This window comes from Leopardus geoffroyi, chromosome C1 (genome assembly GCF_018350155.1).
Source record: "Leopardus geoffroyi isolate Oge1 chromosome C1, O.geoffroyi_Oge1_pat1.0, whole genome shotgun sequence".
NCBI lineage: Eukaryota > Metazoa > Chordata > Mammalia > Carnivora > Felidae > Leopardus > Leopardus geoffroyi.
This window is the reverse complement of record NC_059328.1, coordinates 129298215-129370303: the sequence shown is the minus strand read 5'-3', so window position 1 is coordinate 129370303 and position 72089 is coordinate 129298215.

The window sequence follows — 72089 nt, the reverse complement described above, 5'->3', positions numbered from 1 at the left end:
ATTTGCAGTGCCTGAATAAATAGAGTAGTGGCCACCCAGCCAACTTCATGATTAGAAATAGCAACTTCATGACATATACAACACAGTAACAACAAGGGAAAAAGGTTTGGGTTGCACATTGTAACAGGTGTTCTTTTGCAGCTCAGCCCTTGTCTTCTGCTGATGTTGAGGCTAGGTGTAACAATTTGTAACTTCTCCTGCAAATCCCATATATTCATTTTAGGGAGATTTGCTGAATAATAAAGATGCCAGGAAGGATGTGTGCAGGGAAAGAGATAGATGATCACTTTGCATATAATGTAAGAAATGTCCCTGTATGCCACATCAAACCACTTGGTCTTCGTGGGTATTTTCCCTTTGGTGGGCAAATATCCACCGTTCTACCAACTCTTGATTCTGTAGAAGCTTCTCCTGCTTTCTGTTTGAGCCAAACACTCAGATTCGCAGAGCCTTATTATCTTATCCATGGCAACACCAACAACAAACCTAAAAGTCCCCTCTGATACCCTACCAATGAAGACCACATAATATTCCTTAACTAGTAATCACTACATATTGAGTAGTTATTAAATTTTTGCTATTTAGATATAATAACAGGATCTGGATTCTTAACAAAATACAAGTGTGTATAAATTGGTGTCTTGGGGCTTTAGGAGTTTGAGCTCCAGTGTAATGTAGAATGTAAATTCCATGAGGACTAAGGCTGTTCTGCTTGGCTACCAGTGAGTGCTATGAACATCAATGAAGAGAATCATGAGCAAGTGTTGACTTTATTTCTCACGGGGCCAAGCATACCTTCTCTGCAGCTATGTGTTCTCTCCTTGGTGGCTGCTTTCAACAAATGTTGTTCTGGAGTCTTTTCTTCCTATATTTTCCAGCTGGTTTTGCAATGAACATTAGAAAAAAAATTAATTTTTTTTCCAATAGTAGCAAAAAGTAGGTGTACCCCATAGGGCTGATAGAAAATAGATACCATTTATTATACTTTACTGTGTGCCAAGCTCAGTGCTCGGTGCCTTACAGATATTATTTCATCCTTTATACATAGCTTTAAGCTACTTACCTCTTTTTAATTTATTTTTTTAAGTTTAAGTATAGTTGATATACACTATTATTTCAGATGTACAACATAGTGATTTGACATTTACATGTTACAAAGTGATCAACATGAAAGGTCTAATCACCATCTGTCACTATACATAGTTATTCAATATTATTGACTACATTTTCTATGCTGTACTCAATATCCCTGTGACTTATTTTATAACTGAAAGTTTGTACCTCTTAATTCTTTTCACCATTTAGCCCATCCGCCCCCCCTTCTCTCTGGCAACCACCTGTTCTCTGTATTTATGAGTCTGTTTCACTTTTGTTTATTGGTTCATTTGTTTTGATTTTTAGATTCCACATGTAAATGAAATCATATGGCATTTGTCTTTTCTCAGCCTGACTTACTTAACCTAGCATAATACCCTCTAGGTCCATCCATTTTATAACAAATAAGATTTTATTCTTTTTTATGTCTAAGTAATAATCTGTTGTATAGCCTTTTATATGCATATACCATATCTTCTTTACCCATTCATCTACCAGGGGACACTTAGGTTGCTTCCATATCTTGGCTATTGTAAATAATACTACAATAGATGTCTTTTAGAATTAGGGTTTTCGTTTTCTTTAAGTAAATACCTAGAAGTGGAATCACTTCTGGATCATATGCTACCTTTTTAAAAAATGTTTTGAGGAACCTCCATACCATTTTCCATAGGGCTGCATTAGTTTACATTCCTATCAACAGCGCATGAGGGTTAGATTTTTCTACACATCCTTGCTAGCATTTATTATTTCTGGTCTTTTTGCTGCTAGCCATTCTGATAGAAATGAGGTGATACTTCATTGTGGTGTTGATTTGCATTTCCCTGATGATCAGTGATAGTGAACATCTTTTCATGTCTGTGACCATCTGTATGTCTTCTTTGGGGAAAAAAAAAAAGTATTTAGGTCCTGTGCCAAATTTTTAATTGGATTTTTTTTTTTTTTTAGTGTGGAGTTGTGTAAGTCCCTTGTGTATTGTTTTTATTAACCCTTTGGTATAAATCAGATATACCATTTGCAAATAGATTTTCCTAGTCAGTAGGTTGCCTTTTTCAATTTATTCATGGTTTCCTTTGCTGTGCAAAAGCTTTTGATTTATTTTATTTTTTTAAAGTTTATTTATTTTGAGAGAGCAGTGGAGGGGCGGGTGGACGGGAGGAGACAGAATCTCAAGCAGGCTCCATGCTGCAGTGCAGAGCCCGACACGTGGCTTGAACCCACAAACAGATCATAACCTAAGCTGAGATCAAGAGCCAGGTGCTTAACTGACTGAGCCACCCAGGCATCCATATTTCTCTTAATTTTTTAAATGTTTATTTATTTTTGAGAAACAGAGACAGAGAACAAGCAGGGGAAGGACAGAGAGAGAAGGAGACACAGAATCTGAAGCAGACTCCAGGCTCTAAGCTGTCAGCACAGAACCTGATGCGGGCTCCAACCCATGAACTGTGAGATCATGACCCGAGATGAAATCAGTTGCTTAACCGACTGAGCCGCCCAGGTGCCCCCTATATCTTTAATCCATCTTGATTTTATTTTGTATATGCAATATAAAAGTATTCCAGATTGATTCATTTGCATGCAGCTAAATTTAACAAAGAGACTGTTCTTTCCCTCTTTGTATTATTCTCGCCTCTTTTGCAGTATGTTAATTGACAATATAAGCATAAGTTTATTTCTGGGCTCTCTCTATTCTGTTCCATTGGTCTATGTTTTTGTGCCAGTACCACACTCTTTTGATTACTATAGATTTGTAGTATAGTTTGAAATCCGAGATTGTGATACTTGCAACTTTGTTCTTTTGTAAGATTGCTTTGGTTAGTTGGGGTCTTTTTCTGATTCCACACAAATTTTAGGATTCTTGATTCTAGTTCTGTGAAAAATGCCATTGATATTTTCATAGGAATTGCACGAAATCTGTAGATTACTTTGGGTACTATGGACAATTTAACAATATTCTTCCAATCCATGAGCATGGTATATCTTTCTGTTTACTTGTGTCATCTTCACTTTCTTTCATCACTGTTTTACACAATTCCATTCCATTCAGAATTCCAGTCTTTCACCTTGTTGGTTAAATTTATTACAAATATTTTATCCTTCTTGATGAAATCATATTATTTTCTAAGTTTCTATTTTTGATATTAGTGTGTAGAAATGCAACACATTTCTGTATATTTTGTATTCTGCAACTTTACTGAGTTTATTAGTCCAAGGAGGTTTTGGGTGGAGTCTTTCAGATTCTGTATTTATGGTATCCTGCCATCCATAAATAATGACACTTTTACTTCTTTCTTTCCAATTTTGATGCCTTTTATTTCATATTTGGATGTCTTTTATTTCTTGTCTGACAGCTGTAGCTAGGACTTCCAGTACTATGTTCAATAAAAGTGGTAAGAGTTGGGATTCTTGTCTCGTTTCTGATCTTAGAAAAACAACTTTCAGGGGTACCTGGGTATTTTAGTAGGTTAAGCATCTGACTCTTGATTTCAGCTCAGGTCATGATCTCATGTTCATGGGTTTGAGCCCCATGTCAGGCTCTGCACTGACACATGGAGCCAGCTTGGGATTACCCTCCTCTCTCTCTGCCCCAACCCCACTCGCATATGCATGCACACTCTCTCAAACTTAAGAAAAAACAGCTTGCAACTTTTCACCATTGAGTGTATTAGCAGTGGGATTGTTAAATATGGCTTATATTGAGGTATATTGCTTTTATACCCACTTCTTAAGAGATTTTATTGTAATGGATGTTGAATTTTGTCAAATCATGTTTCTGCATCTATTGAGATGATCTGATGATTTTTGTCTTTCATTTTGTTAAGGTGGTGTGTTACATTGATTAACTTGCAGATAAAAAACCATCCTTGTATCCCTGTAATAAATCCCACTTGATTGTGGTGTATTTCCTTTCAATGTATTATTGAATTTGGTTTGCTAATATTTTATTGAATATTTTTGCATTTATGTTTGTCAAGGATATAGACCTATAATTTTTTGGAGTGTCCTTGTCTGGTTTTCTATTATGTTAATGCTGTCCTGGTAGAATAAATTTAGAAGCATCCCTTCCTCTTCGTTTTTTGGAGTAGTTTGAGAGGATAAGTATTAAGTCTTCTTTAAATGTTTAGTAAATTCACCTGTGAAGCCATTTACTCCTGGGCTTTTGTTTCTTGGGACTTTTTGATTACTGACTTAATTTCATTTCTAGTAATAAATCTGTTCAGACTTTGTTTTTACTGATTTAGTCTTGAAAGATTGGATGTTTCCAGGAATTTATCCATTTCTTTTGGGTTTTCCAATTTGTTGGCATAGTTGTTTATAGAGGCCTTTTATAATCTTGTATTTTTATGGTGTCAGTTGTAACTTATGGTTTTTTTAATTTGAATTCTTTCTCTTTTTCCTGATGAGTCTGGTTAAAGTGTCATCAATTTTATTTATATTATCAAAGAACCAGCTCTTAATTTCATTGATCTATTCCATTTTTTTAGTCTATATATTCACTCTAATCTTTTAAGGATTTTTTTTTATGTTTATTTTTGAGAGTGAGTAAGTGGGAGAGGGGCAGAGAGAGAAGATGGAGAATCCCAAGCAGGCTGCATGCTGTCAGCACAGAGTCCAATGTAGGACTCAAACTCACAAGCCGTGAGATCATGACCTGAGCCAAGATCAAGAATTGGACACTCAACCAACTGAGCCATCCAGGAGCCCCTCATTCAATCTTTATTCTTTCCTACCTTCTGCTGACTTTGGGCTTTTAAAAAATTCTTCTTTTACCAGTTCCTTTAGGTGTAAAGTTAGATTTTTTTGAGATTTTCTAATTTCTAGATGTACACCTGCATTGCTATAAACTCTCTTAGAACTGTTTTTCCTGAATTTCACAGATTTGAGGATGTTATGTGTTTTGTTTTTGTTTTTGTTCTTCTATTTTTTTTTTCTTGTAATTGATTTCTTGTTTCATATCATTGTGGTTGGAAAAGATGCTTGATATGATTTAAATCTTAAGCTTATTGAGATTTGTTGTGGCCTAAGTTGTGATCTACTCTGGACAATGTTCTATATGCACTTGAAAATAATATGTATTCTGTTTTAGGTTGGAAATTTCTGTATATATTTGTTAAGTACAAATGGTTTAACATGTTATTCAAGGCCAATGTTTCCTTATTGATTTTCTGTATTATCTATCCATTGATGTAAGTGGGGTATTAAAGTCCCCAACTATTACCATGTTACTACCAATTTATCCCTTTTACTTCTGTTAATAATTCTTTCCTATATTTATATGCTTTCATGATGCATGATAATTGTTATATCCTCTTTAAAAATTTTTTTAACATTTATTTGTTTATGAGAGAGAGAGAGAGAGAGAGAGAGAACGAACAAGTGGGGGGAGGGGCAGAGAGAGAGGGAGACACAGAATCTAAAGCAGGCTCTAGGCTCTGAGCTGTCAGCACAGAGCCCAATGTGGAGTTCAAACTCAAAAACTGTGAGATAATGACCTGAGCTGAAGTCTGATGCCCAACCAACTTAACCACCCAGGTGCCCCTTTTAACAATTCTTAAATCAGGCTTAGTAATGAACTCCTTTGACTTTTGTTTTCCTGGGAAGCTGTGTCTCTTTCAAACCTGAATGATAACGTTGCTGGGTAGAGTATTCTTGGTTGTTGTTTTTTTCTTTTCAGCACTTTGATTATATCATGCCACTCCTTTCTGGCCTGCAAAGTTTCTGCTGAAAGATCAGCTCATAGCCTACCAGGGTGTCTCTTGTTTGTAACTATTGGCTTTTCTCTTGCTGCTTTTAAAATTCTTTATCTTTTATTTTTGCCATTTTAATTATAATTAATCTTGGTGTGGGCCGGCCTCCTCCTCCTTGTCTGGGGATTTTTGTGCCTCCTGGACCTGGATGTCTGTTTTCTTCCCCAAGTTAGGGACATTTTCAGCTATTATTTCTTCAAATATGTTTTCTTCCCCTTTCTCTACTCTTTCTGGGATCCCTATAATGTGAATATTTGTACACTCGATGTCCTAGAGGCCCATCAAACTATCCTAAATATATATATATATATATATATATATATATATATGTGTGTGTGTGTGTGTATATATGTATATATATAATTTGTATATATTATTTAGATTTATATATATTTGTATATATACAAATTTACATATTTATATATAATTGTATAATTTGTATATATACAAATATATATATATTTATATTTGTATATATATATTTATATATATTTATATATTTATATTTATATTTATTTAATTTATATTTATTTAATTTATATTTATTTAATTTATATTTATATTTATATTTATTCATATTTATATATATATATATATATATATATATATATATATATATATAAATCCATGCATCCAATTGGATGATTTCCACTACCTTGTCTTCCAAATTGTTGATCCATTCTTCTGCAACCTCCAGTATGCTGTTGATTTTCTCAAGTGTATTTTTGCCTTCAGTTATTGTATCCTTCATCTCTGATTGATTCTTTTTTATTATTTCCATCTCTTTTTTGAAGTTCTGTTTATTCTCCAAAGATTAGTGACTATATTACCATTTATTTGTCCTCTTTATCAGATAATTGGTTTATCTCCATTTCCTTTAATCCTTTTTCTGAGATTTTGTTTTATTTAATTTGGACCTTTCCTATTTTGCCTGGCTCTCTGTGTTTTTTCTATGTAGAAGGTACATCAGCTATGTTCCCTGATCTTAAAGGAATTGCCTTATGTGGAAAGTATCCTATGGGGCCTGAAAGTGCAATCCCTCATGATGACCAGAATCAGGTGCTTTAAGGGTATCCCCTCTGTTGGGTTGTATATTTTATCCTGTTGTGGGTAGTCAATACACCTGACTGCTGCAGATGTATTGGCTGGTGGGGCTGGCCCCCTACCCAACTGGTTGTGATTCCCAGCTGTGATTCCTACAGACTGCCCCACCACCACCACCACATACACCAGCTGCAGTTGCTGCAGGTGCACTGGTGGGCAGGGTTACCACCTGTCCCCGGTGGTCAGACTCTTTGGAGGAGCACCAGTCCCAGCTGATGCTACCTGCTGGGTGTGGTGGGGTGGGAGCCATTTGGGGGGTGGGCAGTAATGCCCAGTCTGCCTACTAGTGTGGCAGGCTGCTGGCCACTTTGGAGGGACACCTGGCATGGCAGTTGGATTGTGTGGGGGTGATTCTGATGAGGAACTCCATGTTGGATGAGCATTGCTAGCAAGGTGATAGAGAATATCAGAACTAGTACCACCAGTGTCAGGCCAGGTAGGCAGAAGGTGGGCAAGAAAGATAGCACTCACTAGTGCTTCTCTTCCCAGAGAAAGTTCCTACAGATCCCTGCTCCTCTTGTACACATGTTAAAGTTAGTCAATAAATCTTTTTTAGATATAGTTCAGGTGGTTATCTTTTTCTTTTTTTTAATGTTTTTAAATTAATTTTGGGAGAGAAAGAGAGAGGTGCAGAGAGAAGGAGACACAGAATCTGAAGCAGACTGCAGGCTCTGAGCTGTTAGCACAGAGCCCAATGCAGGTCTCAAACTGCTACCAGGCGCCCCAGTTCAGGTGCTTTTCAAACTGCTACCTCTGTGCTAGGTCTTGGAGTAAGTGAAGTTGCATGTGGGTCCTTTAAGAGCAGTCTCTATTTCCTATAGCCCTTTGGCTCTAGCAATATTAAACCCCATAGACATTCAAAACTTCTGCCATTAAGCCACTGATTATCAAAGCCAGACCTTATGGGGGCTCTTCTTCCCCAATATGGGGCTTGAACACCTTACTTCTTGGTGAGGACCTCTGTACTTCTGATGTCTCTCCCACTTGTGAGTCACCACACAAGCAGTGTGGGTCCCAACCAGACCATGTCTCTCACCCTCCTACCATCCTCAGTGTGGCTCTTTCTTTATATGTTTGTTGAAGAGCTGTTCTGCTAGTCTTTGGGTCAGTTCTCAGAGTTGCTCCAAACGTAATTGCAGACTTGGTATGTCCATAGAAGTTGAGCTCAGGATTCTCCTACTCCACCATCATGATCAGGTGAGTGTAGTATCTTAAGCAGATCATAACTAAAATGATTGAAAGAGGAATCTTGATTAAAATTTTATGTTTATGCTAATACAGAAAAAATAAAATCATCAGCTATGTTTCATTCTTTACATATTTTTTTCTCTACTTGTGACAATTTTATCAAAATTTTGATAGTTAAAACATTTCCTTCCTACCCAGTAATCCCTATCTTCCCTCTAGGAGCTTAAGAGCACAGTACTTGCCTCTCTTCTCTACAGGGTCCCTCTATACCTTATTTAAGATAATTAACATATCTGTGATTTATGGATGAAGAAGAAACTTAGAGACATTAAGTAACATCCCCAAGGCTATGTAACCAGTAGCAGGACAGGAATTTAAAGTAAGAATTATCGGGGCACCTGTGTGGTTCAGTTGGTTAAGCATTCAACTTTGGCTCAGGTCCTGAACTCCTGGTTTGTGGGTTTGAGCCCCACATCAGGCTCTGTGCTGACAGCTCAGAGCCTGGAGCCTGCTTTGGATTCTGAGTCTCCCTTTGTCTCTGCCCCTCTCCTGCTTGTGCTCTCTCTCTGTCTCTCAAAAATAAATATCAAAAACATTTTTTTTAATAAAGTAAGAATTATCAACCAAAAATTGTATTCTCCTAATCATTATTATATTTAGTCTTTTAGATTCTTAGTATTAGGGGGAGGCTCTCCATAAACAAAGAATAAAACCTTGAATGACCATATCATTCATTAAAAAGAGTATGCTGGTAAATGTTTAATGGCTGGCTATCCAAAAACCCCTATTTTTAGCATTTATTGATTTCTGTGATATAAATAGTCCCTCCATGGCTGATTTCAAGCAATTAATCCGACAGCACTGAAAGAGGAGTTGAGAAAAGATATGCACAAAAGGCTGTCATTATCCAGTGTGAGCCAACACATCAGTGACTCCATGAAAATTAGATAATTAATCTGTGAACTAAATAAGGCATATGTTGGATAGATTTAGACTTTTCAGCCAGGTCAATCAAAACTGAACCCTTGCCGTACTACTAAATAGCTAATAGATAATGTGTGCATGTGTGTGTGTGTGTGTGTGTGTGTGTGTGTGTGTGTGTGTGTATACACACATGTATATATACATATATGTATATGTATATACACATATATACATATATATACGTGTGTGTATACACACACACACACACACATTACCTATATTTTCTTTATTCATCTATCAGCAGACACCACTTAGGTTGTATCCATGTGTTTACTATCATAATGCTGCAATTAACGTGGTGGTACAGATTTCTTTCTGAGTTAGAGGTTTTATTTCCTTCCAACAATTATCCAGCAGTGGAATTGCTGGATCAAAGGGTAGTTCTATTTTTAATATTTTTGAGGAAACTCCATGCTGTTTTCCACAATGGCTTTACCACTTACCTTCCTACCAAAAGCACACAGAGGTTGCCCTTTCTCCACATCTTGTCCAACACTGGTTATTTCTTATCTTTTTTGATAATAGCCATTCTAACAAGTGTGAGGTCATATCTCATTGTGGCTTTGATTTGTATTTTCCTGATGATTAGTGATGATGAGCACTTTCTCATGTACCTGTTGACCATCTATCTGTAGGTCTTGTTTGGAAAAATGTCTATTCGATCCCCTACACATTTTTTTAACTTTTTTTTTGTAACGTTTATTTATTTTTGAGACAGAGAGAGACAGCATAAACGGGGAAGGGTCGGAGAGAGAAGGAGACACAGAATCTGAAACAGGCTCCAGACTCTGAGCTGTCAGCACAGAGCCCAATGCGGGGCTCAAACTCACGGACCGTGAGATCATGACCTGAGCCAAAGTTGGACACTCAACTGACTGAGTCACCCAGGTGCCCCTCCTGCACATTTTTTAATTGAATTGTTTTTGTTTTTGCTATTGGCATTGTATGAGTTTTTAAATATATCTTGGATATTAACCCCAAATCAGATCTATGATTTGCAAATATTTTCTCCCATGTAAGTTGCCTTTTCATTTTGTTGATGGTTTCCCTTGCTGTGCAGAGCCTATTTAGTTTGATGTAGTCCTACTTGCTCATTTTTGCTTTTGTTGCTTTTGATTTTGGTGTCCAATCCAAAAAAAATTACCACCAAGACCAGTATGAAGAAGCTTAGGTCCTCTGTTTTTTGTTTTTTTGTTTTTTGTTTTTTCTAGGAGTTTGATGGTTTCAGAGCTTGCATTCAAGTCTTTAATCTATTTTGAATTGATGTTTGCGTATTGTGTAACATACTGGCCTGGTTTCATTCTGATCTTTAAATATCTTCCTTTCAAACACCATAAAACTACTGCTGGATAGGCCAGGTCTGACAGATCTGCTACAAGTTTATAGCTTTTCAATTAGTGAATGAGGAGAGATTAGATAGCAGAAAAAGTAGATAGAGGAGCCTGAAAAAGAAGATACAGAGACAAAAATAATGAAGGGAGGGGCATTTGGGGCATTCTCCAGGAAGAGTAGGGAGTCTGCTACTAGTAGAGAGAAGTACTCTTGCAGTAGACAAGCTTGGATCAGTATCATCGGCATAAATTGATCATGGTTGAATTCCAATAAATATGATTTTTCTTCTGTAGAAAATGAATTTTTATCATAGAAAGTGATATAATTAATCTGGGAGTTGTAGATGAATTTGAGAATGGAAAAGTAGAACATGTGTTTTAAGAACCTCGTCCTTGGTGCCAAGCTGCCTGGATTTGCCTCTGGCTCACCACTTGATAATTCTGCTACTGTGAAGAAGACATTGTTTTTTTCTGGGTCTCAGGTTAATACAATTATTGTGAAGATTAAATGAGTTACTGATTATGAAATGTTTAGGTAGTACATAACACATAGGAAGCATTCAAAGCAATGTTAATTGTTATTATGAGTGTTCAGATAAGGGAAATGAGCAGCAGAAACTTTGATTAAGAAGTCACTATAAATGCAGGTGTAGGGGCGCCTGGGTGGCGCAGTCGGTTAAGCATCCGACTTCAGCCAGGTCACGATCTCGCGGTCCGTGAGTTCGAGCCCCGCGTCGGGCTCTGGGCTGATGGCTCAGAGCCTGGAGCCTGTTTCCGATTCTGTGTCTCCCTCTCTCTCTGCCCCTCCCCCGTTCATGCTCTGTCTCTCTCTGTCCCAAAAATAAATAAACGTTGAAAAAAAAAAAATTAAATGCAGGTGTAAATTGTTTAATGAATCAAAGGCATTTTATGGCTTTAAAAAGAAAGTGTAAAAGTAAAGACTGAGGTCTCTCTCTTTTTTTTTTTTTTTAACTTGACTAGTAAGAAAAAATGTCCTACACTGACACAAATAAGGAATTGTAGATGACGAATCCTGTGATCAGGGGAAGAGGAGTTCAACTTCACATGCGAGTAGAAATTGAGATAAAATATAAAAATGTGCTGTCAGCAGTTGAAGATATAGGACAAGAGGTAGATTGCAATTTAAATACGACACATTTACTGAACAGTGAATGATGTGCAGCATTTTATGTTCAGCACTTTAGAAAAACCAGATATGCAAAACAAAATCTATGCTGTTCATCAAACAATATGAAGTTTACTTAACACAGAAAATTAGATGAGGAGAATTAAGCAAGGATGATCATTCCACCAGGTAAGCACTAAAGAAATGATGGCAACAAATGCCCTGGGTGTTCACAGAAGAAAAAGATAATGTCAGAGATGGAGGAGCATAGGAAACTTGGGAAACGGTTTCCCACAGAACGTGCAATGATGTGGTACAGACTTGGAGGGGGGAAAAGTAAGCTTGAGAAGACACACACTGTGTAAGATAGAGGGCACATTGAGGGTCCGGGCTCAAGTTAGTTTGGCTGGAATGTGGAATTTCTTTGGGTGTGCATGTTGTTAAAGCAAGAAAAATGGTTAGGAACATACTACATAGGGTCCTAATGGCAGGGTGATGACTTTCTTTTAATGTATAAGGTGAAGAGTTGGCACTGAGCATTTTGGCAGTGCAGTAATACAAGGAATCTCTGCTTTTGAAAGATTGCTATAGTATTTTATATTGAGTACTGAGTATTTTATATACTCAAATAGGAATTAGTAAATGGAGAAGGCAGATAATTACATGAGGTACAATTTCCATGATTTAGCACAGACTGTGTGAAGGTGGTGAGCTTGAAGGAGAAGAGACGTGCATTTAAGGAAAGGAGCACAGTTGGGCAAAGCAGCTGGTACCCAGGAAAACATCTGCAACTGAGAAAAGAGACTGAGCTTTAAATTGAAAATTTAATAATCACCTAGAAATCACTACTGAAACCGGAAGATAAATGGGATTGTCAGGGGAGCAAATTCAGTGTTAACTGAATCCCTTGGGTGATGCCTACACAGAAAGAATGGGAGGAAGGAGAGAAAACTTAGTGAAAAGGGCAAACTAAAGTGTTCATTGATGTAAAGGAGGAGCTAAGATAGGTCAACATCATGAAAAACAAAGATTCAAGAGTGTTGGACAGCAGAGAACCAAAATCATTGAGGAGGAGTTCCTGGACCTCCTTCACTTTTTTCCTTCAAAGAAAAGGAGGTCTGTAGGGAAAGTGCCCTGAGCTCTGTCCAACAGTGGGGAAGACCCTTCACTGTAGAGGACAGAATAGGAACAGCCAGAAAGAATTGAGAAGTCCAAAATATTCCCAATTAAAACTAAAAATGCAATTGGGGTTTTTGGAAACGTATTTACATGATATATGCCTATATAAATTATTTGGATTTTAAAAGTTGTTCACTTTTAATGGAAATGTCTGGTTCTATGTAGACCTATCTTGATCATGTAACTCCATTACACTAAGGAACCATTCAGTAATTCAAGATTCATCAGCCTTGACTCTAATGACATTTTTCACTAGGTATTTTGTTGTTTAGGACTGCTCTTTGATTATAGGCTGTTGAGTAGTATCCGTAGCCTCTACCCACTAGATGCCAGTAGCATCCCTCAGCAGTTGAAAATTTCTTCAGTTACCAAATATCCTTTGAAGGGCAAAATTGCCCCCACGCCCTGCACTGGGAACCACTGCTATAGTTTAATAGTAGCCAGAGTAAGGGTTTTTGTTTTTGCTTTTGTTTTTCTTTCTTTTATAAGGGGAAATAAAGCATACCTAGGCAATGAGGCTCCTGGAGAATAAAATTTAAAGTTACAAGATTTGTGACATAAAGATGTCATATACATATACATAAACATATACATATATTGGCAGAAAGAAAAAGTTATGCTTTTAAGTATCTAACGAGTGGAAGAGGCTGAAGTTATAAAACCGCAAAATAAATTAACCATTATATCTAAGCAGATATGCCAAAGGGTAGTATTTCCATTTAGTGGCAAATACAATTAAGCAGACATTCAGTTTGAAGCAAATAAAATCCTCCATATATCTGCTGGCATCTTTACACTGATATAAATTGCAGTGAGAAGCAATTTGTATAAATCACTATTATTCCACAGAGAGATATATAGACCAAGCAAATCTAATGTGACGGATGTTATAAATGTCGTCATTATGGTTTTTCATTTCAATTCAAACAGTTCATAGACTTCCTTCACTGATTGTATTAAATAGGGGATTTGATCTTTTCTTGTCAAAAAAAGACAACAAACAGCCTTCTCACATAGTAAATTTGTTCACTCAAGTTGAACCTTTTTAACTTCCTGTAGATAAAATGGGCTCCATGCTATGGTATTCAAAACAAATACTTTGGATCAGAAATAGTCTAAGAATTTATCTGAAATCACAGATCAAGACAAAACAAGAAAAAAAATCCAGCCCATATGTAAGCAATTTTAGGTAAGTCTACGCAATATAATAATTTTATTTTTTTCATATCAATAAATATCAAAATGCACAATACAGAGCCTGATCAGTGGTTTATAAAGGTCTTAATTCCCATATGCAGACACTGTAAGAGCTGTCTTGTGGCTGAAGTTGGCAATTTCCTTTCATTCCCTCAGAACCAGTGGATGATATACAGACAGATGAATTCTGCTCTGCATGCATGTCTGTAAGGCTATTTCATGAGAAATATTATTTCCCCTTGAGATCGTTCCTAAAATAATAATATACTGCTATCTATTAGGGGTGAGTTGATTATGTAATCTTAATAGCAAAATGCAGACTTGATTTTAAGATCCTTCTCAGAATAATAAGTTTAATACTTATAATATTTATATACATAGCTCTGTATATAACATTTATGAATGTGACTTATTATATATATAATAGGTTTATTAGATGTTTTGGACTGAATTGTGTCCCCCTAAAAATTCATATGTTGAAGCCCTAACCGCCACTATGACTGTATTTGGAGATAGGGCCATAAGAAGATAATTAGGGTTAAATGAGGTCTTAAGATTGAGGCCCAATTCAGTATGACTGGTGTCCCTATAAGATGAAGAGACACCAGGGATGCATACGCTCAAACAAAAGTACATTTGAAAGCCAAGGTGAGGCCTCAGGGGAAACCTAATCTGCTGACCACTTAATCTTGAACTTCTATCCCCTAGAACTGTGAGAAAATTTGTTGCCTAAGCCACCCAGTTTGTGGTTGTGATCTTTTGTTATGGCAGCCCCAGCAGACAAATACACCAGAGAAGGTAATCTCTGCCTAAATTTCCCAAAGCCTGTATGCTCACTGCTACCACTTCTTAGACATAAAAAAACATGTAGAATTTTAAAGATTCTGCCTCTGCAAATATCCCCAAGTTCCTTAGAAATGCATGTGCTCCATGCAGAAATGAGAGTTGACTAAAACTTGTGGTCCTTTTTCAGTGGAATAGCAATGAATGTAAGCCTATTAAGACAGGATTCTAAGCCACTGGTTTTTAAGGTTAGGTGCCCAAGAAAGTTTGGGCTACTGTCAACTCAGGTATTGCCCCACAATGATGGTAGTAGCGAATCTGACACAGCTGCTATTGTCTTAAAGGACTAGCTTTGGAAATGCACTGCTACCATCATATTGTAGGTGCCATTTCTACAGAAAAGAATTGGACTGCTGCCACATTTGTGGCAGTTGCTGTGCACAGGTCTAAAAGCAGCAGGGGCAAAACACATGGCCACAGGGGGCTGATGATCTAGTGAGAGAAATAACAATTCAGTAAATTATCTTGTATTTAAATAAAAGAATTTTCATGTAACTGAAGTACTTAATGATGGAGGTTGGAGAAGGTTTCTCTGAAGAGGCAACTTTAAAGTTGAGGCCAGAATGATGATTAAGAGTCAACTGCTTGAACAGTTAACCAATGAATGGCATCAGTGAAGACCTGAGGAAGCACAGAGCTGGGGGAACCCCAGCGATAGAATGTTTGTAGGCTAGACCCCACTGTGCATGCACAAAAGGGCTGGACAGGCAGTGGGAGAAAAGGCTGGTGAGAATACAAGCTAGAGGAGGACAAGGGCAGATCCCGTGCAACATGATGCTTGCAAACCACTGTTTGTGTCTGGCAAAAAGTGAAATCTATGTTATGTTTTCAAGGTGATTAATTATGCTATGCCAACTAATTTTTTTAAGTTTCTTTTCAGAGAGAGAGGGAGAGTGCATGGAGAGTGTATTAGGGGCAGAGAGACAGAGAGAGAGAATGCCAAGCAGGCTTTGTGCTGTCAGCACAGAGCCTGATGCGGGGCTCGAACTCACAAACCGTGAGATCATGACCTGAGCCAAAATCAAGAGGTGGATGCTTAACCGACTGAGCCACCCAGAAACTCCAAAGCTAATCTTCCTGTGCCAAATAATTTGGAAACAAATTAACCTGAAGTGATGATTTAATGTGTATATTGGCGGTAATTGAACAATCAAAGGAGATTAATTCAATTGAGTACAGGGGAGTATTTCTTTGGAGCCTGGTACAGAGATTGCCTGTGTTTGATCTGTTGCTTGACATGTATGCCTGTGGAGGGCACTTAAGATATTTGAAATGCAGCTAGAGCATGCGTTCAAAATATGTAAAACTCATTGATTCCTGATAAGAATCTTCACTTATCCAGAAAATAATAGGTTGTTTCTTAGTTTGTTGTATTCCCGGAGGTCAGCTGCCTGAAGAATTACAGCTTCTGAGGCTAATTCTTTGCCAAACTAGAGTTGGCCAGAATATGGGAGTTGAGCCTAGTAAGACCAGAACACCACCTTCCTGCCATATTCTGTACCCCTACCAGGAAAGTGAAAGCGTGTGATTCTCTATGCTGTGTTAAACACCCTACTTAGTCTTGGATATAAGAACTAGATCTTCAGTGGCAGGTCAACAAAACTAGTGAGTATATTCTCAATTTATTTTGTTACTAGAGAAAGGTTCCTGATTAGAAATAATTTCCAAGTCAGGGTAGCTTTTGAAAGTCTTAAGCAGCTGGTGCCTCAGCCACAATCTATTATAACCCCGTCTAATAATTTCAGCAAATGAGTCTTATGTGCAAATGGCTCAACCATGCTTTTAGCCTATAATTTTTTTTTCAAGACACTTATTATACCCTATAGCTGTTAAAATTGTTAAAGCTACAAAAATAGTGATGCCTTTAAAAATGAAAACTAAGTAATTAGGGTTGGCCCTCCAAATACCCCCCAGGTGATCATGGAATTCATAAAGCAAAGATAATTGGTGAAATGAACCTTTAGGTCTTTATAGTTGTTGAGCTACTTGGTAGTCTCTACAGTAAAGATTTAAACATTACAGGTAAAAGAATTACTGGCTGGCCCAAACTATATCCTCGCATATTTCCAACTCAACCCTGTATTAAATATTAAACAAAAAAGTTTCTCCTGGGCTACATGGCACAACCCTCAGTAACTTCTATATAATCAATCCTCAGTAATAAGACATGTATTAGGGGCTGCCTGGGTATGATGAAGACGACAATGATAAACAAGAGAACCATTTTTCCTCCAAGGGGAATACCATTTAATGGAAGAGAAAGATGTCTTCATAAATATAATACCAACTATGAACTGACAGGTGCTAAATAAAAGTGAAGGATGAGAAGTGCCATCAGACCAAGGTTTGGTGCCAGATTATCATGAACTAAGAAAAATATAATGAGATTTTTCAAAAAAAATTAAATATAGTTGAAAGGACTCAATTTTAAGATAAAGGTTATTCCTGATTTTGAGTGGGGAGGATGAACATAATTATTTCATAAAAAAGATGTTATGGGTGGTAAGATGAAAAATCCAGTGACGAACCCAGAATGTCTTTAGTGGACAAGGACCTCTAAATATCTGAAATCCACTGCTTTGAGGGCCAAAGAGGAAGAATTCAGTGTCTATGTTTAAGTATGTCTTCATAAAGGAGATGGTTTTGAGGTAGCTCTGCCTTGAATGGACTACTCAACATTCTGATTTTGTTCTCTCCTACACACAATTAATAACTAAAATACTATTGATACAAAAATAGATATTAAACAGATCACCCGAGTCACCTTAACATTTAACTAGTACTAGAATATTCCCTACAATCAAGACATTCTACCCCTACATATTGTGAAATTCTTTTTTGTTGACAGAAACAGAAATCAAGAAAACATGTAAACACACTAAGTATAGGAGCCCCTGAGTGTCCCCTAGGACCCAAAGGTAGAAAACAAGTAGAGCTGGATCTCAACCAAAAAACAAACAAACAAAACTAGAAGATACAGCTGCACCATAGCTCCCAGTTTCACTTGTTTCAGTTCAAGTTACCAGTAGAGACTTACTTTCTCAGTGTTAATTCGACATTCCCAGGAGACACTTGCTTGACTCAGCATGAAACAGGTAATTCCCCTCTCCTATCACATTAATTCCACCTAGGATGAAGAAGGGGAAGTGGACACATGAGTTTGTATAAAATAATAGTCCTATGTCAGGTACTATTTTAAAAACAGTACTTGTATTACTGTTGTATTATTTAATTGTATTATAGATTTAGTATTGTATTTATTATTTAATCTACCCAGCAATTCAATGAGAAAATATTATAACTATTATCCTCAATTTGGAAATGAGGAAACTAAGGTTCAGTAAGGTTAAGATCCTTGCTCAAAGTCTTAAAACACTTAAGTGGAAGAACTTAAACCTAAACTCATGTAACTTGGCTTTGGGAACAAAACTTACGTCACATGACTCCTTGGATCTCACACCTGTGATCAGAGAGCAACTGCCTCAAAACAGGAGAGAACTCTGAGCTGAAGAAACTATAAAATAATTAGAATTACAATTAGAATAATTATAATCACTGAAAATGTAATCATCTAAATGTTAGGGACAGCTTCAGTTTTTCCAGACAACTATACATGAAAACTATAAATGAGTTTTTTAAATGTGCAATTAGAGTATAAATTCAGATAGAGCATATTCTCAAACTTCCTCTTATTTTGATAAAGTTATACAAATATGTTCTTGACAGAAAAAGAAACAGTATCAAAATAGGGGTAACATAAATTTCATGCTGAATTCTTACACCTTGAAACTTAACAAAATTAAAATAACAATTTACAGAGATTTTAGTATCCACATTTTAATAAATACTGCTATCTGGGACACTGGAATATACCTTGGCAATATGCTTTCATATACAAGTTAGAAATTCTAAATTATCTGAAATACCAAAAGACAATTAGTACTGAGTTATCTTTGCAATGAAAGATAACATCCAAGATGAGCTAGGAAAATACAAAAGTACTTTAAAAATATAAATTGGTGAAGCACCTGGGTGGCTCAGTCAATCATCCAACTCTTGATTTCGGCTCAGGTCATGATCTTACAGTTTGTGGGATTGAGCCCCACACTGTCAGTGCAGAGACTGCTTGGGGTAGATAGGTAGATAAGTAGGGAGGGAGGTATTGGGATAGGTAGGTATTGGTAAGCTATCCCAATCTAGGAAAATGTGACAAAGTTGAATTTTCTATGAAGAAACTGATGTACCTAAATGTCTTAAGTAAATATCCAAAGAAAAGTGATCACTAAAAGGGGAAGGAGACCATTTTCCTTTATGTAAATATAATACAGATTTAAAAGTATATTGAGTATATATAAAATCATATCAAACAGCATTTTTTTATTGTAAAATATTTTCCCAAAAAAAGGAATAAGAAAATATTAAGGAAGATAAAATTAAAAAAAAGTAAAATCTTAGATCTATATATTAGCTATTAAAGTAAGATTATATTGAGTATTTCAGATCAAATGTAGCTGAACTAAAAATACATTTCCATTGAAATTAGATACATGTTTCAGTTGCAAAAATTAAACTATGTCCATCATGAAAATCTTTTTATGTTTATTATTTTTGAGAGAGGGAGAGAGAAAGAGTGTATGTGTGCGAGCAGGGGAGGGATAGAGAGAGAGATGCAGAATCCAAAGAAGTCTCCAGGCTCTGGGCTGTCAGCACAGAGCCAGATACAAGGCTCAATCAAACTCACAAACCACGAGATCATGACCTGAGCTGGAGTAGGACACTTAAAAGACTGAGCTACCCAGGCACCCCGAAAATAATCTTCTCATAAACTCATTAAGACTTAGGTAAACTAAAGTAGAATAAAAAGTGCAATTATTTTAGTCAATCTAAAGTAAACCTGTGGAGGTTTTCAACCCTGTCCAAGTTGGAAATAGGAGAAAAATATCCCCAGCGGTAGGTTCCCCTTTTCCAGTGTTGCAGGTCTGGAAAGTTGGCCTGGTGACTCTACAGGAACCTCCATATTAGATGTGTCCCCAACTCAGACCAGATCTACCTTTCGTCAAACCAGATCTACCTATCTTTTAAGTTCATCTCTATTTTATTTCCACCTCTTCTTTGCTTCTATTACTATGCCCCCTGTTCCACGCTACTAAAATACAAATCTGAATAGTGTTCTGTTGAAGCAGATCTAGATCTCTGTACCTTTGGGTAATGCCCACACTGCTTATTACACTATGGATATCTCTTTACAATCCAGCTCCTCTCTCCCTCTCAAGAAGTCCATTCCCTAGTCCCACTTATATCTATGCTTCTGTCATATGATAGTTTCCAAGTATATCCAGTGTGTTATACCTCCACAGTATTCTGCCTCTGATTATGTGCCTGGAATGCCACTTCCCAATCTAGCTCCATACTTTGCTCCAAGTTCTTTGTGCAGACATCACCTAGTCATTCTAGGCTACCTTAGTGTCTCTGGTCTTCCAGTGTATTCTGAACATGCTTCTATAATATTACCTAAACATTCTATTTTATCATACCATTTATGAGTCTTCCTTCCCCATAACGGATTATAAGTTCCTTGAAAGCAATGTTCATATCTCAACACCTAATGCACAACGTTGCTGGTTAGATGTGGTTACATACTAGTATCCTACCAGTTGTGGCTGTACAATGTCCTGAATGAACTAGAAAAGATTGAGACACTTCAGGTTGTAATGACTCGTGAAATTCTGTCATCCTCTTGAAATCAAGACTCCATCAAAACAGGTAAATGGAACTCTAAGGGTCATCTCATCTCCTATATTTTCACATAATTTATATCATAAATACATTTGTCCTCTATTCTTTCTAATTTGCTTTATGGATTTTGGCCTTTTACATATATTAACAATCCCATTTTTTAAAAATAATGACAATGTCTTCAGAATAATATTGAATAATAGCAGTCATACTGGATACCCTTGACATACTCCTGACCTGTCTCCTTTACCAATGATAACTTATGCCGATGACTTATAGTAGACTAAGGAACTTTTAATTTGTTAGTTTGCTCGTAGTTGTTAATCATTAATGGGCATTGAGTTTAATCAAATGCTTTTCATATATTTGAGATAATAATTTCTCCTAATTTTTAAATGTAGCAAGCCACATCTATAAATTTGTTTTTGAATGCCAAACATCATCATTACATTCTTGAGAAAACCTGACCTGGTTGTGATATACTTATGACAAATGTTTGTTTTGGATGCTAACATTTTTTTTTAAATATTTGCATCTATGGTCAGAGTTGCTGTAATTTTACTTTTGAATTATTTTTTTTATCTTTTATTCTTTATCTTTATTTTCATTCTCTATTGTTTATCTTATATTGGCACATCTGTTTATCCACTAAAACAAAAACTAGTCAGTTCGGGCTGTATTTTTCTTAGTTTAAATTTGTCTAATCCTCTTGTTCTCATCTTTCCACACATGTCAATCCTCACCCAAGAATGTAGGCATTATTCAGATTTCTCCATGACCTCACAATAATATATAACATTTATAGACATAAAACATACATGTTCAAACATAGAAGTTTTAGGTGATTATTGAAAATTGAAGAGCCTGGATCCTTTTACTACTTTTTAGCACCTCAGTTTATTTAGTTGCTATTTCATAGAAATATTTCCAAGTTGGATGGTAATTCTAATTTTTTTCTAATGGCTGTAAAATACTTCATGATGTACAGATATAATTATTTATTAAACAGTCTTCATTATAAGGCACTTGCCTCTTTTATTCTTGTTCTATGAAAAATGCTGCAATTAATATATTGTATATATGTTATGCATTGGTGTTTTAACCTCTATAATATGGTTTCCTAAGAAATACAGTTCTGGAAACCTGAAGATGTATATTTGATTCTTTTTCAGTAAATTTTTAGTAACATACGCATACCAGATAGTGCACAAATCATAAGTGTACACCACATAGTTTAAGATGTGCAAGATAAGCAATACTTCATTCTTGAACCTTACATAGAATCGTTATACATTCTGCTGTTTATCACTTCTTTTGCTTAATGTGTATGTGAAATTATTGTTGCATGTAAAAATATTTACATCATTCTCACTGTATGACACTCCATTGTATTAACTGACCACATTTGATCCAATCCTTCATTTGAACATTTCAGTTGTTTCTACTTTAGGGTTATAATTAATGGTGCGGTATGTACATGCTTCTACATATCTTTGGGTGCACATAGGTCCATTTGTATACAGAAATAGAATCAGTGGGTTTTGGGATGTGCTTTTATTCTACTTTAGTGGAGACTGCTACAGTATTCTTAAGGTTACTGTAACAATTTACATTCCTTATGGTAGTAGTATGCCACACTCTGACCAACCCTTGATACTATCTTATTTTAGCCATTTTGCAAATGTGTAGTGGTAACTCATTGTAGTTTTTTTAATTTTATTTTTGAGAGAGAGAAAGAGCATGAGCAGGGGAGGGGCAGAGAGAGGGAGACACAGGATCCAAAGCAGGCTCCAGGCTCTGAGCTGTCAGCACAGAGCCTGATGGGGGGCTTGAACTCATGAACCATGAGGTTATGACCTGAGCTGGAGTCAGTGCTTAACTAACTGAGCCACCCAGACACCCCTAGCTCATTGTAGTTTTAACTTTAGTGTGTTGAGGACTAGTGAAATTTAGCACTTTTTTCATTTATTGGCCAATTGGATATTGTTTTGTAACATGTTCAGGTTTTTGGTTTATTTTCCTGTTGTGTTGTCTTCCTTTTATTGGTTCATAATAGTTCATATGTTCTGGATGCTTATATATCTTCTTGCTTTACCTTTTCACTTTCTCCAACGGTATCTTTTGCTGAATAGATGTTTTAAATTTTAATGCAGTTTGTCTATCAATTTTTTATTTAATGGTTTATGTTTTTATGTCCAGCATAAGAAACCTTTGCCAACCCCAAGCCTATTAAGATATTCTAACATATTTGCTGCCAGAAGTTTTATTGCTTTATCTATGACATTTAGATTTATAGTCCTTCTGGAATTGATTTTTGCATATGGTGTGAGGTACGTGTCAAGATTAAATATTTTTCTATACCAGTACGCAGTAGACTCAGCATCAATTACTGGAAAGACAATTCTTTCCATGCTATATTACAGAGTCATCTTTGATATAAATCAAAGATGTGTAGAGTCTTTTTTTTAGATTCTCTATTGTATTCATTTTATTTATTAATCTGTTTTGCATCCATACCACATGGCCTTAATTGGTGTAGCTTTATAATAGGTTTTGATACCTGGTAGTAACATTCCTCCAACTGTGTTCTTTTGAAGATTTGTCTTACTTATTCTTGGATCATCGCATTCTCCTATATATTTAAGAACCAGCTTATGAATTTATATACACGTATATATTTTAGGATTTCCTTTAATTTACAGATAAATTTGAAGATAACTGCCATCTTTACACCTCTTAATATTGTTATTATATTGTTATTCATAAAGTTCCACTTAGGCAGGCCACCTTTAAATTCTCTCAAAAATGTTTTGTGATTTTTCTTTCTTACACAACTTTTAGTTTTACTCAATATTTGGTCCTTGGTGCTAATGTAAAAGGTATAATTTCAAGAAGACAGGAGTTTGTAATTGTATCTATTATTGCATAGATATCTATATTTTTATATCAACTTTGTAAAATAGATTTTTTAATTCTATTTTTAATATTTTTTCCATATATATGTGTATATGTATGTAATGTCATGTGTGAATTATGACCATTTTGTTATTTTTCCTAAACCCTTTTTTAAATTTTTGCTATATTTTAGTAGAGAGGAATTTTCACAATGTTGTACAATGTTGGGTAAAGGTAGTAATAATGGGTATCTTCATCTTGTTTTTTATCTCCTGAGGAAAAACCAAAAGATCACTATTAAGTAGACTGTTATAGAAACACTTTAATATTTTTAATTGGAGCTTACATACAGTGAAGTGCACAAATGTTAAGTATTCAGCCTAACCGATGTTTACATATGTATATACTTTTGGAGCCACCCCTGAGTCAATCTTCATGAATCCTAGTACATTGCAGGCATCTCAGAATCTCACATGTGGCCCCCTCCCATTTCTACCATACTTTTTGTTTAGTGACTGAACCCAATTGTTGTTAAATGGTAAGAGAGCTCACTGATGACATTAACTATTTTCTGGAGAGTAGAGCATGATGAGGAATGTGAAGGTTAAATCAGCAGGACAAAAGTTCAGCCCTTTTTCCTCCCGAGAATTCACTTTTCCCTTCTGTTCTGTTGAAAAACATCTGTCCCCATGCAAAGTCCCAACAGCTACTTTATCATCCTGAGATGATATCAATTTAGTCATCCTGCTGAAACCTAAAACACTGCTCTTTGCTCTCTGACCGCAGGAAGGGTGGGAATAAAAGGAATTAACGTAGGGGCACCTGGGTGGCTCAGTTGGTTGAGCATCAGACTTGGGCTCAGGTCATGATCTCACAGTCGGTGAGTTGGAGCACCCCCTGTCAGGCTCTGTGCTGACAGCTCAGAGCCTGGAGCCTGCTTCAGATTCTGTGTCTCCCTCTCTCTGCTCCTCCCCATCTCATGCTCTGTCTCTCTATCAAAAATAAACATTTAAAAAAGGGAATTTACATAAAATATGTATGTTGGAGTTGTGATCTCAGTTAAATTAGAGTCACAAAAGTCAGTTGAGCACACTGTAATATTAAAAAAACCCTAAAACTTGGGGCACCTGGGTGGCTCAGTTGGTTAAGTGTTTGACTTTGGCTCAGGTCATGATCTCATAGATGGTGGGTTCGAGCCCCGCATCGGGCTCTGTGCTGACAGCTCAGAGCCTGGAGCCTGCTTCGGATTCTGTGTCTCCCTCTCTCTCTGCCCCTCCCCTGCTCACACTCTGTTCTCTCTCTGTCAAAAATAAACAAACATAAAAAATTAAAAACTTTAAAAATTGTATACCTTAAAAAAAATTTTTTTTTAAAGTTTATTCTGAGAGAGGGAGAACAAGAACAGGGGAGGGACAGAGACAGAGAGGGAGAAAGAGAATCCCAAGCAGGCTCCACACTGAGTGCATAGCAGGGCTCAAACTCATGAACCTGTGAGATCATGACCTGAACCAAGATCAAGAGTTATACACTTAACTGACTGAGCCACCCAGGCACCCCTAAAATTTATATACCTTTCAAAGTCATGAAAGTGCTATAGGCACAAAGAAATCTAAATTAAATAATTTTTGAAAGAGGATGGCTCTTCAGAGATGAGAAAGACCAGAGATGTTATTTCTTAATGCAGTTGCTCAGTCTACAGGGGAAAGAAAATGGGTGTAAAAGTAAGACCATTATAGGCAGAGGAACCTTAAGGAGAAAAGAAGACAGCTGAGATTTTACCCCTGCAAATTGGCTGACATGGCTGCTAACCAATTCTCCACCTGAGAAATCTGGGTAACGGAGCAGTAGTCCTTGAAAACTAGAGGCTGTTGGGAAAATGAAGAGAAATTGTTTAATTATCTCTGATTGAATTTCAAAGCCCTGCTGGAGGGTATGGCCTGATTTCACTATGAAGAACTAGAATACAAATTACCTAAACTACTGATTAAAGTGAAGATGTATAAGCACTTAGCTGTATAACAAAGGAATGAGGCAAGTCCTTTATGGAAGAATTTATTATCCACTTGAGTCTTTGCTGCTATTTTGTACCTAAAGCGCAATACGCACACAAAAAATTAGAAGACCCACAAAGTGGCAAGTCAATGTGAGCACAGTAAAAAGAGAGTCCCAAAAAGTAGAACCACTGATGAGACAAATGCAGGAATTAATTGAGTAAAAAAAAAGTATTATAAACAAGTAATTTAGAAGAAAACGTGGATGAAGTGGTATAAAGATGAAGAATTTAAGAAGAAAAACAAGAAAATCTAAAACTAAAAACTGTTTGAAGAATTCATTTGATTGGCTTAAAATAGACTGGACACAGAAGAAAATCAGAATTAATAACTTGAAATTTGAAATAATCTAAACTGAAAGAATTTTCTCTAGAGAGAAAATTAAATGTAAAATTAACAACTGGGGATTAAAGCTTTTTAAGAGACTTAATATTTCTGTATATATGTAGTAACAAATTGGGAAATAAAATTGAAAAATAATACAATTTATAATAACAGACAAAAAACCATAGAATACTTAATTTCAAATAACCACAGGTAAGAATAATTTTCATACACTGAAAATGGGTGAAAGAAGTGAAAAGTATAAGTAAATGTAGAGAGATACTATCATCATAAATTGAAAGTCTGGATATTAAAATGTCATTTCTCCTGAAGTTGATAGATTCACATTTACCCCCTTCCGAATTCCAGTGTATTTTTATCTTAAAGTTTATTGCTTATAAAAGAATTATAAGCTTTATAATAGATTCCTAATTACATGTTAATATATATTTTAATCATGGTCAACTAAATTTGGACAAAGCAGGAAATATTTCCAATGGAAAGACAGTCTCTTCAATAAATAGTGTTGGGAAAACTGGATTAAAACATGCAGAAGAATAAGGGACCACTTCCTTACACTATAGACAAAAGTAAATTCAAATGGATGAAAGCCCTAAATATGAGACAAAACCCATCAAAATTCTAGAAGAGAACACAGGTAGCAACCTCTTTGACATTAGTAGGAGCAACTTCTTACTAGACACGTCACCAAAGGCTAGGGAAACAAAAGCAAACATGAACTACTGGGACTTCATCAAGATAAAACCTTCTGCACAGTGAAGGAAACAGTCCACAAAACTAAAAGGCAGCCTACAGAATGGGAGAAGATATTTGCAAATGACATATATGATAAAGGGTTAGTATCCAAAATCTGTAAAGAACTTATCAAACTCAACACCGAAAAAAAACAACCTAGTGAAGAAATGGGCAGTAGACATGCATAGACATTTTCCCAAAGACATCCAGATGGCTAACAGACACATGAAAACATGCTTAACATCATCCATCAGGGAAATACAAATCAAAACCACGATGAGATACCACCTCACACCTGTCAGAACGGCTAACATTAACAACTCAGGAAACAACAGATGTTGTCAAGGATGCCGAGAAAGAGGATCTCTTTTGCACTGCTAGTGTGAATGCAAACTGGTGCAGCCACTCTGGAGAACAGTATGGAGGTTCATCAAAGTTAAAAATAGAACTATCCTATGATCTAGCAACTGCACTATTAGGTGTTTACCCAAAGGATACAAAAACACTCATTCAAAAGGGTATATGCACCCCGATGTTTACAGCAGCATTATCAACAATAGCCAAACTATGGAAAGAACCTAAATGTCCCTTGAATGATGAACGGATAAAGAAGATGTGGTATATATACAATGGAATATTACTTCACCATCAAAAAGAATTAAATCTTGCCATTTGCCAGGATGTGGAGGGAACTAGAATGTATTGTGAAATAAGTCAGAGAAAGACAAATATCATATGATTTCATTCATGTGGAATTTAAGAAACAAAACAGGTAGACATATGGGAGGGGGGAGAGAAGAGAGGGAAACAAACCACAAGAGACTCTTAATGATAGAGAAAAAACAATGGGTTGACAGAGGGAGGTGGGTGGAAGATGGGCTAGATGGGTGATGGGTACTAAGGGCATTTGTTAGGATGAACACTGGGTGTTGTATGTAAGGGATTAATCACAGAATTATACTCCTGAATCCAATATCGCACTGTATGTTAGCTAACTAAAATTTGAATTAAAAAAAGTGATTACACTTGCAAAAAAAAATCCAGAATGTAACTGTTGCTCCCATTAGATACTGCATCACATATAGATTTTTTACTTCTTTCAATACGTTCATAGAAATAAAAAAATAATTTGTTACATATTATATAATTAGAATTAGAATTCTAAAACTTATGGTATATGTGCTGCCAAAGTGAGCACTGGAATTCTAAAACTTATAAAACATATATAAGTGTATCTTTTATGTATAAATTTAAAGAGGAGCCAAGGCAGTCTGGAAAAAAACTGATGTACTGTATTTGAAGATTTAAAATAAAACTACATTAAGCCAATAAAATATTAGCATAGAGGTGAGCAAATAGATTAGCGGAACAACAATAAAAAGTCTAGAAATAAACCCTATATACAATCACTTGATTTTGACAAAGACATCGATGTAGTTAAGTAAGGCAAGGGAGGTTCATTCAATTAAAAATACACACATTTATTAGGATTGTCAAGAGAAATAGAACTAATTGGATATATATAGATAAGAGGAATTTCATTATAGAAATTGTCTCTGCAGTTATGGATTCTAAGTCTCACAATATGCTTTATCTGTAAGTTGGAGTACCAGGAGAACCAGTGGTATAATATAAACTGAATGTGAAGTGGATAGGTGCTTGTTTAAATCCAAAAGTCTAAAGGCCCAAGAACAGGAGCTACAAAGGTTTGAGGACAGGAAAAGATGGATATCTCAGCTCAAGGTACGAGAAAGAAAGAATTCACTCTTCCTTCATTTTTTGTTCTATCCTGACCCTCAGTGTATTGGGTGATGCCCACCCACACTGGTGAAGGTAGATCTCTTTATTCAGTCTACTGATCAAAATGCTAATCTCTGACAGGTACACCCAGAAATAATGTTTTACCAGCTATCTGGGCCTTCCTTAGCCTAGTCAAGTTGACACATAAAATTTATCATTGCAACAAATATTTCTGGAGAAATTAGATAACCAAATGGAAAAAAAAGATGTTTACAAAATTAGTTACCTTTGACCTCCCCCCACCTTAACCCCATGTACCAAAATTAATTAAAAAAGGATCATAAGCCTAAATGTCAAAACAGTGTTTAAACTTGGAGAAGGAAACAGATAAATCTGGTGTAGGCAAATATTTCTTAATTGGAACAAAAAGTGCTAACATAAAAACAATTTGACTTAAAATCTTCTACAACTGAAAGATTAAGTAAAAAGGCAAACCACAGACACGGAAAGTATATATACAAAACCTATATCTGGCAAAGGATTTATATCCAGAACGTATAAAGAAATCCTAGAAATCATTAAAATGATAACTTTTTTTCAAATAACCAAGATATTTAGACAAACACCTTAGGAAATGAGATATCCATATGGTCAATAAGCATATGAAAAGGTTCTCAATGTCATGACTATAATTTAAATTATGTTCACAATGAAATTTTAAAATTAAAACAATACCAAACACCACACTTACCGAATCAAATGTTAAACTCCAAGGATTTGCAAGGATGTAGAGCAACTAGAGCTTTCTGTATTGAGAGTCTAACATTGTACAACCACTTTGGAAAACTGTCTGCTAGTCTAGAATAAAACTAACCAAGCTTTGATCATACGAACCAGCAATTCTGTATATATCATGCACATCTTCCTTGAGAATATCCATTAAAATTTATAAAAGTTCATAATTAGAAAGAACCTGAATTTTAAGCAATGATATATTGGGTAAGTAAATTAAGGCTCTAAGACCTTCAAAACTACTAATCCCAAGCTGTTATAAACAGGAAGCAAAGATTTATTAGGTAATTTGGTGAAATCTAAGAAGAATCACTCCTACCCTGCAACGAACTGAATATTTATCTGCCCAAAATTCGTACGTTGAAACCTAATCCCCATTGTGACGGTATTTGGAGATGGAGACTTTGGGAGGTGATTAGGTCATGAGGGTAGAATGCTCATAAATTGGATTAATGTCCCTATAAGAGAGACCCCAGAGGTCTCTCCCACCCATTCCTCTCATGTTGAGGTCAAAGTGAAAATATAACTATCTAGGGTATATAGTCAGTGGCATTGTAATAGTGTTGTATGGTGTCAGATGGGAGCTACGTTTGTGGTGAGTATAGCATAATGCATAGAGTTGTTGAATCACTATGTTATACACCTGAAACTAATGTAACATTGTCAGCTATACTGAAAAAACAATAAAACCAAAAACAAACAAAACAACCAAGCTTATCAAGGAAATGGGTTTTAACCAGACACAAAATTTGCTAGTACCTTTGTCTTGGACTTCCAGAACTATTAACTTTGTACAGTTTCCAGAATTGTAAGAAACTTCTGTTGTTTATAAGCCATGCAGTATATGTTATTGTGTTGTAGCAGCCCAATCAGACTAAGACATACCTTAACACTTTGATTTTACAACCCATTCATGGGGGAGACAATCACTGGTGGACAATTCAAAGGGGGCTTACTGCATCGTTTAGGATGCTCCTTTTGACCTTGAAGTAGTCAGTCTGCCAAATGTTTCCATCCATAAGCAATTCCACCTTCAGCTGAACTTCTTATAAGACATGGGAGTATGTGGCGAGACTTCTGAATTTAGTGAGCCTATTGTGACACTTCATGTGTGTGAAATGAGTTCTCTAGTCCCAGGTGATATTGTGTGGAATACTTTACAAATGATAATAATTCTGTAAGTCTATTAATAGAGGTGCTGTAAAAGTAATTGATAGTAAATCCTATCCCAGGATATATTTCTATATTTGTGAGATCGACTCCTTCTTCCCTCTATGATGAAGGGTCCAGTATAAATGGTCAGCCATCTAGTGGTTAGCTGGTTTATTTGGAGCTGGTGCCATTTTGGTCTCAACATTGGTGTCCATTAGTGGCAGGTTTTGCAGTCAACAATAATGATAGTAGTTAAGCATTTGCAAGAGAAAGTACAGGCTTTTGAGCTATATATACCTCCACCCCTGTTATCAGGGCCTCATTATATATGAGCTCATTGACCAAACATCAGAGTGCCGGGGGAAAGAGGCTAACATCAGAGAATGGATCTTATGCATTAATTATTAAAAGTATCTGATGTTGTGGATATCCTCTGATAGGAATTTATGTAAAACATGAATATCTTTATACTCTGTGCCAAGATATTCATCAACTTACTTCACTCAGACCTCATTGTCACCAATTTTCCAATTTTGTTCAAGTCCCTGACTTACCAGCCAGCATATAGGATCACCTATGAGTTACTGTCAGTTTTTACCATGGGTCCTCTCTATCTTATGTAAGTGAAGAACCAGCTCACTGGGAAGATACTCATCACCACTGTCTTTCTCTTTATTTCCACCTAATGAGAGAACACTGTGTTGATTTATTCATAATCCAGATCTTTCTTTTTTTTTCTTTAACTACAGCCTCTGTAATTAATGTAACTAGTCTGTAACTAGGATAAGGAAGAGACAGTGAAACAGTAGGAGTAGGCACTGAAATCTAAGCCTCTGTGCAGTGTAGCCTCTACAATCTGGACCTGCTAATGCCAGATTGCATCCTATTTCCACTGTATAATACAATGGCTGCTGAAAATGTTCCAATTTTCTGATTTGGCAACTTACATAACACCAAGTATGTAACAAGTACATAAGGAGTGATTTAGATTTCATAGCTACTTGGTGCCCTGTGGTCATGTGTTCAGTTTCTCCTAGTGCCCAACAGCAAACCAGGGGCTGCTTTTCAAATGGAGTATAATTGTTAGTTGAAGAGAGCAAAATGGACATGACTGAACTCCAAAGTCCTCAGGGTCTGCACTGTGGTTCTTCTATGGGGGCTTGCTAGATGTTTCATTAAGCATCTCTCTAGCATAGACATTTCCAAAACCGTATGTCTGTCAGTCACAAGTCTCAATGACAGTACAGCTTTCACTGCAGCCTGTGCTTGCTGCAGAGGCTTTTTGTTGCAAGGCCCCACCCAAATCAAGAGTCTTTCAGTTAACCCAGTAAATACCTTGAAACAGTGCACCTTAATAAATGATAGTTACCCCCAAATCTAGATTATCATCACGCTTGGATCTCTTTTTTCACTGATGTGCAGGGCGAAGTATAGCAGTTTCTTTTTAACTTTATAGGAGATATCCCAACATGCTGCGTATCAGTGGGTTCAGAAATTCCCACATGGCAGGCCTCTGAATGTTCATAGGTATTTATTGCCCACTCTCTGGCACACATGTATTACTTTGTACTCATTAACTACAATGAGGAAATGTTACGAACTAGCATAATGTTTTGTGGGATATCCGGAAAATCAAACTCCCTTTGGAATATGTTATAGACAAAGAACAGAAAGGTTAATATGACAAGATCATAAAATAGTACACCATTGTTCATATGTGAAGCTAAACATCTTCTAACTTACTTTGCTCATACCAATAAGGGGAAAAACTTGTCAAGTTATTATCTGTATATTATCTGTATATATTATCTGTATATTATCTGTAAGTTATTATCTGTATATTATCTGTATATATCTGTATATATCTGTATATTAGGTACCAAGGGCTGTGTTGTTTTGCTCCAGAAAAATACCACATCTAGAAAGACAACTGTAATTGATATCACTAGCTGATTATGTTTATGCTGATGTATACTAGAAGACTTCTTCAGAGAAGATAAAAGGTAATAAATGGCTCTCATTCCATGGGTCAGAAGATATTTTGAGAACCACTAAGCTAGAATAACACTCAGTTGGTTACCTGAACCCTAGAACAAGGGATATTATGGTAAGTAGGGTTCTCAAAGTATGATCCCCAGACTAGAAACATCACTATCACTTAGAAACTTAGATGTGCACTTTAGTGGGCTCCATCAGAGACCTAGAGACAGAAACTTTGAGAGGGGGTGCCCTGAAATCTGTATTTTGGCTAATCTTCCAGAGAAATGGGCAAAAAGACATGAATATACACTTTTCCAAAGAAGACATCCAGATGGCTAACAGACATGAAAAAATGCTCAACATCACTCATCATCAGGGAAATACAAATCAAAACCACAATGAGATACCACCTCACACCTGTCAGAATAGCTAAAATTAATAACTCAGACAACAAGAGACGTTGGTGAGGATACAGAGAAAGAGGACCTCTTTTGCACTCCTGGTGGGAATGCAAACTGGTTCAGCCACTCTGGAAAACAGTAGGAGGTTCCTCAAAAAATTAAAAATAGAACTATCCTACAATCCAGGAATTGCACTACTAGGTATTTATCCAAAGGATATAGGAATGCTGTTTCGAAGGGGCACATGCACCCAATGTTTATAGCAGTGCTATTGACAACAACCAAAGTATGGAAAGGGCATAAATGTCCATTGACAGATGAATGGATAAAGAAGATGTGGTGTGTGTGTGTCTGTGTGTGTGTGTGTCTGTGTGTACACACACAATGGAGTATTACTTGGCAATGAAAAAGAATGAAATCTTGCTGTTTGCAACAATGTGGATGGAACTAGAGTATATTCTAAATGAAATTAGTCAGAGAAAGACACGTATATTACTTCATTAATATGTGGAATTTAAGATACAAAACAGGTGTACATAAGGGAAGGGAAGTAAAAATAATATAAAAACAGGGAGGGGGACAAAACAGAAGAGACTCTTAAATACAGAGAACAAACTGAAGGTTGCTGGAGAGGCTGTGGGTGGGGGCATGGGCTAAATGGGTAAGGGGCATTAAGGAGGACACTTGTTGGGATGAGCACTGGGTATTATATGTAGGGGATGAATCACCAGATTCTGTTCCTGAAGTCATTATTGCACTATATGCTAACTAACTTGGATGCAAATCTAAATAAATAAAAAATAATAATTTAGCTAATCTTCTAGGTGACTGTGGTGTATGGTAAGGTTTGAAAACCACTGCTCTCTTATTATAACAAGTCTTAATTCTTGGATAGGGTAAATCACAGTATGTGTATGAGCTTGCACTGGACTCATTGTGAGATAATGGATTGGAGTCAGAAGTTTATCTATCACCTGACCTTCATAAGTCCACTCTTTGACTTGTGAAACATATTGTTTTTAGTACCTAGGGATTTCAATCAATGAATAGCCAGTACCTAATTATGCCCCAAAGTCCAGAATTAGGTCTCTGTGTTTCCATTTCTGTAGTGCAAAAAGATGATGGAAAATGGCCATGGGTATCTCTGGGGAAGGCTTGAGCTATGATTTGTAGTATACTGTACTAGTTACATTGTAGCTATCCTTTCCTATCAAGGAGCTCTAGGTCCATAAATTAGCCTAGGTCTGGGTATTGTGTAAGAGGCCACAATTCCCTACTTAGCCAGATTTGTGCCACCAATCTAGAATTTTCTGTATATGCAAAGCAGAGTCTTAATGAACTTTCAATGTATTTCTAGGGAAATTGTGGTCAATTAACAATCACTAAAGATCCTTATGGGTTGAAATATTCTGATTACCACACTGTCCCTATGAATTTTGTGAATGTTGTTCCCAATTTCCATTGCTGATTTTTAAGTACAGCAGCCTGAGCTTTCCCATGTAGAATCTTATTGTTCTCTTTAAAAACAGGAACCTAATTTGATTGCAATATTACCCAACATGATCTCTAGTCTATATAAGTCAGCCACCATAAAACTTATGGAAATTGGAGCTCTCTTTGCAATGCATTTTTATAATTTTTCTTTCAGTTTTAGTTAGCTACAATTGGCATACAGCACTATATAAGTTTAAAGCATGCAGCACAAAGACTTACATATAGTGCAAAATGATTACCACAATAAGTTTAATATCCAGCACTCATATAGGTACATTTTTAAAAGAATTTTTTTTCCTTTCTTCTATTGATATTTGTCAAACTTATTTTGTTCATGTGTTGTTTTCCTAATTCTGTTTAGTTGTCTGTACGTGTGTTCTTGTAGTTCACTAAATCTCTTTAAGATAATTATTCTGAACTCTCCATCTGATGGTTCACAGATCACATTTCTTTAGGATCAGTTATTGGAGCCTTATTAGTTTCCTTTGGCATCATATTGACCTTTTTCATGATATGTGATTCCTTACATTGGCATCTGTGCATTTGAGTAAGCAGTGTCCTATTCCAGACTTTACAGGTTCACTTTGGCAGAGATATTTAGCTTGGGGTTCTGAATACATTGAGCTGGTAGCATTCTTGGGTAGGTGGAACCTGCTATCAGGATCTATTTTGGGCAATAGTACTGCATAAGCTCTGAGGTTGGTTGAGTAGTACTTCTGGCTGACGGCAGCTGAATAGGACAATTGGTTTGGTTCCCTGCCCAAGCAAAGTCCACAGTTGCTTGGGTTCCCTGGTCAGGAACCCAATTCTAAAATTCTAAAATCCAAATCTAAAATTCCTAGACTGGCAGGACTGGGTAATATACCAATAGGTATGGCTATTAGCTTCCCTGTCTTCTGGGGCATCTGAACAGTCCCCATGTCTTTGGGGACCAGAATCAAGCAAGACTGACTAGTGAATTCCCTGGCTAGACAGGGCCACCAGTTTTTCTCTGCCGATGGAGAAAAACTTTTTTTGTTTTTGTTTTTTTTTCCTGTTTAAGTGCCAACTGTAAGCAAGGCTGTAGGGTCGGCTAGGCGGCTTCCCTGTTCTACTTAGGTTTCCTTCTCGGGCAGACTGAAAGTTGTGTTCACCTATGGGCAGGACTATTAATTATTTTACCTGCCCATACAGGGCCCCCATACATGCCCCAAGGCTGGCAAATGGCTTGTTTAGCGACCAGATTAGGCTGAACTATGCATTGGGTTCCTTGGCCTAATGGGCCATTGTCCTAACACTGCAGAAAAGTAGAGTTGCCAGCCAGGTTCTCTGCTCAAATGCCACTCTAAGAATTCAGAAAGGGCTGCATAGATTCTTGGGGGCTCCTAGTTAGATTTCCTGGTCTAGAGGCTGTATTCAGCATTGCACAGGGCTATAAGTTAGCTTTTCTCCCAGGTTGGGACTGCAGAAGAGGCCCAGGGCTGGCAAGGCTTTTTGGGAATCAAATCTGGCATGACTTCATGCTAAACTCCCTGAACAGATGGGGCCACTGTCTCAGTTCTGCAGATGGAGAGCTACTGGTCAGCCTCTTCACTCAAGTGCCACTATAATCTGGGCTGCAGAGTCAGCTTTCAATATTCTCCAGAACTCTAGATAGGAATCCTGGTTAGCAGGGTTGGAGACTATATTCAAATGTGGGCAGGACTACAGATTAATTTCCCTGCCTAGGAAGGGTGGGTCATAGAACAGGCCCCAAGTCTGGAAATACTTTTGTTTGGGGAGCTAATCAGACATACTTATGCACCAAACTCTGGCCATAAAGGATTTCTGGCTTGACTCTTTAGATGGACAGAGCTGCAGACTAGGTTCACTGCTTGAATGCTGCTGGCTTCAGCAATTTCTGGCTTCCTGGTCAGGGAGGGTGGAAAGCTATTCTCAGTAGTGGGCAGGGGCATGAGTTTACTCCCTTTCCCTTGGCAAAGTGGCAGAACAAACTCTGTCTGGCAACACTCTATTTGGATCTTGACACAAGCCAAACTGTGCCCCAAGTTCCCTAGGCAAATGGAATCACTGCTTTGCTGTGTGGATGATCATTATGCCTACCAAGCTCTCTGCTCCAGTGTTGCTTGGCTAAGCAGCTCAGCAAGTGTCCCAACCAAGCTTTCTGGCCAGATGGGGCTCAGAGTTACACTCAGCAGTGACCATGGTTATAACTTTGCTTTCCTGCCCTAGTGAAGGGATCAACCTCTTTCCAGGGCCAGCAAAGCTCTTTATTTAAGGTTCCAATCAGGCAGACTTATACCCTATCAAGTACTAAGGTCAGGTTTGGCCAACATCTTGACTCTGTAGTTGAACAAAGCCACTGGTTGGGACTACTACTTGGGTGCTGCAAGGAGGATCTTAGTATGTGAAGTTCCAAGTATTGGTTACTATAAGCTCCTCTCCATTTCTCCATCACAATTCAATTCCTATAAGTCAAATCCTGCAGATTCCTCCATGATCTCCATGAGGAGAGACCAGACTGGGACTCCCAACAAGCAACCCGTGGTGCTGGGGGAAGTAGACATCCACCCTGGACTGTTTTTTTTTCCCCCCACTGGAGGAACTGTGGGCTCAGGAGAGCCCTCTTAGTTTGGTGCCGTGCCAGCCTGGGTGAGAAGGTGATGTGATTAGTGTGTGGCCTCTCCTCTTACCTTTGTAATACATTTTTTCTCTGTGGTACAGGGAGTGGAGGTTGCTTCAAGCCTCACTGCTGTGTTTCTAGGAATTTCACAGTGTGTTCATAAAATAGTTGCTCTTATGAGGGGTAATGAATTCAAGAATGACTTATGTCCCTATCTTGGTGAAATTACTTTCTCAATTTACTGGTGCATTTCTTAATGCCTTGGGAAAGGCAGTAAGCTCTGAGATTTCTAAGAAAGCAAAGTTAATGTGTCATTGAGCAGGTTCAGAATAGTTCCATTCAAACTATTTGTTCTCTGGAGCTTTTGTCCTCTTCTTCTAGAGTATGTTTAATTCACTATTGTCTCTAGGCTTAAATTAGTCAACCTAGATGTCAATTAATATGACTCCTCAGATGTCCAATGTAACGCATTAAACCATAAATTCTAGGTGATCATCTCCATGGCGACACACTCAGGTTAATCAAGTCTCCTGTTTTCCATTTTGGGTCTATCACTAGAATCTACTCACATTATGGGCACCTGGGTTGCTCAGTTGGTTAAGCATCCAGTTCTTAGCTCAGCTCAGGTCATGAGCTCACAGTTGGTGAGACTGAGCCTGGCATTGGATTCTGCTCTCACAGTACGGAGCCTGCTTGGGATCCTCTGCCTCCCTCTCTCTCTGCCCCTCTCCCACTCGTGCACATGTATGCACATGCTCGCTCTCTCAAAAACAAACATTCAAAAAAAATCTCACATAAATTCTCCTCAGATTCCTGCCTAAACAAATTCAGTGAATATTTTAACTTTTCTCACCAATCTATACTTCACAATGGGATCTAATTCTCTTATGAGTCTATAGGAAATAAGTAGTGATGATAATGGTACCGAACAGAGTTGACATCTCCTGTGACAAAACTTTCAGAAGTTTTTATGCATGGAGAAAGTTAGTCCTTTTAAGTTGGGGGGAGGAGGAATTGCCTTTGTTGGCAAAAGAATTACAGGGTAATTTGGTGGTTTATAGTTCACAGCATTATTTGTCTGCTTAAATGCCCTGTGTCATATCTCAGAGCCATATTTCTCCCAAATCAGTGGCTATATTTATTGTAAGATATCTGCAGTGCTTTACAATGAAGACTTGGGCTCATGTCTTAGCCATAACTATCCTGAGAAACTAGCTGGCATACCAGTTTAATTTTTCACCCACCCATATTATGAGTTGGTATTCAAAACCTTTAATTTTTCATTTTCCTTCTATGTGCTTTCCATCATTATGATCACTTTTGCCATCATAGCAATGAAGGGCAATCCTCCAATGTTTTGCTTTCTGTTTGTATTCCATAACATTTTACCACCAGTGTAAATCTGGGTAATTGTGAATCTATTGCATATTAATTACTAGGGTGAGAAAGTAATTCGTGTTCCCCTTAAACATATGAGCAATACCAGAATCCCATTTCCTAGGGTCACATTGGTACAAATTACCACTCAATTAAAGCAAGAAATAAATGGCTTCAGCAACTGATTGATTTGAGTCTAATAAAAGTATTTTTAAATAATTAAACAGGATTAAGGAAAGCCAGTAGTCATAAGCAAGTATCACTTCTATGTTTAAAGGAGCAAAAGGAGGAAGATGGAAAGATAGGGTACTGGAACCCAGAGGGAAAATCGCTTGTGGAATGAGAGAGACACTCAGCAGAAGCTGTGGTCTTAATTAGAGAAATGTAATGAATTCATGGCAATCCATCAGGGAGGTGGTTGGCTGAATGAATAATCTCTATTTGTTCTTTGATCTCCTACCAGTATCAAGGAAGTTCAAGGAAGCCCACTGATACAATCCATAAATTCAGTAATCTGGAGTTGGTGAAAGAATTGAGAAAAAAGTCTGGAGAGAAAAATGGAAAACATCTAAGACATACTGCCATTTATTTACATTTACATTTACATTATTGCCCCTAAATAAACAAATATCCATCAGAAAGATCTGATCTGCCCTTTGTTTACCCTGTCTCCCAGATCACTGACCCATCTTCTGTCTCCTCTAATCTGCTATTGATTTTCTCTAGTGTATTTTTTTAAATTTCAGTTATTGAGGTCTTCATCTCTGACTGGTTTGTATATTTTTTCTATCTCTTTATTGAAGGTATCACTGAGATCCTCTACTCTTCAGTCCAGTTAGTATGACCATTACTTTGAAATCTTTATTAGGAATATTGCTTGTCTCTATTTGATTTAGCCCTTTTGCCTAATTTTGTCCTGTTCTTTCATTGGGACATATTCCTCTATTTCCTTATTTTTCCTAACTCTCTGTGCTTGTTTCTGTGTATTAAGAAATACAGCTGTGCATTAGCTGGAGTGCAATAGCCCCAGTTCACCAGAACCAGGCACTTCAGGGGTATCTCCTAAGTGGGTTGCAGGTGCTTTTACTATTATGGCTGAGCTGCATTTTCCCAGTGAGTTGTGATTACTTACTTTGCCTGTTGTGGGCATAGCAGGTAGGGTTTGTCCCTGTGCTGTTACAGAGCCAGTCTTGGGACAGGACAGGCTTGTAGTTGGGTGGTGTCAGCAGTGAAACCAGATGCCTGCCCTGAACCCATCTACCAAGGCTGCTGTAACACCAGCCAGCAGTACCTTCTCCCTGTGCTTTCCCTTGAGAGGACACTGATGGATGGATCTGGCAATCAGACTACACGCCTGCTTCCAGTCCTGACTGATTAGCAGGGGACGCTCTCTGCACTGTTAGCTATAAGGTTTGACTGCTGGGTGCATTGGTGTATGTATAGTTATCTTCCTCTCTTCCCAATGCAGGAGTCACTTTGGAGTGTCATCAGTCTCTCTTGGGTTTGATCGCAGGATGTGTTGGGCAGGAGCTGCTTTGGAGTGATGACAGCTGAGGGGACAGGTTGGATGGGATAGATCCTCAGGACTGGGTTACAAGATGCTAACAAGATAGGTGGAGAGTGTTTACACTGATTCCTTCAAGTGTTCTGCTATCTGGGATATGAGGGTGGGGGGAGAAAAGTGGTGCCCACTAGCACTTCTGTTCTTGGAGAAATCTCCTAATAATCCCTGCCCTCTAGAGCCTGTTTTAAAATTAGTAAATAAATCTGCTTCTCTCCCAGGCACTTTTCAAACTCCTGCTTTGATGCTATATCTCATCCAGGTTATTTATTATCCTGTGTCTATAAAGACAGAGACTCCGTTTCCTATTTCTCTCAGGCTCTCCCTGAGCTAACTCTGCTGATTTTTCAAGTACTGAGAGTAAGCCTGCTGATTGTAAAAACTTATAAAATTAAGCCCTACTGGTTTTCAAAGCCAAACATTATCTTCTCAATGCAGGTCCCCATGTCTTGGGGTGCCTGGGGTGGGGTCTAATCCTCTCACTTCTCCATGCCTGTGGTGTCCCTCCTGTTTGTGGTTAGTCTACTTGGAAAGTTTGGTTCCCAACCATGTCTGGGCCCTCCTACTATTTTTGATGCGGCCTCTTCTTTAGATATAACTGTGGAAAGTCTGTTTTGCCAGTCTTCAGGTCATTTACAAGTCAGTTGCACTAATGTGGCTATTATCTCAGTGTGTCCATGAAACAAGTTGAGCTCCATAACCTCCTGCTTCACCATCTTCCCAGAACTCCCCATGACTTATTTTATAACTGGAAGTTGGTATGTGTTGAACCCCTTCATCCATGTCCCTACCACCCAGCCCTTGCTTCTGGCAACTACCAATCTGTCCTCTGTTTTTGTGAGGTTTTTTACATTAATATTTTACATATGACTGAGATCATAAGGTATTTTTTCCTCTAACTTATTTCACTTAGCATAATGTCCTTTATGTCCATCCATGTTGTTGCAAATGGCAAGATTCCATTCTTTTTATGGCTGAAAAACACTCCATGTATACGTATACCATAATTTCATTTTACCTTTATCTGTCAGTTGGCACTTAGGTTGTTTACATATCTGGTTATTGTAAATAATGCTGCAGTAAACATGGGGAGGTACATATATCTCTTGAAGTTAGTGTTTTTGTTTTCTTTGAATAAATACCCAGAAGTGGAATTCCTGGATCATATTTTAAATATGATCATATTAAAAGTAGTTCTATTTTTAATTTTTTGAAAAATCTCCATACTGTTTTCCAAAGTGGTTGCACAAATTTACTTTCCCACCAACAGTGCACAATGATTTCCTTCCCTTCTCATTGTCACCAACACTTATATCTTGTCTTTTTGATAATAGCTATTCAACAGGTTTGAGGTGAGGTGATGTCTCACTGTGATATTGGTTTGAATTTATCTGATTATTACTTATTTTGAGCATCTTTTCATATATCATTGGCCATCTATGCCTTCTTTAAAAATGTCTATTCTGAACTTATGCTCATTTTTCAGTGGGATTGCTTTTGGTTTCTATTTTGCTATTGAGTTGTGTGAGTTCTTTTATATTTGGGTATTAGCCCCATAAGATAAATGATTTGAAAATATTTCTCCCATTCAGTAGTTTGCCTTTTCATTTAGTTGATGGTTTCCTTTGCTGTGCAGGTTTTTGGTGTGATATAATCCCACTTCTTTATTTTTGCTTTTGTTTTACTTTTTGTGTCAAACCTAAAAAATCTATTGTAAAACCAGTGTCAAGGAGCTGACTACCTATGCTTTCTTTTAGGAGTTTGATGGTCTCAGAACTTACATTCAAGCACCTTAATTCATTTTGAGTTAATTTTTGTATATGATATAATATAGTGATCTGGTTTCATCCTTTAGCATATGGCTTTTCACTTTATAAAAACCATTTATTGCCAAGACTGTCCTCTCTCCATTGTATATTCTTGGCTCCTTTGTCAAATATTGATTGATCATATATGTATTGGCTTATTTCTGAGCTTTCTATTCTGTTTCATTGATCCATTTATCTGTTTTATACGATGCCATACTTTTTGATTACTATAACTTTGTAATATAGTTCAAAATCAGAGTGTGATGTTTCCACCTTTGTTTTCCTTTCACAAGATTATTTTGACTATTTGGGGTCTTGTTTGGTTCCAAAAAATTTTAGAATTGTTTTTCTATTTTGTGAGAATTGCTATTGGAATTTTGATAGGGATTGCATTAAATCTTAAATTGCCTTAGGTAGCATGGAGATTTTAATAATATTTTTCCACTCTATGAGCACAGATTATATTTCCATTTATTTGTGTCTTTAATTTTTTGTGTCTGTGTCTTTAATTTTTTATCTGGGTTTTAAAGTTTTCAGTGTATATATAGGTCTTTTACTTCCTTGATTTAGTTTGTCCCTGGTATTTTATTTTTATTGATACAATAATAAATGGGGTTGTTTTCTTAGTTTCTCTTCCTTATAGTTTGGCATAGAAATACAACAATTTTGTGTATTCATTTTGGTATTCTGTAAGTTCAACTAATTTGTTAGTTCTAATAATTTTTTGGTGGAGTCTTTAGGGTTTTCTGTATATAATATATGTCATCTGTAAACAGCGACAGTTTTACTTCTTCCTTTCCAATTTGGATGTCTTTTATTCCTTTTTTATTGCCTAATATCTCTCACTAGGACTTCCAGTACCCCGTTGAATAAAAGTGGTAAAAGTGAACATCCTGTCTTGTTCCTGATCACAAAGGAATTCAGCTTTTCATTGTTGAGTATGATGGGAGCAGTGGGATTATCATATATGGCCTTTATTATGTTGAGTTATGTTCCCTCTATACCCACTTTGTTGAGAGTTTTTATCATGATGTTGAATTTTCTTACATGCTTTGCATCTATTGAGAAGACCATATTATTTTTATCCTTCTCTCAGTTCATGTGGTATATTACATTAATTGATTTGTGGATATTAAACCATCCTTATATTCATGTTATAAATCCCACTTGATCATAGTGTACGATCCTTTTAATGTATTGTTGAATAAGGGTTACTAATATTTTACTGAGGACTTTTGCACCTATGTTCACAGGTATACTGGCCTGTAATTTTCTTTTCTTGTGGCATTTTTGTTTGGTTTTGGTATCAAGGTAATGCTGGCCTCATCAAATGAGGAAGTGTTCCGTTTCTTTCTTTCTTTTCTTTTAAGTGTTTATTTATTAGTATGAGCAGGGAAGATGCAGAGAGAGATGGGGACAGAGGATCTGAAGCAGGCTCTGCAGTCACAGCAGAGAGCCAGAGGTGGGGTTCAAACTCAAGAACCACGAGGTCTTCACCTGAGCCAAAGTGGGATGCTCAACCGACTGAACTACCCAGGCACGCCATTTCTTCATTACTAAGTCTTGGTCGATCATTTGTTTTTTGAAATCAATCCATTTGTTCTAGATTATCGAATTTGCTGGCATATACTTGTTCATAATAGTCTCGTGATCCTTTACATTTCTGTGCATCTGTTACAATGTCTTCTTCATTTCTGATTTTGAGTCCTTTATTTTTTTTCCTTTTGAGTCTACCTAAGGTTTATCAATTTTGTTTATCTTTCCAATAACTGCTCTTAGTTTTACTTATATTTTCCACTATATTTTTCTTTATTTTATTTTTGCTCAATTTTTTTATTTTTCCCACTACTTTTGGCTTCGTTCTTCCTTTTCTGCTTCTGATATAAAGATAGGCTAAAGTTTTTCTTCTTAAGGTAAACATGTATCACCATGAACTTCCCTCTTTAAACTGTTTTTGCTGCACTACATAAGTTTTGGTATGTTGTTTTCCATTCTCATTTGTTGCGAGGTGTTTTCTCACATTTCTCTTGATTTCTTCTGACCCATTGGTTGTTCAGTATGTTGTTTAATTTCCACATATTTATTAGTTTTCCAGTTTTCTTTTTGTAGTTTGATTTCTAGTTTCATACCATTGTGGTTAGAAAAAATGCTTGATTTCAGTTTTCTTAAGTTTATTAAGACTTGTTTTTTGGCCTAACATATGATTTATCCTAGAGAAGATTTCATGTGCAATTGAGAATGTATTTTGTTGCTTGTGGATGGAATGAAATGTATATGTCTGTTAAGTTCATATTCATAATTTAAGGCTAATGTTTTCTTATTGATTTTCTGTGGGTGATCTTTTTATGGATCTAAGTAGAATATTAAAATCACCTATTTTTGTATCATTACTCTCTTTAGATCTATTGATATTTATATATTTTGGTGCTTCCATCATGAGTGCATAAATATTTATAAATATTTTATTGCTGTTGGATCTCCCCTTTATTATTATGAGACCACATTCTTTGTCTCTGATCAGTCTATGTTTAAAATCTATTTTGCCTGAAATCAATATAGATAACACCAGCTGTTTGTTTGTTTCCATTTGCAGAATATATTTTTTCATCCCTTTACTTTTAGTTTGTGTGTCCTTATATCTTAAGTGTATCTCTTGTAAGTAGCATATAGATTGATCCTGTTTTTGTATCCATTGATCCACTCTTTGTCTTTTAAATTGGAGAATTTAATCCATTTAAATTTAAAGAAATTATTGATAGGTATGTACTTATTGCCATTTTTTTCATTGTTTTCTTGGTGATTTGTAATTCCTTTGCTCCCTTCTTCTCTTGTCTCTTCCTTGTGGTTTGATGACTCTTTAATGTTGTATTTAGAGACCTTTCTTTTTCTCTTTTGCATGTTGGTTTTTGCTTTAAGTTACCATGAGAATTACATATAACAACTTATATTGATAACAGTCTATTTTGAGTTGATAACTATGTAATTTTGAACACATTCTAAAGCTGTACTTTTTTACTATTTCTACTTTTTTTTGAGGTCATAGCTTACATCTTTTTATCTTGGGTATCCCTCATGTTATTACAGTAGTTAATTTCACTTCTTCTTTTAATGATCTTACTAAGCTTTTTAAATGATTAATGCTATACTTATATATTTACCTTTGCCAGTGAGATTTATACATGTGTATGTTTTGTTGTTACTCATTAGCACACATTCTTTCTCACTTAAAGAGATTCCTTTAAAATTTCATGAAAGGCCAGTTTAATGTTGATGAAATCCTTTAGTTTTCATTTATCTAAAAGTTCTTTATGTCTGTTTGAATTCTGAATGATAATCTTGCTGGATAGTGTAGTCTGGTTAGGTTTTTTTTTGTGTGTGTGCACTTTGGATATGTCTTGCTGATCTCTTCTGGTCTGTAAAATTTCTGCTGGAAAATCTGCTAAGTTTTATGGGGGTTACCTTGTATGTGACAAACTATTTCTCTATTGCTTTTTATTTATTTTTTTAAGATTCTCTTAATCTTTAAAAAAAAAAAGATTCTCTTAATCTTTTCACATTTTAATTATAATGTGTCTGTATAAGTTTCTTTGGGTATCTCCTATTAGAACTCTGAGATTTCTGGATCTAGATGTTTGTTTTCTTCTCCAAGTTAGTGAAGCTTTTAGCCTTTATTTCTTCATATACATTTTCTGCCCTCTCTCCTTCTCAGTCCCCTGTTGTGCGAGTGCTAGCCTAATTGATGTCTTAGAAGTCCTTTAAACTGTCATTACTTTTTTTCCCCCTGCTCTGATTGGCAGAGTTCCACTGCCTTGTATTTGAGTTCACTAACCACTTTTTTAATGTTTCATCTAGTCTACTGTCAAACTTTATTATTGTATTTTTTAGTTTATTTATTTTATTCTTCAACTTTGTAACTTCTGTTTGGTACTGTATAAGATATTTTGTCTCTTTGTTGAAGTCCTCAGTGTGTTTATTTTTCTCCCAAGTTCAGTAAGCATCTTTTAACCATGACTTTGAACTCTATTTCAGGTAAATTATTATAATATTTGTTTCATTAAGGTTTTTTTCCTGAAGTTTTATATTGTTTTTTCATTTGGAACATATTCCTCTGTTTCTTCATTTTGCTTGACTCTGTTTGGTTTCTATGCATTAAATGAAACAGCCAGCTTTCCCAGTCTTGAAGAAGTGGTTTTGTTTTGAAAATAAAACTTGTTTAACCATGCCCTAGCTCATGTTTGTCCTCAAACCATTGTGTTTGTTCAAGCAGCCTGTTTTTTTTTAATTCCAATATGATTATCATACAGTGTTATATTAGTTTCAGTTGTAAAATATAATGATTCAGATATTCTATGCATTATACATTGCTCATCACAATAAGCATACTCTTAATCCCTTTCACCTATTTCACCTATCCCCCTAACCAGCACACCTTACCACCAGCTCTCTATATTTGAGTCTCTTTTTTTCTTTACTTTGTTTTTTAAATTCCATATATGGTGAAATCATATGCTATTTGTTTTTCCCTGACTTATTTCACATTGCATTATAATCTCTAGATCCATCCATGTTGTTGCAAATGACAAGATACACACACACACACACAAGTTAAAAAGGTCAATGTTTTCTTATTGATTTTCTGTGGATTCTTTATATATGTATGTGTGTGTGTGTGTGTGTGTATGTGGGTGTGTGTGTATGTATGTATATACATACACACACACCCACATACACACACACACATATACATGTACATATATACTTACATCTTCTCACCTGTTCATCTATATTTGGACACTTAGGTTTCTTCCATAACTTGGTTATTGTAAGTAATGGTGCCATAAACGAGGGATGTATATGTATTTTCAAATTAGTGTTTTTGTATTTTTTGGGTAAATACTTGGTAGTGGAATTACTGGATCATATGACAATTTTATTAATTTTTTTGAGAGACATCCATACTGTTTTCTACAGTGGCTGTACAAGTTTTCATTCCTACCAACAATGCATGAGGGTTCCTTTCTCTCTACATTCTTTGACAATGGTTATTTTCTTGTGTTTTTAATTTTAGCCATTCTGACAGCTGAGTTAATATCTCAGTGTGGTGTTGATTTGAATTTCCCTGATGATTAGTGATATTGAGCATCTTTGCATGTGTCTGTTGGCCATCTGTATATCTGTTCATGTTTTCTGCTGATTTTTTAATTGGATTAAATGGGGTTTTTGATATTGAGTTGTAGAAGTTTTTTTAATATATTTTCCATACCAACCCCTTATCAGATATATTATTTGCAAATATCTTCTCCTATTCAGTAGGTTACCTTTTTGTTTTGTTCACTGTTTCCTTTGCTGTAGAGAAGCTTTTTATTTTGATGTAGTCCCAATGGTTTATTTTTCTTTTGTTACCCTTGATTAGGAGACCTATCTAGAAAAATGTTGCTGTGGCTAGTGTCAGAGAAATTATTGCCTATGCTCTCTTCTAGGCTTTTTATGGTTTTGGGTTTCACATTTAGGTCCATAATCCATTTTGAGGTCATTTTTCTGTATGGTGTGAAAAAGTTTCATTGTTTTGCATGTAACTGTCTAGTTTTCCCAGCACCGTTTGCTGAAGAGACTGTCTTTTTTCCACTGGGTTTTCTTTCCCACTTTGTTGAAGATTAATTAATTAATTGTGAGTTTACTTTTGAGTTCTCTATTCTATCCCACTGATCTGTGTGTCTATTTTTGTGATAGTAGCATACTGTTTTAACTATTACAGCTTTGTAGTACATCTTTGAAAACTGGGATTATGATCCCTCCAGTATTGGCCATCTTTTTCAAGATTGCTTTGGTTATTCAGCATCTTTTTTTATTCCATACAAATTTTAGGATTATTTGTTCTAGTTTTATGAACAATGTTATTGGTATTCTGGTAGGGATTTCATTACATTTGTAGATTTCTTTGAGTAGTATAGGCATTTTAACAATGTTTGTTCTCCCAATTCATGAGTATGGAATATCTTTCCATTTGTTGTGTTATCTTCCATTTCATTCATTAATATTTTACATATTTCAAAGTATATACCTTTCACCTCCTAGGTATTTTATTCTTTTTGGCACAATTGTAAATAGAATTGTTAATTTCTCTTCCTGCTACTGTATTATTAAAGTGTATAGAAGTGCAACAAATTTGTGTGTACTGATTTTGTGTCCTATGATCTTACTGAATTCATTTATAAGTTCCAGAAGTTATTTTGGTGACTTTTTAGGATTTTCTATATATCGTATCATGTCATCTGAAAATATTAAAGGTTTTACTTCTTCCTATCCAATTTGGAGGCCTTTTACTTCTTCTTGTCTGATTGCTGTGCCTAGGACTTCCAGTACTATGTTGAATAAAAGTGGTGGGAGTGGACATCCTTGTGTTGTTCCTGATCTTAGGGGAAAAGCTCTCAGTTTCTCACCAGTGAGTATGATGTTACTTGTGGCCTTTATTATGGCCTTCATTATGTTGACATATGTTCCCTTTAAACCTACTTTGTTGAGAGTTTTCATCATGAATGGATGTTGTAGTTTGTCACATGCTTTTTCTGCATCTGTTGAAATGATCATATCATTTTATCCTTTCTCTTATTGGTGAAATGTACTATGCTTTTTAATTTGCAAATTTTGAACCATGCTTGCATTCCAATAGGAATAAATTCCATTTGATTTTGGTGAATGTTTTTTTTAAAAATATATTGTTGGATTCAGTTTGCTAATATTTTGTTGATGATTTTTGCATCATGGTCATCAGATATATTGGCCTGTAGTTCTCTTTTATTAAAATGTCTTCATCGTTTTTTTGTATCAGTATTATGCTGGTCTCATAGAATGAATTTTGAAGCTTTCCTTCTTCTCTGATTTTTTGAAATAGTTTGAGAATGATAGGCATTAACTCTTCTTTAAATGTTTGGTAGAATTCACCTGGGAGGTAGTCTGGTCCTAAACTTATGTTTGTTGGGAGTTTTTTGATTACTAATTCAATTTCATTACTGGTAATTGATCAAATTTTTTTTGTTTCCATTTCTGTTTTGGGAGGTTATATGTTTTTATGAATTCATCCTTTTCTTCTAGGTTGTTCAATTTGTTGGCATATAAATTTTCATAATCTCTTATAATCCATTATAGTTTTGTGATTTTCAGTGTTATTTTTGTCTTTCATTTCTGATATTGAGTTCTTTTCTTTTTCTTTTTTTCTCTTTCTCTTTCCTTCTTTCCCTCTTTCCTTCTTTCCCTGCTTCCCTCCTTCCCTCTTTCCCTCTTATCCTCTTTCTCTTTCCTTCCTTTGTTCTTTCTTTCATGAGTCTGACTAAATCTTTACGAATTTTGTTGATCTTTTTAATGAACCAACTCCTACTTTCACTGATACATTTTATCATTTATTTTTGCTTGTTTGTTTTTTGTTTGGTTGTTTTTTTTTAGTTTCTATTTCATTTGTTTCTTCTCTAATCCTTATTATTTCTTTCCTTCTATCCTTTTACCATTTTGAAGTTTTTTCTTTCTTTTCTAGCTCCTTTAGATGTTGGGTTAGTTTGTTCATTTAAGACTTTCTTACAGGGGTGCCCAGGTGACTCAATCAGTTAAGCATCTGACTTCAGCTCAGGTCATAATCTCGTGGTTTGTGAGTTTGAGCCCCGTGTCTGGCTCTGTGCTGACACCTTGGAGCCTCCTTCAGATTCTGTATCTCCCTCTCTTCCTGCCCCTCCTCTGCTCAAGCTCTGTCTCTCTCTGTCTCAAAAGTAAATAAACACTAAAAAGAAAAAAAATACTTTTTCTCTTTTGAGGTAGGTTTGTATTGTAATAAACTTCTTAGAACTGCTTTTGGTACATTCTAAAGATTTTGGACCATTGTGTTTTCATTTTCATTTGTCTCCATGTATTCTTTTATTTCCTCTTTAATTTCTTGGTTGACCTGTTCATTGTTTAGTAGAGTAGTATTTAATTGCCATGTATTTGTGTTTTATCCAGATTTTTTTCTTGTGATTAATTTCTAGTTTCATAGTATTGTGGTCAGAAAAGATGCATGGTATGACTTCAATCTTATTTAATTTTTTGAGGCTTGTTTTGTGGGTTAATATGTGATCTATTTTGGCAAATGTTCCGTGTGTCCTTGAAAAGAATGTGTATTTTGCTGTTTTAGGAGGGAATGTTCTGAATATGTTTGTTAGATCCAACTTTGATCCAACACTTTGAATGTGTTATTCCAAGCCACTGTCTCCTATTTGATTTTCAGTTTGGAATATCCACTGATATAAGTGGGGTGTTAAAGTCCCCTATTATTACTTATTACTGTCAGTTACTTCCTTTATGTTTGTTAATAGCTACTTTATGTGTTTGGGTGCTCCTATCTTGAGTAGATAAACATTTACAATTGCTATTATCTTGTCCTTGGATTGTTTCCTTTATATAGTGTCCTTCTTTGTCTCTTGTTACAGTCTTTGTTTTCAAAACTATTTTGCCTGATGGGGTATCTGGGTGGCTCAGTTGGTTGAACGTCGGACTTTGGCTCAGGTCATGATCTAATGTTTTGTGGGTTCGAGCCCTGCATTGGACTCTGTGCTGACAGCTTGCTCAGAGCCCAGAGCCTGCTTCATATTCTGTGTCTCCTTCTCTTTCTGCCCCTCCCCCACTTGAACTTTGTCTCTCTCAAAAGTAAATAAATGTTAAAAAAATTAAAAACAAAAGACTATTTTGCCTGATATAGGTGTGGTTATCCTGGCTTCCTTCTTACTCCCTTTGGCATAATAAATGATTTTTCATCCCTTCACTTGCAATTTTTATGTGTCTTTAGGTTTGAAATAAGTCTTTTGTAGGCAGCCTATATATGGGTCTTGCTTTTTTTTTTTTTTAAATCCCCTCCTATATTTTTGGATTAGAACACTTAGTCCATTTACATTCAAATTATTGACAGGAATTTACTTTTTGCCATTTTGTTACTTGCTTTATGGGTTGTTTTTTTAGTTCTTTTCTGTATCTTTCTCCTCTTACTCCCTTCTCTCACAGTTTGCTGGCTTTAGTTATTAATATACTTGGATTTCTTTCTGTTTAATTTTTGCATATCTATTACCAGTTTTTATTTGTGGTTATCATTAGGTTTATATATAACATGTTACGCATATAGCAGTCTATATCAAGTTGATGGCTTGAACTTGTGAACTGTGAGATCATGACCTGAGCTGAAGTCAGACAATTAACTGAGCCACCCAGATGCCCCTTTAAAATGCTTATTTTTGAGAGAGAAAGAAAGAGAGCATGCATAGTGGAGGGGCAAAGAGAGGGGACAGAGGATCTCAAGCAGGCTCTGTGCTGACAGCAGAGAGCCCAATGTAGGGCTTGAACTCACAAACTGTGAGATCATGACCTGAGCCAAAGTCGGTCACTTAACCAACTGAATTACCCAGGTATCCTGCTGAATAGAGTATTCTTGGCTTCAGGTTTTTCTTTTTCAGCACTTTGACTATATCATGCCCCTCCCTTCTGGCCTACAAAATTTGTGCTGAAAAATCAGCTGATAGTGTTATAGAGTTTTCCTTGTATAAAACTATTTTCTCTTGCCACTTTACAAATTCTCTTTTTCACTAATTTTTGCCATTTCAATTATTCTGTGTCTTGGAGTGGACCTCCTTGGGGGTTATTTTGTTGGAGGTTCTCTGGGCATCCAGAATATGGATATCTATTTCATATCAGATATGATATGATTCAGGGCATTTTCAGCTATTATTTCTTCAGTTATATTTTCTGCCCCCTTTTCTCTTCCCTATAATGCAAACATTACCACTGAGTTTCCTTAAGTCTATTTGCATTTTTTCCCTCTCCTGTTCTCTTTGATTGCCTTCAATTACACTATCCTTCAGGTTGCTGATCTGTTTTTTTTTTTTTTCCCTCTAGTGTATTTCTTACTCCATCTACTGTATTTTTAATCTCAGCCACTGAATTCTTCATCATTATTTCTTTTTTTTTATGTTTTATCTCTTAGTTTAGGGTCTCACTGGGGTCCTCTACTCTTCTCCAGTCAAGTGAGTATCTTTATGACCATTACTTTAAATTTTCTCTCAGGCATATTGCTTCTCTCTCTCTCTCTCTCTTTTTTTGTTTTTTGTTTTTTTTGTTTTTTTTTTTTGTTTTTGTTTTTTTGTTTGTTTGTTTTTTTTTGTTTAACTCTCTTGCTGTGATTTTGTCCTGTCTTTCATTTGGGACATATACTTTGGCTTCCTCATTTTGTCTAACATTCTGTGTCTGTTTCTATGTGTTAGGAAAGCCAACTATGTCTCCTGCATCTTGAAAGTAGTGGCCTATAGAGGAAGAAGTCTACCTCTTATAGTGTCCTGCAATGCAATGTCCTATGTTCATCAGAACCTAGCACTGCAGTGATGTCTGTGCGTGTTGTGTGTGCCTGAGCCACTTTTGCCTTCAGTCTAGTCATTTGCAATGTCTCTCTTTGCCTGTTGTGGGCAGGATTTTGTTCCTGTGTTGTTAGCGGCCAGTGTGGGACCACTATGGTCGAGTCAGACCAGGCATTTGCCAGAGATGCAGTAGCACCCAAGTGCAGAGTGATTTCCATTGTTATCCTCTGAAAATCTTTCATTGGTGGTCAGGCTCTGTAGTTAAACCAGGTGTTTATCCCCAGCCCACTGCTGGGGTCACAGTCAGACTGGTGTATATTGTTATCTTCCCATCTTCAGGTCAGGAGTTACTTTGGAGTGGTGCTATCCCCTATTTGGGCTTCTTACACCCTGCCTGGCTTGTAGTATCACTTTGCAGGGCTCCACAGTGTGTATTGGAGGGGGTAGGGCTGCAGGAGAACGTGGGTTTGGGGTGAGGAGTGCTAGCAAGGTTTTCACAGGTCTGCTATGAGGAGGGGACCTGGATCTGCTTTAGAAAACTGCTGCCTTATGGCTGGAGAGGGTGAATTCACAGGAGAGTGTAAAGCTAGGAAACACAGTGTCAGACAGTTCCTCACTGTCTGTTGTAGGAAGGACCTGTATCTGCCCAAAATGCAGAGGCCAGCTGGAGAGAGAGCAGATCTGCAGAAGCACATGGGGGTGGGGCATGCTCTTAGCAAACTAGGTGGGAAGTGTTCTAGCTATGCTAGTTCCGTGTTATCTAGGCTGGAGGGTTGGGGAGAGAAATGGTACCCCACACACACCATGCCTAGCTCTTTTGTTCTTGGAGAACTTTCCCAAAGATCCCTGCCCCTCCAGCATACACTCTAAGGTTAGTAAATAAGTCTCCCTTATACCCCAGGATTCTTCAAGCTGCTGCTTCCATGTTGTATCTCTGTGAGTGTGTTTGTTGTGCTATCTCTTGAAGGATGGAGACTTAGTTTCCTGTTGCCCTCCTGTTGCCCTACCAGACCTGAGCCCACCAATTTTTAAAATTCCAGATGTTAAGCCACACTGATTGTAAGAACTTGTAAAATAAGGTTGCTCTGGTTTTCAAAGCCAAACGTTATGAGAATTCATCTTCCCTAGGTGGGTTCCCCATGCCTGGGTGCCTGATGTGGGGATCTATTTCTCTCCACTCTCTGTGTCGATGGCATTCCTCCCTCCTAGGGACAGTCCTGAGGGCCTATTTAGCTCCTCACCCATCTCTGACCTTCCTAACCTCTTCAATGTAGCCTCTTCTCTATATTTAGCTTCAGAGAGTCTGTTCTGCCAGTTTTCAGGTCATTTTCTGTGTTATTTACATTGATGTGGGTGTTATCTAGGTGTGTTTGTGAGAAGAGGTAAGCTTAGGATCCTCGTACTCCCTCATATTTCCTGGAGGTACAAGTCACAATTTTTGTAGAGCCTTTGATATCTATAAATCCTGATTTTTTTTTAGTCCTAGGTCACAGCTTCTCATTCACATTGTTTAAGCCAGTTATTTACCTCATTCCTTAGATGTCCCAGTCTTAAGAAGATCATTTGGTGTTAGCTTGGTGGTTAGTGGCTGTTAATAGGCATTTAAAACATTTGAGAGAATATAGTACACCCAGGGAGATGATTATGGTTACTATAAGTGGGACAGTTCCCAATATTTGGAGTGTACTTTAAGAACCGTGGTCTCTAAGACCTAAACCAGTCAAACTCAGATAAGTCAAAGATCTCATGGAAGGAGTTACTGTTTTAGACCAAGTTGGCTTATTCCTATGTAATTGAATTTTAACTTCTCCAGAAAGGTTAATCCAGGCATGGCAGGTGGTGTTGGACATGGCCCAGATCCCTCCTTGCTGAGCTCAAAGATAATCAAGAGCTATTCTATTATTAAGGACAACTTAGGCCAGAGAGACTAAAGATTTTTGTTAGGCTGCTATTGCTTTAGAAGATTTTGTAATAATTTTAAGAATTAAGGAGAAATTTTTGATCATAAGTTCATTTACATTTATTCCTAACCAGGGAAATGGGGACCTGCCAAAAGAGGTTTCCTTTTTAACTCAACAGTGTGAATTTAGGGGAGTGACCAATGAGATGTCTTATTTTTCTTATGAAAATTTAAAGGCACAGTTAGATTTTTTTTTTTCTTAGCCTGAAATAAGTTATGTTTCTTTTCCAGAGGTCTGGGAGATACTAATGAGATTTCCATCTTTTTAGGCCAATGCCAGAGTAAAGGAAAGGAAAAGAAAGATAAAGGGTTTTATATTTAGTTGAAGTATGAAGTCTTGATCTGGTGTCTTGGATGGAAGAAGTCCACACCTTGATATTAGTTAATTCTCATTGTCAATTTGGCTTAGAGGTCTCTAGCATCTTTTAGTTTGGCAGCAGTATCAGTGGTCAGAAGCACTTGGTAAGGTTGCTTTTAATGGTGTAAGGGGTGTCTTTGCTTTAGAATACCAGTTACTGGGCTATAGACTGTGATGGACAGGCTTTTTTGAATTGGAATTTAGGAACGCTTTTTTAACCAGTTGATGAAGCCTGAGTATAAAACATTAGAGATTTAACATTAGAAACTTAAACATCAGGTCATACTAGGGTAAGACAACAGATCAGGAGGAGGTTGTGTACTGATAGAATATCAAGAATTTTGTAAGGTTTTTACTAAGGTTTCTATGATGTATTCAGTGCCTGCCTTGATCACTGGAGTTAATGGAAAGTACACTCCAGGTGGGAAACTTTTTTTTAGGTTTATTTATTTATTTTCAAAGGGAGAGAAAGAACCAGCATGGGAGGGATAGAGAGGAAGGGGGGCAGAGGATTCAAAGCTGGCTCTATGCCGACAACAGGGAATCTGATGTCATGCTTGAACTCACGAACCTTGAGATCATGACCTGAGCTGAAGTTAGACATTGAATGTACTGAACCACCAAGGTGCCCAAAACTTTTTCTTTTCTTTGCTTTTCTTTCCTTCTTTTTTTTTTTTTTTTTTTTTTTACAGTTTTGTTTTGTTTTGTTTTGTTTTGTTTTGTTTTGTTTTACTGCAAGGACATCAGCCTTAAGCCAAAGAAAGGCTTTAACATATCTAGAAAACATATATACAGTAACAAGAACGTATTGATAACTCATACTAAATGGCAATTGAATAAGGTCCAGTTGCAAGTTTTAAAATTTAAAATGTCTGTTGATAATTTGAGTCATTTTAAATGTACTATTGTGGGTGAAGGAATGTAAAAACTGAAAAATGGGGTTTGTCAGGGAGCCTGGAAAAACCAAGTGGCTGTTTTGGGCTTCTCACAGTCCTATTTATTGAATTTATAGCCATCATTTGTCTATTAATTTGTTTCCAGAAGCAGATTATTGCCATATCACAAGGACATTAGAATGGCGAAAATCTGATAAAGGGACCATTTTTGCAGAAAACAGAAATGCATTTTGTCTATATATGCCACAATCTTACAAACATAATCTAAAGAAGGCTTAGTATTATTTATCTGGCAATATTTTCTATGTATTTTACATATTAAATAATCTAATTAACAAATCTTTTGGAATATTCCAGGTTAAAAAGACCTTGATATATATTTATATATAAATATGTAAATATATATAAACTTTATATATATAAATATGTTATATATTTATTTATATTTATATTTATAATATATATTGTATATATTATTTACATATATTATGTTTATTATATAATATATATCATATTTACTATATATAATATATATCTTATATATTATATAAATTACATACTATATATTTTTATATATATTACATATATATAAACTTAGTTACTTCAATCTTAGTTCTGACTACTCATATAATTCTTTTCCAAAGCTGCTTTTTCTCACAAACTTTCTACAACTTTCTTTTTCATTTATATTTTATCCTAAATTTTCCTTCTCTATAAACGAGTCTCATTCTAAGAGAAAATTACTTTTCCCTTCACAAAAATGTATTCCCATTTCTCATTTCTTACCAAAAAAATTCTCTTTTTTTCAAAAACACATTTCTTACATTTCTTGCTTACAGAGTTGTTTCCCTTAGTATTCCAGTAGTTTTAATTATATTTATTATAATTCTTAATGCTTAGAAAACTTTTTACCTAGAGATCCAAATTTATCTTTAGTTTCTTTGTGATAAAAAAGATACATAAACCTATGTTTAATAATCAATATTTTACTATTTTATCTTACTTGGAAAAGACTTAGATATCCAACAAAATTAACCCAATACATCATTTAACCTAGCAAAACTGCAAAGTTTTAGGTTAACAATATTTTGGAAGCTATTTAAATGTTACCTACAAACCATTTATCTATTCCACTTATTCTTAACAATTACCCAGAAAAAGTTCATGAGACAAACAAAATCAACCATCATTTTAAGTCACTTTTGGTGACAGATTGCAACAGGTAGAATATGAATTTAATAAATTTAAGTAGAATAAAAGTGGGTTATGATGATGAGGTTAGGAACTATGGTCGGTGGGGGGGGGTGGGGATGGGGTGGGTACAGTTCAGAGTTGAGGGCCAAGAAAGAATTCTTGAAGAAGCCTTTGGTGCAAAATAGTGATTTTATTAAAGCACAGGCACAGGACCAGTGGGCAGAAAGAGCTGCACTGGTGTTGTAAAGAATGATTGGTTATATACCATGGACTTGGAGGAGGTAAAGTCAAAAGGGAAGTTTCCAAAGAGATTTCATATGCTAAAGACTCACAGATTACTGGAGGGAGGCCTAGCTGTTGTCAAGCTAAGGTTGTTTTTCCTTCTAGCAAAGCATAAACATTAAGACTATAAGGAGTTTCTGGATTTTAGGCTATTGATAAGATTGCCCTTTTTTGTAATTGTACTAAGATATATGTAAACTGATGGAGACTCTTAACAGTTTAACCATCTGTTTTCTGTCTTTTCCTTTGTCCTTGGGCAGCCAGGAGCTCCTGAGGAATATTACACATATCCCACCTGGGTGGGGGTGCTGTTAGCCTGTACTTTGCCCTCAACTTGCCCCACACTCACTCATCAGGTCGTTTGTGTCATATTTGATATTGATAAGTTGAAATGAGATGTCTATGTTAATTAAACCATCAATTTCAAACTAACTTTTATATCAGATATATATATTTTTTAGATCCCATGAACCTTAGAAACATTGGGGTAGCTTTTATCTTTCTGAGTTTTAAAATGCTCAATTTTTATAAGCGCTTGTCTTCAAACCAGCTAAATGTTATTTTACAAATTAATTTTAGCAATACCATCTGGAGATAGAGAAACACATTTACAACACAAATATAAACACATGTCAACATACAGTTAGATGCAAACCTTATAGCTTCTGTTTTAAAATTACTGCCATCAAATAGGTATAAAATTTACTAGTTATAAAGGCTGGATGTGACTTTGTTTTTCTGGTAGATGTAATAAATTAAGGTCATATTAATTATATATATATATATATATATATAATTATGTGTGTGTGTGTGTGTGTGTGTATGTTAAGGTTATATTAATAAGTTAATATTTGTGGATAATATACTTAAGATTTGTATTTGTCCTTGACCAGTTAAGTTTTAAATGGCTTTTCCCCCTTGTTTTTACATCCCTGAAATTTGCATTTTAAAGAGATGGGCTAATTAAAGAATCCCTGCAGAAGACCAGGCAGAACACTGTATATTTACATTATAGAGGCACAGGGGAAAATGCAAGCACTTTCTAGAAGGACTTTTGCTCTTTTAAGGCCAGACTTTTTACAATACTTATAATCCTTTTGAGATAAATAAGGGAGGTTTGGGAATTAGTGAAAAGGATTAGTCTTGGAATGGTTTTTGGAACTGTGTCTCTGGTCCTGTAAAGACTAGAGTTGTAAAACAAGAACAGCTGTTTTTTTAATTTCCCAAAGAATTTGGTTGTGCCCTAAATAATATTAAAGGACTGACACACCCATCCACCTATGAGAAAGTCTTTTTTTTTTCTGCTCTGAATACATTTAGCTTAGGGGAGAAGACCTAAACAAATTATTATCTGGTTTTGAATATCAGCTTTTAATTTGGCCAAAATTCTGATTATAGAGCTATTAAATTTTTTAAAAATATCTTGTTATGTTTTAGCCAGGACAAACAGTAAAGATTTCTAGCAGTATTAGCCCACATGGACCTAAAAGACATTTGCAAAGAGGGTACAAAAGATACCATTTTTATAGAGTTTAGAGCCACTCTCAAAGATAGCCAAATAAAGAACTGACAACCTGCATGTCACAGGCAGGCAGAAAGCCAAATCTTGTTCTTAGGATGTAAAACAAGACTTGCAAGAAGGAAATAGTTATTCCCAGGAGGAAAGGGATTAATAACCAGTGAATCTGGATTAGGAAAGGAAGGGATAACATGAATTTTTATTTTCCCCTCTCAACTGTGCTCAGGAGGTAATCAATTAAAAACAACAAGTTCTGAGGATTCTTCCTGGGTTTAAGCTTTTTTTGGTTTTATTTTTGTTTTTTGGGTTTTTTTCCCCCCCCATGGCTTTTATTTAATCTTTGACCAAAGAGTGAAGTATCTGAGGAGGATCTCCTGTAACTTCAGGTGGTTTTATTTTAAAATGTAATTGTTGCTTCAGAGTGGAAAGGCAGTTGAGACAGAAAATTAGTAGACTGAGAACTCAGATAAAGAAGGATAGAAAGGAGGAGTAGGAGTTAGGTCAGTATTACAATCTTTTGTTTCAGGTACTCTGTGTGTGTGTGTGTGTGTGTGTGTGTGTGTGTATGTGTGTGTTTTATTAACCTTTGTAATGAATTTTTAATGAGACTATTTTGGACTCTTGAAGCCTTTTGGAGACTTCTGTACACCAGTTAAAATAGACATCCCATTTTGTTTAATTTGGGAACACTATTTTTTAAGTGCACTTTTTAAATGAACAATCTTGTCTAATTGGAACATTCCCCATAATGGCCACTGTGATTTTAGTTTATTTATTTATTTATTTTAATTTTTTCTTGCTAGATATCTGCAACTTCTGGGACTATAATTCTTAGATAAGATAAACAGGTGTGCAGGGAAGTAGTGTGCTTGATCTTTAGAATTCAAATATCTCATGAGCTAAGACTTTAGGTTTCTTAGAGCCAAACCAGTACCCAAAAGGGATATGCTGCTGGGTTGGGAATTGGGAAGTGTGCCTTTTTGTACAGTTTACTTGAAGTCAGCAGGTGATCTAGTGTCAATCTAACGTATTCTATGACCAACTTATCCTATCACGCGAGCCTGTTTTAAAATGGCAAGCACTGTAATAACCTTCCAATACTCAACCTATGCACATTAGTTTTTGCAGTTTTTTGGGCTCCTAGATCCCCACTAGAAATAGCCCTTTATATACACAAAACAATATAAACATTGGCCTTAATGTATTAGTAGTCCTGCATCCTGGCCATAAGAAGGCCCTGTGAGCCCCACCACCAATTCCTATGAAACCTTACTGACATTTTCCACCCAGGAACTATAGCCTGGAAGGCTAGGGGCTTGAGTCTGCAGCAAAATATGCCAGCTCAACTGGGCTCTGGGCAGAACTGCCAACTCAGCTGGGCTATGGTTATACTTCTCTGCCAGCTCAAGCTGAACCGCCCTGTAAAGGAAAGCCAATTAGATCAGGAGCTCAAATACAAAACAGAGCAGAGCTCAGACTGAGCTGCCTCTGAAATGACGAGATCACAAATTAAAAGGACACATAGACGCCATGCCTCTGTTTCTTGTCTCCAAATGCTGCTGGATGTTCACTTCAGATCCCACCACTGTCACCAAATCTGTTAAAAAACAAAACCAAGTAAGGTTGAAGATCTGATTGGCTTTATTAAATGATTCATGAATCAGGCACTTTTTAATCAGGCATTTCTTAACTCACCTACCACATGGAGAGGTGCTCTGAGGAGTTGTACAAAATGGAAAGTTTGGGGGCACCTGGGTAGCTTAGTTTGTTAAGCATCAGACTCTTGATTTCAGCTCAGGTCATGATCTCACAGTTCGTGAGTTCAAGCCCCACATTAGGCTCTGTGCTGACAATGTAGAGCCTGCTTGGGATTGTCTCTCTCTCTGTCTCTGTCTCTGTCCCTCCCACATGTGCACTTTGTCTCAAAGCAAAAACAAAACCGAATGTTTTCATAGGAAGGAGGAGATGGGATAAGGAAGTTATTAACAGAAGAAAATAAAGGATTATTTTAGACAAGGTCACTTTCCTTTAGGGGAAAGGGCAGGGTGTCTTATCAGGCAGATTGCTTCATCTTCCTTTGGGGGTTGGAGAGGACCCATGTAACTGAGTTTTTCATTGGTGCTGATCAAAACATTCCTGACTGACCAGTTTAGGCTACATTTCTGTGGGGAGGTTAAAAGTACAATTAGATTGGATACAAAGTCCCAGTGGGAACTTTGTAAGTGACACCATTTTGAGCCTTGGGTCCCCCTCCCCCTTTTTTTCTAAACAACTAAAACTATTATACCAGCATCCTTTAGATTTGCAAAAATATGAAGATACTTCATAATTTCTAGAATCATATGCCTTTAAAATTTTTCCAATGTAGGACTAGTGATGGAGGTTTGGACTGGTAGGGGTCCAGAGATGATGGCCAAGAAATAATTCTTGAGATGTCTTTGGTGCACAAAGGTGATTTTATTAAAGCAAGGGGACAGGATCCATTGACAGAAAGAGCTGCACTGGGTCGTGAAGAATGCCTGACTATATACTATTGAGTTGGGGGAGGTAAAGGCAAAAGGGAGGCCTCCAGAGGAGGACTCCTAAGATGCTAGGGTCCTTGCTATTGTTAAGCTAAGGTTGTTTTCCCTCTGATAAGGCATTGACATTAGGATAATAGGGGGTTCCTGGAGAAATGTTACAATTTGTATTTGCCTCAAGTACTTGTCAATGGACTGCATGTTATAAGGAAATTTAATTTTACTTTCCATTTCTTTTTTGCCTTTGTTGTCCATATCACTCTGGAGGAGAGAGTGATATTGGAACTCCAGGAAACTGAGTCTATAGGTTTCTGGAGATTAGGCTAGTGATAATATTATCTTTTTCTTGTAGTTTACTAAGGACATATGTAAACTGATGGAGATTTATGTCCTGTATGACTGTCATCTCTTATCAGTGAACCATTTGTTTTCCCCTTTCCTTTCTTACTGGGCAGGCAGAAGTGTCTGAGGAATGTCACATCCCACCTAGGGGAGAGGGGGGTGTTGTTAGCTTGTGCTTGGCCCTCAGCTTACCTTATGCTCCTTCATCACTAGTATTTCCAAATATGTTTTAGTTCCTCTGTAATAAGAAACCAAAAGTAGATAAACCTGTTTAGTAATTAATGTTGTAGTATTTGTCCTGTTTAGAAAATGATCCAGATAATTATTAAAATATTTGGGAGGCTACTTAAAAGTTAAAAATTTTAAATTTTATTTATATCTATTTAATATACATGTTCTTTATAACTACGTTTAGATTAGAAATAAAAGCTTTACAGGACATTAAACAGCTAACCATCATCTTTATGTTATTTTTGCTGACAAATTGCAACAGATAAACCATTTAATATAACTAGTAAATTCAGGTAGAATAAAAGTTTATCTGCATCATATTCGATGTAGATAACTCTAAAGACATGCCTGTTTTAATTAAACCAACAAATTTAAGCTAGATTTTATACTGAATATTTTTCCAGATCATGTGAACTTGAAAAATGTTTGGGTTAGTTTCTATCTTCCTGAGAGTTTTAGAACGCTCAATTTTTACAAGCACTTGTCTTAAAACCAACTAAATAAAGCTCTTTACAAATTAGTTTTAACAGTGCCATCCAGAGGTATAAAAATATCTCACATTTACATCATTAATGTGTGTGTGTGTGTGTGTGTGTGTGTGTGTGTGTGTGTGTGTGAGTGTGTGTAGTTCCTAATTTGTGGAGAAAATTTTTAAGATTTCCATTTGCCCCTGGAATTAATCTTAAGGAGGCTATGCTAGAGTTTGGGCACAAGAGACATTTTGGAAGTTTGTGTTTTAAAGAGGCCTCTTTCCCCCCACCTTTTCTTCCCCCATTCATCTCAGGTGATTGTGGCCTGTGTGTACATTTTAAAGACATGATAAGATGAGTAACTTTAAGGGATGGAGAAAAAAATGTAAGTTCCTAGAAGAAGAGCTTCCTTTTCCTAAGGCAAATAATTTACAAGCCTTTTGAGATAAACAGGGCAAGTATGGGATTGGTAAAGAAATAGGTGAACTTTGAATTTCTTCTAGAGCTACATTTCTAGTTTTTGAAAAGATCTTTAAGATCAGGACAGTTGCTTTTAATTCCTCCAGGAATTGGGTTGTAACTTAAATGATATCAGAGGTTGATCCACTTATCTAACTACATTATCTTCAATTTGCTTCTTTCCTTCTGGGTACATAGCTCTAACTTTAACTTAAAGGAGAAGGTGTTTTAAAAAAGATTCCCATCAGGCTTTGAATATCGGCTTCCAATCTGGTTGACATTTGACTGCAGAGCTAATAAAAAAAAAACAAAAAAAAAAAAAAACCAAAAGAAAACTTTCCAGTTTTCAGCCAGGAGAAACAGTAAATATTTCTGGCAGTATTTAAGAACCATCACTTTGGTGTAAGATGGGTACTAAAGAAGTTGTGAGGATACTCCCTGAGATGCAGAGTTACTCCCAAAGATATTCCCAAACCCCACAACCAATATGCCCCAGGCAGGAAGACAAAATGAGGCACCATACAACACCCAGTGCTCATCACAACAGGTGCCCTCCTCAATGCCCATCACCCACTTTCCCCTCCCTTCCACCCACCATCAACCCTCAGTTTATTCTCAAGTTTTTAAGAGTCTCTTCTGGTTTGCCTCCCTCCCTCTCTTTTTTTTCCCCCTTCCCCTTCCCCATGGTCTTCTGTTAAGTTTCTCAGGATCCATATAAGAGTGAAAACATGGTATCTGTCTTTCTCTGTATGACTTACTTCACTTAGCATAACATTCTCCAGTTCCATGCACGTTGCTACAAAGGACTGTATTTCAATCTTTCTCATTGCCAAATAGTATTCCATTGTGAGTATAAACCACAATTTCTTTATTCATCAGTTGATAGACATTTGGGCTCCTTCCATAATTTGGCTATTGTTGAAAGTGAGGCTATAAACATTGGGGTACAAGTGCCCCTATGTATCAGCACTCCTATATCCCTTGGGTAAATTCTTAGCAGTGCTATTGCTGAGTCATAGGATAGATCTATTTTTAATTTTTTGAGGAACCTTCACACTGTTTTCCAGAGTGGCTGCACCAGTTTGCATTCCCACCAACAGTGCAAGAGAGTTCCTGTTTCTCCACATCCTCTCCAGCATCTATAGTCTCCTGATTTGTTCATTTTTGCCACTCTGACTGGCATGAGGTGATATCTCAGTGTGGTTTTGATTTGTATTTCCCTGATGAGGAGTGACGTTGAGCATCTTTTCATATGCCTGTTGGCCGTCTGGATGTCTTTAGAGAAGTGTCTATTCATGTTTTCTGCCCATTTCTTCACTGAATTATTTGTTTTTCGGGTGTGGGGTTTGGTGAGTTCTTGATAGATATTAGATACTAGCCCTTTGTTTGATATGTCATTTGCAAATATCCTTTCCCATTCTGTCGGTTGCCTTTTAGTTTTGTTGATTGTTTCCTTTGCAGTGCAGAAGCTTTTTATCTTGATGAGGTTCCAATAGTTCATTTTTGCTTTTAATTCCCTTGCCTTTGGAGATGTGTCAAGTAGGAAGTTGCTGTGGCTGAGGTCAGAGAGGTATTTTCCTTCTTTCTTCTCTAGGATTTTGATGGTTTTCTGTTTCACATTCAGGTCTTTCATCCATTTTGAATTTATTTTTGTGTATGGTGTAAGAAAGTGGTCTAGTGTCATTCTTCTGCATGTTGCTGTCCAGTTCTCCCAGCACCATTTGTTAAAGAGACTGTCTTTTTTCCATTGGATATTCTTTCCTGCTTTGTCAAAGATTAGTGGGCCATACATTTGTAGGTCCAATTCTGGAGTCTCTATTCTATTCCATTGGTCTATGTGATAGGTATTTCTTACGAGTCTATAGGGTCTCCATTGCCTTCAGCTCAAAATAGTCCATATTTTGGGGAAACTTGCTCTGTACCCCTTCAGTCCTGCCTAGAAAGTTTAAAGAAAATTCACAACCTGGCAGTTAACTTGATTTTTTAAAATCTGCTGTTTTGCTAAGAATATAGAGGAAAAAGTGGATAGTAAGGGATAGAAACAGCATGGGGAGGGAACAGGAGAAGGAAAGTGTTGAAATCTTAGGGGAAAGAATGGTGGGTAGGGCAAAAGGAGGAGGTAGAAGAGGAGGAGTTTATGAGAAGAGGAGGAGTTTGTGAGGCTTCAGCCCACATATCAAATTTAAAGGCCTCTCAAAAGACCTCAATTAGCTTTTGAACATTTTGAGTTAACTCCTTGAAGGGAAGCAACCTTTTTAGTATTTCTTTTGTAGGCCTCCAGATGCCAATTAAAATAAGCTTTCCACTCTTTTGCTTTGATTTTTATAATCTTTCTCTTTCCAGTTGTGCACACATAGAATAATTTGGGGATATCAAAAGTGTCCCATTTTAGCCCATGAAATTTTAAATTATCCTGGGTAATGTGATTCTAAAAGGAAAAACATTTATAGGATGAGGACCATAATCTTTACAAAAAAAATCCAGCTAGCATTCCCAAAGAAGGTTGATCATTTAGGGCTGTTCTAGAGGAAACATTTCCTATGATTTGGAAACAATTTAAGTTTAAAGAAAACATGGCCACCAGAAAATAAGTTGAGCACTCACCAATAAATATCTTGAAATCCAAATCCTCCCCCATTTAAGGGGAGAATGGCATTAGAGTGAGGACAGAACCGGTTAGCTTGCTCAAATAAAGTTGGCCTGAACATTGAGTAAAAGAGGTGTAGGAGGTTCAGATCCAGGAGACCTCACAGCTAGAACTCTGAGCTTCACACATTGGAAATGCGTAGAGAACAATGGTCTCTCAGAGGCATCATCTTCATGTCCACACAGTCAACAAGGATCCAGTATCCATTGCTCTGGATCCTGTCAGCTATGCCAAGAAATGTCACCCAAGGAAGAATTCACTAAAAATTTAAGCAAACAGGCATTTACTTAAGCAATTGGAATTGCAATTTGGGAGACAGCATCAAGTAGAAACCTGACCCCTATTCTAAGGGAGACAAAAAAGGGGTATAAAGGTGAAAGGTGATGAGGACAGTTCTCATTTATTTCCTCTATGCAAAAAAGGGATTGAAACTAGGTTAACTGGGCTAAATTGGAATAATATGCAAATGAAGGATTGAAATTTATCAAATAGCTTTGGCTCCTTTACAAGTGAAAAATGCAAACAATTCAGCTGTCATGGTGAGGAAGAAGTTAAGTTCTGGCTGAGGACTCATAGGTCCTCCCATGAGGCCATGCAAAAATTCTTAATCCTTTATGGTCTCCTGAGCCTATTTTAAAGGAGACTCTCTTAACTAGGCTTGCTTGCTCCATTTTGAAATCTCTTTTTACAGTGACCATCAGCATGATATAATTTTTGATTGGAGACACATTGCTGTTACATTAAAGCATCCACATTTATTTTGAAAAGCATGACTTTTTCTTATTTTTAAATATATATATGGCAATATACTATCCTGCCCTATTGGTCTTGAATTTTATATAAGTGAATGTCTTCCTTAAAATACCCATAATAATACATTCTTTGCTTTCCAGCCCTTAGGGAACAGTGTGCTTTAATTAACATATACATTGCACAAATATCTGCTCATCTTAGTTTTCTGCCTGAAAGGGATTGAAATTTGTTCCACCAAAGAAGCAAAATCAACACACTTGGAGGCTTGGTGCAGGTATATTAGCATTTCAGAGGCTCAAGTGTCATAACTGGTTTAACTAAACAAAGCCATAATGTACATTTCAGAAAACTGCCGGCAAGGAAAATCAATTCTGTATTTCAATTGAATTCAAATAAATTCAGCACCTTGTATCTGTACTCTGCATAGCCCTGCTAGGATTTCTATGAATTATTTGCAATCAAAGTTTTACTTAAGCTTGTTTGAAAAGAGGCATAAATTTACCATTTTTCTTAAACTAAAATGTTTGTCCTCACAGATTTATGGATAGTTTGTATCCTTAAAAGTGACTAATGTTGACCTATTTTTCAATTTAGAACTAGATTTAATTATTACAAATTAAAATTTTAATTATAAATTTACTCATTATGTTTGAAGATGGACTAAATGAACTGGTAGTAGCATATAATGCCTAGAAGCAGATGAATCACTTTTAGTGAAGAAAATGCACCAAATATTAAGTCATGTGTATATTTAGTGTTTCTGTAAATTAATACTGACTAGCCTTCTAAGAGAAGTCTAGAAAGCTAATGGATTGGTGGATTACTATGTAGTACTTAAGCATTGTTTTTCATTTTTATTTTTTTTGAATCTTAGGATCAGACAAGATACTTAGGATAAGACAATATTATAATATTTGAAAGATACACTGCAGATGAAAAGCTGACAAATTTAAGATCTTATACTTAATCTATTTAAAGAATATATCAATAAAATATAGTTTTTTAGGTAAAAACATATTTATAGAACTTTTTTTTCGCATCTAACTTCTGTTTATGTGGTGTTTTTGCTTCAGTGTAAAACATTTTTTTAAAATATTTATGTTTGAGAGAGAGAGAGAGAATGCATGTGCATGCATGTGAGCATGAGTGGGTGAGGGGAAGAGAGGGAGGGAGACAGAGAATCCAAAGCAGAGTCCACACTGTCAGCACAAAGCCAATGCAGGGCTCAAACTCATGAACCTGTGAGATCATGACCTGAGCCAAAATCAAATGCTTAACCAACTGAGCCACCCAGACATCCTTAAAACATTGCTTTTTTTTTTAAGAGTTTTTCATTTTAATCCCAGTATAATGTATAGTGTTATATTAGCTTCAGGTGTACAGCATAATGATTCAACAATTCTATACATTACTTAGGGCTCATCATGATAAGTATACACTTAATCTCCTTCACTTGTTTTACCTGTCACCCACCCCCCGCCCCTGCCACACACACACACACACACACACACACACACACACACCCTCTGGTAACCATCTGTTTGTTCTCTATAGTTAAGAGTTTGTTTCTTGGTTTGTCTCTCTTTGTTTTGTTTCTTAAATTCTACAAATTAATGAAATTGTATTGTATTTGTCTTTCTCTGACTTATTTTGCTTAGCATTAAACTCTCTAGCTCCATCCATGTTTTTGAAAATGGCAAGATTTAATTCTTTTTTATGGGTTTTTAAAATATATATTTATATATATAATACACACACATACACACACATATCTTCTTTATCCATTCATCTGTCAATGGACACTTGGGCTAATTCCATTATAACACTACAATAAATATAGGGGTGTATATATCCTTTCGAATTAGTGTTTTAACATTCTTTGGGTAAAAACCCAGGAGTGTGATTACTAGACCATAGAGCAGTTCTATCTTTTTAATTTTTGAGGAACCTCCATAATGGTTTCCACAGTGGCTGCACCAGTTTGCATTCCTACCAATAGTACACAAGAGTTCCTTTTTCTCCATATCCTTGCCAATGCTTGTTGTCTCTTATGTTTTTGATTTCAACCATCCTGAGAAGTGTGAGATGCTACTTCATTGTGGTTGTGATTTGCATTTCCCTGATGATGGGTAATATTGAGCATCTTTTCATGTGTTTGTTGGCCATCTGGATGTCTTATTTGGAGAAGTGTCTATGTCTTTTGCTTGATTTTTAATTTGATTTTTTGGGGTTTTTTTTGTGTGTTTTATGTAAGTTCTTTATGTGTTTTGAATACTAACCTTTTGTCAGATATGTCATTTGCAAATATCTTCTCTCAGGTTGTCTTATAGTTTTGTTGACTGCTTCCTTCACTGTGCAGAAGCTTCTTATTTTGATGTAGTCTTAATAGTTAATTTTTGCTTTTATTTCCTTTGCCTCAGGAGACCTATCTAGAAGATGTTGCTACAGCTGTTTCTCTGTCAGAGAAATTACTGCTTGTGCTCTCTTTTTATGGTTTTCAGGTCTCACTTATAGATCCTTAGTCCATTTTGAGTTTATTTTTGTGTATGGTCTAAGAAAGTGGTCCGATTTCATTTTACATGTTGCTCATTCCCAACACCATTTGTTGAAGAGACTTTTTCCCATTGCATTTTCTTGCCTCTTTGGTTGAAAAGTAATTGACCATAAAATCATGGGTTTGTTTCTGGGCTTTCCATTCTGTTCTATTGATCAATACATCTATTTTTTGTGCCCATACCATACTGTTTTGATTACTATAGTTTTGATTTATAACTTTAAATCTGGAATTATGATATCTCCAGCTTTGTTTTTCTTTTACAAGATTGTTTTGGCTATTTGGGGTCTTTTGTAGTTCCAAACAAATTTTAGGATTATTCTAATTCTGTGAAAAATGCTATTGGTATTTTGATAAGGATTGTATTCAGTGTAAAACATTCTTATTCTTTATTTAAAATACAAAATAATATAATTTATCTTGCAAAATACTAAAATTAAAGGCAATTATTCCAATCTATCAAACTTTGAACACCATCAGGGTTGGAGCGTTATACAACTGTAGATGGAGCTACATGAAAACCAGAGAACAGCAACCCTGTTTTGCAACTAGTATATGTGAATTGAGATTTGGGGGCTGGACAATGCCCTATAGCTTCCATGAAGGCTATAAATGTTTCTTATATTTTGTATCCAACATCCAAAGAGGAGGACTTGAAATTCTTGTTTTTGTTTTGTTTTGTTTTGTTTTCTCTCTCCTAATGACATCTTTTTAAACTGCCAGAGTGTTTTCTCCATTCCCATCCAAGTGACTAGCCTCATTGGCTTGTTCTGTTGTTCCCTTCAAGAGAAGATACAGTATGGAACCATTAAGAGGGATTAGCTCTTATTCTGCTAAAGATAAAAGAATGGGAACAATAATGTTTAGGATCCTTCAATGACCATGCCTCGAGCATAGCCATATGTTCATGCTTAAATCACACACGAATCTGTATGAAGATCTTAGTTTGCAATGTGATTAACAGCAATTCCAAGCACTGGCTAGGCTATGACATTGCCTATTAGTTAAAAGATTAATCCCCTGAGTACTTGGAGGCCTGTTTTAGTGGATTTGTTACAATTTACTGATGGGATCATCTTTCAAAGTACCCAACCTCAATGTAAAATGAGAATAATAATGTATTTCCTGCCTAATGTAGTAAGGTGCAATATATTAATTATTGGACTTAAAATTTGGATTTCCTTAGAAAATGCATACATATGCATATGCATATATGTATACACATAGATATGTTTTCTCAATTTTTTAGTCATGAATGAAACTTTTCATAAGTTGCTTTTTATTACAATGGCTTTGGATTCTTTCCATTTATGATTTAATAATCAGTAACGAAAGGTTTTCCTCAATTTTTTTACCTCTATTCTTTTAGTTTCTCCGTACTTCTTGCCTTTTCATATCTGCTTTTCTAATTATATGTTTCCTGGCTACTGTTTTTTTGTACATGAATATGATTATGTTAAAAATGTGTTAATTGCAGGTGTTTGGGTAAAGGGTCTGAAAAGAGAACTTGGGTGGAAGCACATATTATTCCATTGTAAGAAAACTATAAAAATAATATCTGTACAGAACATATTTACTATAGGTGAGTAGTTACACACACAGAAGTCTTTGACTGTTTCCCTTTGCCTTTAAATATATTGCAAATCAATAATGTTTGATACAGAGACATTTGGAGAATTGAGAAATAAATTGAAGTTGTATTTTTAGGAACCAAAACAACAGCAACAACAAATGAGGCTCAAGTGGTTGTTCATCCTTGAAATGAAAAACAAGCCCATGGAAAATAGACATGGATATCTAAAGCCCTGATATACTCAGAAACAAAATTCTGATTGGTTGTGTATCAATGGTTTCTTCAGAATTACATTCACCAGATTTTAAATTTACAAGGAATATGCAGCAAAATGTAGCATCTGTCAGATATGGTGTGAACTACTGACTTGAGGTAGTTCATATTTCAACATTAGATTGCACTACATTTCTTTCAATGAGGTCACACTTTTATAAAGCTGGTTTTTCACTGATGTGATAAAAATGAATAGTGAATGAAAATCAATATGGAATAGGAAATAAGGGTGGCAGCATCCAATCTAATTCCAAGGTTGAAATTCCAGGAGCACAAATCCGCTTTATATGTAATTATGGTTATTTAAAAATATCTTTTAATTTGTGTGTATTTTTTTCCCCAAAAGGTTACTAAGTTAAGACACAAATTAATTAGGTTGTTTGGATCTCACTACTTCATAAACAGGCCAAAAGCAATACCTAATTATTACATCAAGCACCATGGAAAAATTACTGAGACACTAAGGGTCCAGGAAATCCAGGAAGTCTGGGAAGTTCTGAATTATACAATTGTAGTATTTGACATGTTGAACAATTTGAATCTGTTTATTGTTTTTTGAGAATAAACAACAAATGCCAAGTGACACTCTAGGAATTTTTCTGTGGTTGTTGCTTTGGTTTTTTTGTTTGTTTTTTGGAGTGTGTGTGTGTGTGTGTATGATCTCTAGATTATGGTGAAATATTCCCCAGGTTCCCTGTCTTTACCAATGAATTGAGGCAGTTTTTTCTTAATTAGGTATCAGAGTAGCGTGTTCTGCTTTCCACAACTCCCATTTGTTGTGTGAGATTAATGAGGTTGCTCTATGGTAGACATCATGGGCTCATTAGTAGGGAGTCTTGTAAATGATTTGGTTATGAGAAGGAGGGTCCTAAGTAGTTGTAAGGGAAAAGCCATTTCACACTGCTTGATAAAGGAATTGAAACATCTCAGTTTGGGCTAATTGGTTCTTAGACCAATTCAAGAATGTGAAAAATATTCTCCTCTTTGTCCTCATTCCAAGGAATGTAAAAATTAGATCTCTGGGATAGCAGTGTGGAGGCAATTAGCAGTCTCCTTTTCTCTACTCCATCAAAATGTCTTAACTCTTGAGGGTGTAACTCCAATTCCAATGTCTTCCTAAGCCCCTCCTTGATCTCCCAAATGAAATTTTTCAAGCCTTCCTTGTGCCCCCTTTTAGATCAGTGTTCTTAATGTTTATATATGTTTCTTCTAGTTTGTAAGTTCATTAAAAACAGGAATACATTCAGGAAGCCTTTGCCAATTCTCCTAATAAACCTCATAATCTTAGCAACTAAATAAGTCTTCGATTTTTCTTCTCTTCTGGAAAACAAATATTAACAATTATGATTGTTATCCATTGCAGGACTTCTTAACCTTATGGCATTCATATAACATAGTAATTTTATGACATATCAGGATAAAATGATGAGGTTATAACTGAGCTGGGGAAGGTTCTGATCATCTCCAAAGTAGAGGGGTATTGATTTCTCAGCACACCTATAATCCATGGGTAGCATGCATGTGCACTTGAGATATTAATTGGTAAGCTGGATTTTATTGTACTTTGGTTACAATAACATTTTGGCATAAATTTCTCAGAAGACAATTTATATTTATAAGCATTAAAACAAATGAGTCATTAAATTTATGAAATTCCCATGAAATCTGTTTCAAAATCATTGAGCTTGCTATTCAATGCTGTTATCAAAGAACTATGCAGAACTTGCCAGTAAATCCATGTTTCCCTGGGGCTTCTGTCCACAGAGGAATTTTCTGAGGTAGAGTCAGTCATTGAACACTGGTCTTTTTGAGTTTCCCCTACCATAATCATTTCCCATTCATGGAGTATTTGCTGTACTAAAATCTGTAGCATAGGCCAGGTAAGTAACAGATGAAGGAGCCTGGTCAGTCTGGGTAAGAAGAATAGGAAGTGATGAGACCATGGTGGCCTGGATCACATCATGTTATTCCACTGTTTAAAACCCTCCTGTGGTTGCCCATAGATGAGAATAAAATTCCTCACCATGGCTTCCATGGTTTTATGCTATATACTACTTATTTCTCAACCTCACTTGGTGATTCTACAAATATTTATTGAGTACCTACCATATTCCAAATATTTGGAATACATATAGGAACAGAATTAAGATCCTTGCTCTCATGTTGTTAACATCTTAATGTGAGGGAGAAAAATAAAATAAACTATAAAATATGTATATATAGTAAAAAGA